The sequence below is a fragment of the Onychomys torridus genome, chromosome 2, assembly GCF_903995425.1.
Source record: "Onychomys torridus chromosome 2, mOncTor1.1, whole genome shotgun sequence".
Taxonomy (NCBI): domain Eukaryota; kingdom Metazoa; phylum Chordata; class Mammalia; order Rodentia; family Cricetidae; genus Onychomys; species Onychomys torridus.
In genome coordinates, this window is record NC_050444.1 from 51578267 (window position 1) to 51650355 (window position 72089).

Consider the following 72089-nt stretch of genomic DNA (forward strand, 5'->3'; position numbering starts at 1 on the left):
GACATGGCACTGCTCACAACTCGTTCTGCTTGTCAGCACTTTGTGTCATTAATGGACAGGGAATTGAAACCAAAATCTCAATTTTTTTCTTAATGCAAATTTTTTTCTGCTCAATCATCTGTTCATGTGGTTTATATGATCCCTGAGGGTACAAAGCCAAACATAGGTAATAAGGCTTGTTGAGGTTCACTGACTATCTCCCTAGAAATGTCTTATTCAGCTATTTTGACACTGTGCAGTTAACAACAATAACAACAACAAAAACCCAAAGTACATGTACTTGTGTTAAATTTTCTCATAATTTGTACTTAGTACATATAAAACAAAGATCATTAATTTATTTTCTTGTCAATAATTTGGATAAAGTTGAGGAATAAAAATATTTTGCTACAAGTAGATATTTGAAAGAAAGGAGAAAAATTCTCAAAGTAATACTACAATATCAAGTTACTTAGACCTTAAAACTTCATAAATAAAAACTTTTAGTTTTATTATTTTATACATGTAACATTTGTCTTAATGCAACAAAATCAGCATGAGGAGTACAGACACAATCACAAAGTATTCCATCTGAATATATGAATGCAATTTGAATAAAATATTCTATTTGAGATTCATAAATAGATTGTGTTTAAAAACAATCCTTACATTGTAAAAGAAAAATATATGTTGTATACTGCTTAAGAAAAATGGTCATGACTGGAGGCCAGAGCAGTTAGGGACCCCAGGGAGCCTACCACCCGCTAAACACCTTTAAGCCTGTCCAGCAACCCCAGATAGCACTCTAACCTTGGGGTCCATATTCTGGCATACTACTTTGAAAGAAATCTTTGGGTTTACCAGAGGCCAGGCATGATCAAGGAACCCCAAGCAAAATAGCGCCCACAGTAAGATAACACTCCTTAAAATCTGCCTAATAACTCCAGACTGCACCTCCCAGCCTAAGACTCCATACTAGGGTTCACAGTCCTGCAAGCCTTACAGGAGGCCAGGCTGGTCCTAGGAAAGCCAGGTATGACAATGTCTACCATTTACATAATTCCATTAAAGCCTGCTGAACAACCCAAGACTGCACATTCCCCATAACCCTCCAACCACAAACACTTGGCTCCATATCCCGGTCTACAACTTCAGAAGACTACCACTTTAGCAGAGGACAGGCCAGATCTAGGGACCCCAGGTCTACAACTTCAGAAGAATTCAGGTTTACTGGAGCACAGGTCAGATTTAAGGACCCTAGTGCTGTCAGGTGTACTGAAGGCCAGGCTGGTCCTAGGGACCCCAGAGGCCAGACTAGATCTAGGGACTACAGTCTGAACCCCTTCTCCTAGGCTCCATATCCTGGCCTACAACTATGGAAGAGGACTTCAGCCTTACCAGATGGCAGACCAGATCTAGGAACCCATAGTACCCCCAAACGCAGTGGTTACCCCCTACTGAACCTAAAGACACAATAGTGACAAAATCCCTTGACCATTTAGGCCAGAAGATCAGAGAGAAAAGAGAAACCAAGGAGCAAAACACACATCTGACAAAGGCAAATGCAGGAATCAACAATTAGATATGAAATCATCCCAAATCCAGATGCCTAAATGCCAGTGTAGGAACACAATCAATAATAGAAAAGGCAATGTAGTATCACTAGAGCACAGCTATCATACAACAGCAAGAACTGAACAATCCAACACAGTAGAATCACAAGAAAATCACATTAAATTACTTTATGAAGATGATAGAGGTTGTTAAATATAATATGAATAAATTCCATTAAAAAATTAGGAAAAAGCAAACAAAACATTGGAAGAAATCAATAAATCTTTGAAACAAAACAAAAACAAACAGTTAAAGGAAACTATTCAAGACCTGAAAGTGGAAATTGAAACAATAAGGAAAACATGAACAAAGGGAATCCTGGAAACAGAAAATCTGGGTAAACACACAGGAACCACAGGATCACCAACAGAATAAAAGAGATATAAGAGAGAATCTCATGCATTGAAGACATGATAGAGGAAATAGATTCACCAGTCAAAAAATGTTAATTCTAAAAAATCCCTAACACAAAACTCCCAGGAAATCTGGGATACTATGAAAGGACCAAACATACAAGTAATAGGAATACATGGAGGAGAAGAATCCTTGAAAACCTAGATAACAAGTTTAACAAAGTAATAGAAGAAAATTTTCCCAGCCTAAATATGGTCATGCCTGTAAAGATATAATACACTTACAGGACAATCAAAAAGATTGCATCAGAAAAGAAAGTTCCCTCACTATGTAATAATCAAAACACTAAAGATACATAACAAAGAAAAAAATATTAAAAGCAGCAAGGGGAAAAGGACAAGTAACATATAAAGACAGGTGTATTCAAGTCATACCTGACTTCTCAACTAAGACCCTAAAATCCAGAGACCTGGACTATAGTCTTATAGACTTTGTGAGGACACAGATGTCAGCACAGACTATTATACACAGTAAAACTGTCAAAAACTATAGAAGGAGAAAACAAGATGTTTCTTGATACAGTCAAATTCAAACAATATCTATCTACAAACCTAGCCCCATAGAAGGTACTAGAAGGAAAACTCCAATACCAGGAAGTAAACTATGCCCATGAAAACACAGGCAATAGATACTCTCACACCAGCAAAACCCCCAAAAGGAAAACACACACATACACACACACACACACACACATACACACACACACATATACACACACATACACACACACACACACTATCATCACCACCACCACCAAAACAATAGGAATTAACAATCATTGTTAATGTCCCTCAATATCAATGGACTCAACTGACAAAAAGACATAAGCTAATGGATTGGATAGAAAAAACAGGATCCAACATTCTGCTGCATACAAGAAACCCACCTCAACATCAAAGATAGACATTTCTTCAGAATAAAGGGTTGAAAAAAAGATTTTCCAATCAAATGGACCTAAGAAACAAGCTCGTGTAACTAACCTACTATCTAACAAAACAGACTTCTTACCAAAATTAATTGAAAGAGATGGAGAAGGGCATTTCATATTCACCAAGATGATATCTCAATTCTGAATATTTTGCCCCAAATATATGTGCACCCACATTTGTCAAAGAAACATTACAAAAGCTTAATTCACACATAGAACCCCCACATGATAATAGGAAAAGACTTTAACACCATACTCTCATGAATAGACAGGTCATCCAGATAGGAACTATACAGAGAAATAACAGAACTGACAAAAATTTATGACTCATGTACCTAACAGATATATACAGAACCTTTCAACCAAACACAAAAGAATATACCTTGTTCTCAGCACCCTATGGAACCTTCTCCAAAATTGATCACATACTCGGCAACAAAGAAAATCTCAAGAAATAAAAAAAAAATTAAATAACCCCTTATATCTTATCAGACCACTATGCATTAAAGCTGGATCAACAGAAACAGGAGAAAGCCTGAAAATCCACGGAAACTGAATAGCTTTCTGATGAGTTACCACTGGAATATGAATAAAATAGTGAGAGCAGTTAACAACTTTCTAGAAATCAGTGAAAATGAATGTACAACATATCCAACCTTATGAAACGTAGTGAAAGCAATGCTAAGAGGAAAGTTCATATCATTAAGAGCCTGCATGAGGAATTTGAAGAGATCTCATACTAATGACTTAATTGTACACTTGAATGCTCTAGAACAAAAAGAAGCAGATACACCTAACAGGAGTAGACTATGGTAGGAAATAATGAAACTGAGGCTTGACATCAATAACATAGAGACAAAGAGAACAATAGAAAGACTCAATGAAAAGAGTTGTTTATTTGAGAAAATCAACAAATAGAAAATCCCTATCCAAACTAACTAAAAGGAAGAGAGAGAATTTCCAAATGAATAAAAGCGGAAACAAAAAGGGGAACATAACAATGGACTCTGAAGAAATATAGAGAATTGCCAGACATTATAAGAATATACATCAGATGTGAACTGATATTGATAAAATCAATCCACCAGATGAATAACTCTCTGATGGACTGACCACATTGAGCAAGGTTTAGGGGTCACAAACTATGAATGCTGTTTTGTTTCTGTCTGTAATTTTCTTGTGTGCTACCACAATTCTCCCTTAAAACAGCTATGTGATTCTTCCCACAGCCTGCTGGTAGAGTGTTTTCCACTTATTGGGCACAATTATGGCTGTGGATTGACAGAAAGATTATTCCTTCATACACTGTGTAATTTTGGTGAATAAAATATACTTTTATAGCCAGGACTTTATTCCACATTTTTAAGACAATTGCATATAATTAGCTGACTGAAGATCTCAGAGCAAATTCAAAGTAGACTAGTTGCCCATGAAAATGAATTAGTAAGATAAACCTTCACAGAAAATCACCAAGGACAAATTCCCAGGTGTCTAATTGTTGAGGCAAGGTCAGACATAAAGCAACTTTAGTGCCAATTCTTGGCTGATAACATTAAGAATGTAATTTCCTGCACAAACTCTCTGCAACAGATACTGCATGAACTCCTAATCTCAGTTTTATGATATAAGATTTAAAGTTCAGCTACAATACTGTTTATTGTCCTGAAACTTATTCAGGTGTCAGAAGGGCAATTGATTAAGTTACCAAGTACAGAGAGAAACAGCTTTTTGTTCAGCTAAACCAAGGGCCAGAAAAGCTTTCAAAATTAGCCAGGGCTGCAGAGGATAATCTAAATTCATAGCCTTGAATAAAGAATTTTCTTCCTTATAATTTTGGGTTGCATGCAGGATAGGAGAATACATTTTTAGGTTTGGAACATCTTCAATGTCACACTCCATCAGGAGGTGCCAAATCATTAAGGGTTACATACCTCCTGTCTTTGCTTTACAGCCTGCTCACCAGGGAGCTTGGATGACAGCTGAGCATTGCCATGGCTACTCAATTCCATCCTCCATCCTATCCAGTCAGCTCAACATTCCAGGTCTGAGAGAAACCATGTAATTTCATATGTGTTATCAGAATGGCTCTGCATCTCATTGTTTAATCAAGAAATGTAATGTGACCTTCAAATTTAATTCATATATTGTATATTGTCTAGAGCTTTCTGTTGGGAATGAATATGCATATATATATGTAAAGACAAACTAGGAAGAATAGATTTCAAGACTGAGTAATAAAGAAGGTTACCATCAGCACATGTGTGCTTTTTTTCTCTGCCTCTCAGAAAGGTTTAATTCTCACCACATTCATAGATTTTTCTGCAAAGCCTGGGTATATTCTTAGAGCTAGTTCTCTTAGAATACAATAGAGAATCATTAGGTCATACTTCAAAAACTTCTATTCCATAAGATTGGAAAATCCAAAAGAAATGAAAACATTTCTTGTTAGAACCACTTACCTAAATTAAATCAAGATCTGAGGTTGGAGTTTTTCTGCCTGGCCCACAGTCAGGACAAATCTCCCTTACCTGCCAGTCCCATAGTCATTCAGACCCAAGCAAGAAAGCATCCAGAAACTTATATTGCTTACAAACTGTATGGCCGTGGCAGGCTTCTTGTTATCTACTTTTTCTATCTTAAATTAACCCATTTCTGTTAGTAGGCCACAAGCCATGTGGCCTACTGGTGTCTTTCATATTGCTTCTCATGGCAGTGGCTGGCAGTGTCTCCTCCCAGCCTTCCTGTTCCCAGTCTTCTCCTCTTCCTTGTCACACCTACCCTATCCTTCCTGCCTGGCTACTGGCCAATCAGCACTTTATTTATTTTAACCAATCAGAGCAACACATTTGACATACAGAACATCCCACAGCACAGCACTTCCCCTTTTCTTTTTTTTTTTTTTAGTATGGTTTTAACTTTTATATAGTAAAATTTCAGATAATAAAACAATTATCAAGCAAGAATTACAGTTACAATATTAAAGAAGATATCCTATATATCTTATATCTGTGAGTCTAAGGTTTTATATCTAACTTATCTTGTATCATAACTGAGGAAATTATAACTATCTAGTCTTCAACCATATCAAAGGCCTCAGAAGGATATAATATTACCTGAGAACCAGGAGAAGGATGCAAGCATTTTTTGGGAGTATTGAAAGAGTAGACAGAGACAGCTGGCAACCTGGACAGTCACCTAATGTTCCTTTGTAAAGTTGGGGCATTTGTCTTCAGCCCACAGGGCTAGAGTCTCTTGGTTACTTCTCTCAGTGTCTGGCAGTTTCCTCTGTGAAGCAGGAACCTGAAGGACCATTTTTTCAAGCAAAGTTTAATGGTCATCTTTCTATGGGTGTCCTGCATGTCCAGTTGATCGAGCAGTCCAGGCAAGAACAGTTTCTTGCCCAAATGGGTATTTTTGCCAAGGTGAAGATAAACTCCATATGAAATGTCTTTAATTCCCATCCTCCTCTCTGAAGTAAATCGGTGCTGCCAGGAGCAGACATGTCTCACTGTCCAGAAAGTCTAAATTTTAAAAATATTTTAAATGCCGTATTCTGTAGACCTTTGAAGTGTTTGAAGATTACCTGTCTATCTGAAATATCTCTGTGTATACCTAGAAGATGTAACTAACATGGCTATGAGTATGATTATCATAGAGGGCCAGTTATTAATCTATTTTTAATTATCCATTACAATTTTAAATGAGCTGTACAAACATAGTACCTTAAACAAGAGTAGAAATATACACACAGTATAACAAAATTAACTTTAAGTTTGTATCAATAGACTAAAATCTCTATCAATGTAAAACATTTTAAATGAGTTATCATTCTTTAGAAGTAAGTTCATTAATATACCCTCTTATCCTATCATATCTATATCATATCCCCTTTTTATCTTTAGAAAGAGATTGTATTTATAATCAACTTGTTTTAAATAAAATAGTGTTTGTTTGTTTTTTCCCACACCAGAGGGCTCTTTAGATTTGGGACACAAGAAACTCTTAACCTTTTCTTTTAACAATGTGCTTGGGTTTAGAGAAGGAGTGAGCCAATTCCATCTCCAAAGCCCGCTGGGAATTTGGGTGTAGTTTTTCTTACTACTTCCTGCTGGAGGGGGGTGCTGTATCTTATGGGAACACAAAGAAAATTTTAGGATTATGGAGTAGTCCATGAGGGTAAACCTCTGAGCCAGTTGCCTTGAAACCATTTTGGATGTTGGATCATCTGGGCCATGGTGTCATCAGAGACTTTTCAGGTGGTCTTGGCTGATCAAACTGATATATCTTAATCTGGAACAAATCCATAGCCTCTGGCTTTCTGTGGAAACAAAAGCAGAAACTCTTTTCCAAAGCAACATATCCTTATATCCAAATTTTGAAGTCAAGTTACCTTTAAAATTTACATATTTGTTTAACTCAACAGCTTTTACAATCAAATCTTTTTCTGCAGTTAAAAATCCCAAAGACAAGACAAACCAGTTTCTCTGTGTAATATTTATCTTTGTAAGACTGAAACACCACTGTGGCTGCTGGCTCCACCCACCTCAGCTTCCCAACTTGGCAGTGGTACAGTTTACTGCCAGCTCTGGGTCTGGAGCCATGTGTACCATCAAGTATTAGAAGCAGTTCTATCAAAGCAGCACATAGCCCAGAAACTTTTTTTTTTTTAACTAGCAAAGGCTAAATCCACCACACAGCAGAGTAAAGTGTCCCTTGTAGACTCCTTATTCCCACCACACTGCAGGTCAGACACACACGCCAGGAACCCGCCATAGTAGCTCAAACCAGCAGGCTGCCGCTAACTTGAGAGAGACAACTAGGAAGCTGTTTTTAGCTCCATTTTAGAATCTTTTTTTTTTAAGGTTTCAGGTGGAAACTCTTGCCAACACATTGGGCACCATTTGTAGTTGGAGATCTTTTCTCCAGGTGTCACCAAGCCCCCGTGGTCCCATAACCCACATATAAAGTAATCACTCAGATGCTTATATTACTTATAAACTGTATGGCCATGGCAGGCTTCTTGTTATCTAGTTCTTCTATCTTAAATTAACCCATTTCTGTTAGTCTATACTTTGCCACATGGCTTACTGGTGTCTTTTCATGTTGCTTCTCATGGCAGAGGCTGGCAGTGTGTCCTCCCAGCCTTCCTGTTCCCAGCCTTCTCTTCTTCCTTGTCCTGCCTACCCTATCCTTCCTGTCTGGCTACTGGTCAATCTGCACTTTATTTATTTTAACCAATCAGAGCAACACATTTGACATACAGAACATCCCACAACACTTCCCCTTTTCTTTTTTTTTTTTTTTAAAGCAAGGTTTTAGCTTTTATATAGTAAAATTTTAGATAATAAAACAATTATCAAGCAAGAATTACAGTTACAATATTAAAGAAGATATCCTATCTATCTTATATTTGTAAGTCTAAGATTTTATATCTAACTTATCTTTTATCATAACTGAGGAAATTATAACTATCTAGTCTTCAACCATATCAAAGATCAGATTAAGAATTTAAAAATGCCAATTCCCCTTAAGATAGAAACAGTCATTAAAAATCTTCCAACCCCAGAAAAAAGCCCAGTGACAGATGGTTTTAGTGCAGAATTCTATCAGACTTTCAAAGAAGAGCTAACACCAATACTCAAATTATTCCACAGAATATAATCAGAAGGAACATTGCTAAATACTTTTTATGAGGCTACAGTTACCCTGATACCCAAACCATGCAAAACACCACAAAGAAAGAGAATTATAGTCCAATCTACTTCATGAACATATATACAAAAATACTTAATAAAATACTTGCAAACCAAACCAAGAACACATGAACAAGATCATCATGACCAAATAGCTTTCATCCCAGTCATGCAGGGATAATTCAACAGATAAAAATTTGTCAATGAAATCTACCATGTAAACAAACTGAAAGAAAAAAAAAAAGAACATGATCATGTCCTTTGATGCTAAACAAGCCTTTGACAAAATCCAGCACCCCTTCATGATGAAAGTCTTGGAGAGATCAACATAAACATAATGAAAGTAACATACAGCAAGTTAATTGCCAACATCAAATTAAATGGAGAGAATTCAAAACAGTTCCACCAAAATCTGGTCAGAGACAAGGGTGTCAACTCTTTCTCTACTTATTCAATATAGTTCGTGAAGTTCTAGCTAGAGCTATAAGACAACTAAATGAGCCCATGGAGATATAATTTAGAAAGGAAGAATTCAAAGTATCATTATAAAAGATGATATAATAGTGTATATAAGTGACACCAAAACTCTACCAGGGAAGTCCTACCACTAATAAACATCTTCAGTCAAGTGGCTGGATACAAGATTTTAAAAAAGTCAGTAGTCTTCCTGTATACAAATGATACATGAGCTGAGAAAGAAATCAGAAAATCAAAACACCTTACAATAGCCTCAAATAATATAAAATATCTTGGGGATAACTCTACCCAAAACCTATATGACAAGAAGTTCAAGTCTTTGAAGAAAGAAATTGAAGAAGATAACAGAAGATCAAAAAATATCCCATACTCATGGATTGGTAGGATTAACATAGTAAAAGTGGGCATGTTACCAAAAACAGTCTACAGATTCAATTCATCTCCCATTAAAATCCCAAAACAATCCTTTACAGACTTTGAAAGAACAATACTCAACTTCATATGCAAAAACAACAACAAAAAACCCAGTATAGCTCATACAGTTCTGTACAATAAAAGAACTTATGGAGGTATTACCATAATTACCCTGATTTCAAGCTCTATTACCATGCTAAACTAATAAAAGCTGGATAGTATTGACATAAAAAGAGACAAGTGGATCAATCAAATCTAATAGAAGATCCAGAAGTAAACATATACATCTATGGATATCTGATTTTGCTAAGGAAGCCAAAATTATACAATGGAAAAAAAAGAAAGCCTGTGCAACAAATGGTGCTGGCTGAACTGGATGTCAGCATGTAGAAGAATGCAAATTGATCCGTGTTTATCACTCCACACAAAACTCAAGTCCAAGTGGATCAAAGACCTCAAAATAGATCTGGATATACTGAACTTGATACAAGAGAAAGTGGGAAATAATCTGGAATGCGTTGGCGTAGGACACAACTTCCTGAACAGAATACCAATAGCACAGGCACTAAGATCACCAATTAATAAATGCTACCTAATGAAATTGAGAAGTTTCTCTAAGGCAAAAACATACTGTGACTAGGACAAAATAGGAGAATACAGAATGGGAAAAGATCTTCACCAACCTCACATCTGACAAAGGGCTGAGCTCCAAAATATATAAAGAATTTAAGAAAGTACATATCAACAAACCAAATAATCCAATTAAAAATGAGGTACAGATCTAAATGGAACTCTCAACAGAAGAATATCAAATGGTTGCGAAATACTTAAAGAAATGCCAATACCCATAGCCATCAGGGGACTGCAAATTAAAGCAACTCAGATTCCATCTTATACCTATCAGAACAGTTAAGATCAAAAATACAAGTGACAGTTCATGCTGGAGGTAATGTGAAAGGGGAACACCCTATTCATGGTGGGAGTGCCAACTTGTACAGCCACTCTGGAAGTCAGTGTGGCAGTTTCTTAGAAAACTGGGAATCAAACAACTCTAAGACCCAGCTATACTGCTCTTGGAATATACCCAAAGGATGCTCAATCATACCACAAAGACACTTGATCGAATATGTTCATAGAAGCTTTATTTTTAACAGCCAGATCCTGGAATGACCTAGATGTTCCCAGCAAAGGAATAGATAAGGAAAATGTGGTAAGTTTACAGAATTGAGTATTACTCAGCTGTTTAAAAACAAGGACACCAGGTAATTCGAAGACAAATAGATTGAACTAGAAAAAAAATCATCCTGAGTGAGGTAACCCAGACAAAGAAAGATAAACATGGTGTGTACTCATAAGTGGATATTAGCTGTAAAATAAAGGATAACTATGCTGCAATCCACAGACCCAGGGAGACTAGGTAACAAGGAGGGTTTATTGGGGAAACCCAAATCTCCCTAGAAAGGGGAAATAGAATAAATACTATGAGTTGACTAAGGGCAGGTGGGGATGGGAACATGAGTAATCAGTTTGGGGGAAAGACATGGAGGGAGAGAGAACTGAAAGAGACTGGTGGAAAGGCAGGTATTTGGGGGTCCAGTAAAACAAAACAAAACAAAACAAAACAAAACAAAAACTGGCACATGGAAATCTACCAGGAATCTACAAGGATGACTCCAGGTAAAACTCCTAGCAATATCCACTAAGTAGCCTGAACTGGATGTCTAGTGTGAACAGACCAATTGCCATCAGAGAGGTGTCATCCAGCAAATGAAGGAGGCAGGTGCAGAGACCCACAGCCAAACATTAGGTGGAATTTGGAAATCCTGCTGAGGAGGAGTAAGGAATGTAGGAACCAGAAGGGGTCAAGGTCACCACAGAAAGGCTCACACAATCAGCTAACCCTGGGCTCATAGGTAGCTTGCATGACCTACTTGGCATATATGTTACAGTTGTGTTGCTTGGTTCTCTTGGGGGACTTCTAACAGCAGGAACTGGAGATGTCTCTTTCTCTTTTACTGGCTTGTGGGACCCTACTCCTATTGCTAGGTCACCTTACCCAGCCTTAAAACGTGGGGAGTTCTTACTGCCACTTGATATGCTGTGCTTTATTGATATTCATGGGAGGCCTGCCCTTTCCTGGATTAAGACAGAAGAGGAGGCTTTGGAGGGTGGAGGTGGGAAGGAGAAGGGGTAGAGGCACTGGGAGGGGACGATGGGGGGGAGGCTGCTGCCAGGTTGTAAAACAAATAGATGAATAAAAAAATGCAATTAAATAAAACCAAAAAAGAAAAATATTTGGAAAATTATATATATGTATGTATTTACAGATTTTCTTTGAAAATCTATACCCAAATGAGGATCTAATTGGAAATTTATATGCTTCAGGCAAAATCTCAGCTCCTATAGCAGACTGCTCTCTCTAACATCTGTTCCTGCCTTAATGTGAGATTTAAAGGCACCAGCCTTGAGGCCAGGAGAACTTGGATACCTCCTTCTCTCTTCTCTTCTCTTTCCTCCCTTCCTCTCTTCTCCCCCTCCCCTCCCTCTCTTTCCTCATGTTCCCTCATTCTCTCTCTCTCTCTCTCTCTCTCTCTCTCTCTCTCTCTCTCTCTCTCTCTGTCTCTCTCTTTCTCCATGCACTTATTTGTTAGTGTTTCATCTGCAGTGCCAAGACACATCCCCTGACTCCTCCACTTCTTCCCCTGACACCCACTCCCCCACCCTACCCTAGGCCAAAGTAAATTGCAACAATATTAGACATTTCAGTTGGAGCACTATTTTCTATTTGTTTAGGTCAAGACTGTCACATAGTGACTTCCATGCAGAGACAGGCAAAGAGGCAATACTGCTTACAAATAAGACAAGGTTTTTTAGCTTCAGAGTAATGGTCATATAGAAACTATAAAAGTATAAATAAATATTTTAATACCGAAAGTAGAAGGAAGAGGAAATGAAGGATTGTGTTTTAGAATTCAGCGTGTGTCTGGAAATGATGAGGGAGAAGGGATTTCTTTCATAGGTTCCCTGGATTGAAACCAGAATATTTCGTATTATAATCAACTCCAGTTGTCCTGTTTCTGAATGTTTCCTTTATGTTATCAAATCCAATTCTGTGTTATCAAAAAACATTCCAGAATCTATGTCCTTCCCAAAGGGGACATTTCAGTGTAATAGAATATTTGTATTATCTGTAAATATTATAATTTCCTAGCATAGAAATGAGAGGGACTTTCATGAGATATTTACCTTATTATATTTACATATCAAAACAGAACAATGATGCTATCATTGCACATTTCCTTTCTTAAACATGTATCTATTCCCATCCCAAACCTGTTTAATGGAATGGTATTTACTCCATTTCTCCTCTTCATGGCTGCCAGATTTTCATTTAACTTATACTACATTTTTTCTTAAATTAATAAAATTATCCTAAACTATACTATATTTTCTCTTATATTAACAAAATTGTACTTTAGCATAATACAATAAAAGAAAAAATATAGTTTCTAAGAAATAAAGTAGAAAAAATATAGAAAATTATTTTGTGATATTTTGTTTGTGTCCTGACAAATAAACCTTGCCTGGAGACCTGAGGGTGGATCTAGCCACTAGATAACCATAGAGGCCAGGCAGTGGTGGCACATACCTTTAAACCCAGCACTTGGAAGGAGGAAGCAAAAATATCAGGAGTTTAAAGCTACATGAGATTGAAGCAGTCTGAAAAGGAAACAGTGTTCGGTGGTGGTGGCGCACACCTTTAATCCCAGTACTAGGGAAGTGGAGACAGACATATAAGGTGGGTGGAGACAGGATCTCAGCTTCCCATTTTCTCTGAGGATCTGTAGAGGTAAGAATTTTCTAGTGGCTGCTGCTCTGCTTCTGTAATCTTTCAGTTTTCACCTTCAATATCTGACTCTGGGTTTTTATTGTTAAGACTAATTAGGGTCAAGCTTCAGAAGACCTTGGGTTTGACAATGACTTTTTAAATACACTATCAGAGACATTATTCATAAATGGATAACCAAACCATGGTAAGGAAGATACCACACATTTGGTTGCAACATGCAGAGAAATCAAATTGAAACAAGCTGGAAACTTCCCTCTTTACTAGCTTTTAAAATGTCACAGGGTCTGTTTTACATTTTTTTTTTTTTTTAACTAATGATGGCTGATGGTGAACACAGAGACTCTTGGCTACTCAGGATGTTGAGAAAAAGAGTTGATAGTGGTAGGCTTGTCTCTAAAACAAACATTTATACTATCCCTCTTATACTCATGGAATATTGTTAGAAAAAGTTGGCAATGTATGTAAGATCCATAAGATGGCTATAGTTGTGAAGGATTAATAAAAAGTCAACTTCTAGAATCTATGTAGCGTGAAGCATGAAAGGCTATAAAAAGCCACATTATAGAATCTATATAATCATTAAAATCATAAACTGACAAAAATATGACTGTATAATTTAAGTCCATAGAACCCTGGTTCTATAAACAATCAGTCATAGACATGTTCAAGAAAGAGAGGTCATATGGTCTTATCATCTACTAATGAATTATAGATTATTAATAGATTCTTGAAGAGGAGTAATGATTGTCTTCAGCTGGCACCCACTGATAAGCCCACAAGGCTCTAAAACCCATAGCTACACAGACAGCCCTAGTTAAACTCAGTGGGTCACAAAACAAAAAATAGATGTGAACATGTTAGATTCATAGAGTGGAGCAGGCATGGATGGGGAGGTAGACAAATGGGAGAGTGGGAGGCAGGGAGAAAGAAGAGTGAGTAGTCAGTATGCCTCCTTCTGTACATGTGGAAAACTGTTTAAGAAAAAATCTTATTTCAAAAGGTATAAATATCTGTGCCAGAATGCAACAATAAGGCACAAAGTGGAATAAAACATTAAAACAGGCCAGTATGGTAAAGAACTGCATTTAAAACATATGAAGAACTGTTAAGAATTAAAATCTCCAATGGTTAAAAATGGGGCAAATACCTTAGTTCATGTTTTAAAGAAGATGCTATATAGAAAATAAATAATCATTTGAAAAATATCCTACATTATATATTTTCAGGGACGTGCAAATTGAAACATAGGGGAACAACCATATACCTATCATGAACACCAGAAGCAGGTGAAGGTGTGAAGCAACAGAACTTTACATCATTACTGGCAGGAATGCAAAGTTGAAAAACCACTTTGAGGGAAGAGTTTGGAGTAATGAAGGGCAAGGGTTGAGGGAAAGAGAGCTTAGGGGAGCAGGAGATCCCAGCTGGATCAAGAACAGAAAGGGAGAACAAGGAATAACAGACCATGATAAATGAAGACCACATGAGAACAGGAATAGGCAGAGTGCTAGAGAGGTCCCCAGAAATCCACAATGATACATCCTCTGTAGACTGCTGGCAAAGGTCGAGAGAAAGCCTGATCTGACCTAGTTTGGCTGTCAGATGTCCAAACACCCTAACAGTCAAGCTGGAACTCTCATCCAATAACTGATGGAAGTGGATGCAGGGATCCTCAGCCATGCCCCTGGTGGAGGTCCATGTGTCCAATTATCGAGAAATAGGAGGGACTGTAAGAGCATGAATTGTTGAGCCCAAGACTGGAAAAAGCACAGGGACAAATAGCCAAATGAATGGAAGCACATGAATTATGAACCAAAGGCTGTGGATCCCCCAGGTGGATCAGGCCCTCTGGATAAGTGAGACAATTAAATAGCTTGAACTGTTTGGGAGGCACCCTGGCAGTGGGACCGGGACCTGTCCTTAGTACATGAGCTGGCTGTTTGGAAACTTGGGCTGACACAGGGACACTTTGCTCAGCCTGGAAGGAGGGGACTGGACCTGCTTGTACTGAATCCACCAGCTTTAAATGAATCCCCAGGGGAGTCTTGGCCCTGGAGGAGATGGGAATGGAGGGGAGGGGATGGGGGGAAGGTGGGGGTGGGGGTGGGAGGGGGTGGACAGAGGAACCCATGGCTGATGTGTAAAATTAAAACACAAATATAATAATAATCAAAATATGATTATAATGATGTAAAGAAAAAAGAAAGCATTGGAAAAGGTCAGTTTGGAGAAGTTTTGCAAGACAAATGGTGGGGAGAAATTGCTGTGAAGATATTCTCTTCTAGGGAAGAATGTTTATGGTTCTGAGAGACAGACATTTATCAGACTGATTGCTCCAAACCACAGAGGAGGCAAAAAAAAAAAAAAATTCTGCAGGGAACTATGACCATGCCTAACAGCAACTTTGAAATCTTCAAAAGGATGGTGGGACCCTACAACAATGATTCTACATCGACTCTGGTAAAGCCATTAAGCTGATTAACACCACAGAAAGATCAACTTTGGACTACAAACTGCACGGCACAGTTTCAAGATGGCTAGCTGAGATGATCCAGATTCACAGACAACTCGAGCAAGGACTTGAGACAAGCCCTACATTTTCCCATTATGCAGAGACTGGACAACAAATGATACAGCTACCTCTCAGAGGACTTGACAATTAACCAAAAAAAAATCTTTTCATTATTCCCTAAAGATGTCTTCACCCCCAGAAAGCAGGAAGTAATTTTAAGAAAATGATGCCCACATTCCCAAGAGGTAGAATGGGTGGTTTTTGGTCATTCATTGGATTATGGTTAATTGCCATTGTTTATGATGGTTGGTTACAAGTTGTTAATTTATTGGTTATAAAAGCTAAACAAAGGAGATTAGATTCAGTGTTCTTGTTTAAAAAAAGAAGAAAAAGAAAAAAGAGGATATAGAAAAGGGTAGATCATTGAATCTGTTCTGAAAAAGGGAAGATACAGAAATAAAATGAAAGGTAGATTTTTGGATCTACTCAGAAAAAAAGGGAATGTGAACATGATAAGATAAAAAGAAAGATGATTGAATCTACTTTTAAAAAGGAACTACTTGTTTTAAGTAGGATAAGTAATGAAAATTTTTATCTGAATTTGTCAAATGTTAATGAACTGGACATTATTGTATATTAACGGAGTTTTTGTCTGAATCTGTCAAATGTGAATAAGCTAGACATTGTTAATGTAATTCTTGACTGTATATATTATATATACTTATTGGGTATAGTTTTTCTTGTATTAGTTATAAGCCTTTTTAAAATTTTAGACAAAAAAGGGGAAATGTGGTGATATTATGTTCCCCAATATATTGTGCACCCTAATAAACTTATCTGGGGTCAGAACAAAAAAAAAAGGAAGTTCCTTTCAAACTAAACCTATGCCAATGGATTGGAAAACTTGTGTTGACACAACAACTGAACTATTCAGAAAATGTTTATTCATAATCACAATATTCAGGAACAAACTCAATAGATGAAGGGAAATATGAGGTTTCAGAGATGCAATGAATTCTAGTCCACCCTAGATAACAATGGGATGACACATACAGAAAATATACTGAATTAGACTGACCTTGAACTCAGAGATTCACCTGCCTCTGCAAAGCTAGCACAAGGCCCTGAGCTCAGTCCTCGGCTCCAGGGTAGGGGTGGAGATATACTGAGTAAAATATTAAGTAAACGGCGATATGAAAAATATACACTGTTTTTATCCTATGACATACAGGCAAGAGTAAAATTATGGCAATATAAAAGAATCAGTGGTTTCAGGGTTATCAGGTATGAATAGGCAGAACAGAGAGCTTTATGGCTATGTTCTGTGGTTCTCTATTGATGGCTACATGTCAGTGTATACTTTGGCAAATTTATAGAATACACAACAAGGCTGTATTCTCCCATACCCCATAGATTTTGGATAATGATATGTCAATGTCAGTTCATTAATGTCAGTTTATGAATGACACAGATGTGAGGTGAGAGCTGATAATGAGAGTCTATTGCAGGTGGCATAAGAAAAGGTCATTTTTTTTTTGAGGGAAGGGGATAGGGAAAAGGTGGGGGAGGGAGGGGGGAGGACAGGAGAATCTATGGCTGATGTGTAAAATTGAAACACTAATATAATAAATAACAAAAATAAATAAATAAATAAATAAATAAATGGAAAAAAAAGGAAATGTCATATTGCACTTCATACGTCAACAGAACCCAAGTTGTTCTGATAATTGAAGGTATAAAAAGAAAGACTCTAGTCAGTGTCCAGTTGGGTAAGTAACTTTTCTAAACTATCTATTTTGGATTCTGTTGCATTGATTACAACATGTTTGTTCTACTATTTTTTTGCATGTTTTTGTCTAATTATTTTGAGATTTTAAGTGATGCTAACTGAATGGGTCTTGTTTTCACTGTAATAAAATGCATTCTTAAATATTCTCCCTCATTGCCACAACTGAATTTTACTTTTGAATTCATTACTGTCCAAATAGTACTCAATTAACTAATATTTCTTATCATATTTCACTAAAAGCATTGCTTTAACTGTCTTACATTTGTTCCCCTGTACTTGTTAGCAGAGGTTAGCTTATGTTTAGCTTACAGTGTTTCATGGTTGTCTGTAATGGTACTTATGTCAGAGACCACTGAGCCTGGTTGTTCCCTCCTGGCATCTGCTGCATTACCAACATGAATAAATATAATACCATACACAGATTACAGTTTGAAGAAGAGAATACAGTAGAAAATAAATAATGTAAAAGAAGTTACAATGCCTTTCTGTGCATGATGTAATTGTAAGCTACAGTTAAATTTCTATTTATAATAATACCAATTCCATTTTCTTGGCAATGCAATGAGGAATGTCAAATATGACCATTGTAAGTGCCATGGAGGTTCATGAGAGAGTATTTATGTAGAATTACATAATATCCTGAAATGATCATGCTTTTCTCAATGCATTTATTATCCCCAAAAGACATACGAACTTGACTGGGCTTATAAATTATAGAAGCATAAGAGGAAAATGGCTCTGAGGAACAGGGCAGTGCCGGTTCAGGAAGTCCCTGCTCTGCTCTCAGATATAAACCTCCAAAAAAGCTAGTGCCATAAGAAAATGGAATTACTTTTATTCAAGTATTTTTCTTCTTGATCATGGAATGGTATTTCTTCCAATGAATCCAAACACTCTCATAGGATGATTAAATAACAGAATCAAAAATTTCCTAATCAGATGAAATTTGTGGTTCTGTACATGAATTCAAGAAAAGAAAGCCAGGAGCCATACTGAGGAGGGCAAGGCAGCCTGGATCCCACCCTACCTTCTCTCCTTCCCTTCTGCCCACAGCTGAAATGGAAGCTGCAGTCAGACAGTCAATACAGAAAAAAAAGAAGGAAGCAATGCATTTGATGCCCAGTCACAGAGGCTGAATGTTCACAGCATTAAAGTCAATGAGTCAGTAGACCTACATATTTAGGTATTTTTACTATATGAGGATTCAAATATTTGTGAATGAGGTTCTTATTCTGTTTCTGCATAGGCGTGGACTTTTCATGATTTCTGAGAGTTGTGTGTATACGCTGTGGTTACGTAATAGGAAAACTGCAACATTTTCAATTAAAATAGTCTTGTTCCCTTGTTTTTGGAAAGAATGCCTTGTGGACTGTTAAAATACATATATAATTTATTACATAGACAGAGTTGTTTAGAGTTAAAACTCTAAGGCCTAACTCATATTTAACCTGGACATGGAAGTTTTCTATCATTTACTTTGCAGGTATTTAAAAAAAAAATGGTAGCAGAATCTTACTATGTAGCTGAGAAAACATTATACCTATCAGGCTGGTCTTGAAGTTGTACTGATATCCCTCCCTCTCTGTGCTTACTACATGTGGTAATTGTGGACATATGTAACCATACAAAATTGAAAATAAGTATTATTTTAGGAAGTATTTTGGGCAAGCTAAAAAATATAGTAGTTAGTATGCTTTGGAGTTAGGATAATAAGCTTTTCATATTAGTGAGCCTATTTCAGTTAATAGGATTTGTAGTTCTTTTTGCCTTTCCTATTTTGTGTTACTATTTTGTAATATTTGGAAATTATTACTAAATGTTTTATCATGACTTCATATTGTTGATAGTGTAAGAATAAAATAGATCCCTTGTAAGTAATGAGTTACCAATTTTCCTATCTTGATGGAAAGCATAAGTTTCTTATTTTTTCCATATCCAATTGCAATTTAAGTCCTCTGGAAATTATATTCATTAGCTTTTAAAATTTTCATAAATAATTTTTATTTCCAGAGATATATAAATAATTAGGGCTATGGTTTTCTATATGGGTTTGATATATTTTCAGACATGTAGATACAAATTCATATATGAATTTAATGTGTAATTGAAAAATTGAATACAAAAGTGTTTGTAATGGGTTGGGGATTAGGCTCAGTGGTAGAGCACTTGCCTAGCAAGCGCAAGGCCCTGGATTCAATCCTCAGCTCAAAAAAAAGGTGTTTGTAATTATTAGTCCTAACTTTTCTCTAAGGGAAAATAAAGTATTTCAAACCAATTCATTTAAAAGGTTTAAATAGTCTCAGTTAAAGTTTTTAGACATATTTTTACTCAAGTTATGGTTTTATTATTAGAAAAAATAAACTGTATTTCATGTATTACTCATTAAATCAATGAAGTATTCCATTGCTCACCTCTGTAAATTGAAAAGCTATCAAGGATGAATAATTATTCTGTTTTTTTTTCCACTACCAGCTGTTTGACTCTCATTTGTGTTATTCTCTTAATGGTTACCCTAGAGATTACAGGGTGCATCCTTGACTTATTACAGTCTACACTAAATTAGTTCTTTAAATACTTTCTTACAATAAGTACTTCACAGGCATTTAAGTATATGCTAGCTTTGTACTTCCCTCATGTATTTCATATATTGTAAACTCACAATCATATCATTGTTATTTTAATTTAGTTGTTCATTTTTGTGGTGCCAGATTTTAAACTTAAGGTCTTGAGCCTGGTAGGTACCAAATGACTCTCCCACTGAACTGTGCACAAAAATCCTACTACTGTTATTTGAAAATCAAGCTTATTTAGTTGAAGATATCTTATCCATTTATTGTTCATTTCTTTCCATTGACTCTTGACTTCCATTTATTGTTCTTTTCTTTTCACGTGAATACTATCTATGACATAATATGACCACTGAATGTTAATTAATAGAGACTAAATTGGTCTGAAAATATCCTTATAATTCTCTCATTTTGAAGAATTTTGAATTAGCGATAGGAGTCTAGAGAAGAAGGGATTTGGTTATCATTTTTATCCAACATTCTAAAGAAGCCATGTCATAATTTGGCTTTTATGATGTACTATTGAAAAGTTAGTCATCAATGTAATGTTATTTCTTAAAGATTTTTTAAAATCTTTGCTACATCTTTCATGTTTTTATTTGAAGTTTACTAGGATGTGGCAAAATATGTAAATCTTTGGGGTTTTTTTCTTAGAGTTCAATGAATGTAGGAAAGGAAATTTTTGGGAAGTTGATAGAAGTTGGTAGGAAAGGAGATAGGATGCATCTAGAGAGTAAAAGAAGTAAGAATGCATTACATACATGCATGTAATTGTCAAAGATCACTTTAATTTAAAACTGTCAAAGATCAGTTTAATTTAAATAAATAAAAGCAACATCAGATATTAATTCTTGATGCTCACATATTAGCATCTTACTGTGTAGCTTTTACTAATTCACATACAAATATTGTATTAATATATAGCAGAGTTAATGAGTTCTACTCTTGTATATAACCATAAGTTTTAGTTGTGTATACTTAATCATAGGAATTTTGTGGCTGTATTTATTTTATGTCTTTCAGAAAGATAAAAATGAAGTTTAATAAATCTGGTAAAACTCTGCTGTAGTTATTAATAAAACCTTATCTTTGGATTTGAAAAAAAATAGACGGAATGCAGCCTTATAGTCCTAAAAAATAAAACAAAGCAGCAATTTTTCCCTTAATAAGGCTCTATTCTTAGGCCAGAAAGTACACATGCTGAGGAGTAAATTAACTGTTATTATCATTACTCTGACCCTATTATTTAAAATTAGGTCACAACATTATCAAAGTTACCTAAATTGAATCACTTTAAATGGATCACATGCTTCTCCTAAGTTTCATTTTTTTTTTTTTGCAAAAACACTAATAATGTTTTTTATAATGATTACAGTAGGGTCCATTTTCACAATATATAAGAGTTCTTCTTTCTCTGTATTCTCACCATCATTTGTTATTTTTCCATTTTTGTTAATAGCTATTCTAAGTATAAAGAAACAGTAACATGATGTTGTTTTAATTTGCATTTCACCCAATGATTAGTAACATTTTAATAGGTTTTTATGTCTTGGCCATTTCTGTTCTCTCTTTAGAGAAGTATCCTTTTGAACTTTTAGGATATTTAGAAGCATCTATAGTGTTGAAATGTTTTACTATCCAAGCAGTGAACAGACTTAGCACATCTCATCAAACTATAATATTTGGCTTTTTCAGAGTACCTGGGTTCTATTCCCAGCATCTACCATGTAACTCTTTCTAATACAGCATTATAACAATCAGGGCATCCTTATATTGGCATTAAAAGAGAACACAAAACAATGGAAATGGCCAGATAACCCACAGAAACCCCTGAAGCTCACAGATAATTGATTTCTTATTAATTTATGTTCCTTGTAAAATAAGTTTTTATAACATTTCTATGCTTACATATAATGTAATTGGTTCATTCTATCTTTGATTTCATGTCACTCTTTGATACATTTTCATTAACCTTCTTGTTTCTCCCTCAAAATCTTCCAGAGTCCCCTCTCCCAAAATCCTTCCATGTTTTTCATTCTCAAATTGATATCCTATTTTTTATTATTGATAAATAATTATTTGTGTGTATAAGTGTGTACAAATATATAAATTCTATCTGGTGAATCTGTTTTGCTGTCTGGGTCTATATGCTTTCAGGGATTAATACTATGTACTGGATAACTAACTACTGGGCTCATCTCCTCACGACAGTCATTTTTATTTTTTCTTGTTAGGAGCATCATCAGTGCAAGTGACATAACTTCTTTTGATATATAGGTGAGTCTTTGTATAGTCCACCTTAAATCCTAACACTTGGGAGGCAAAGATAGGTAAATCTCTGTGAGTTCAAGGGCAACCTGGTCTACATAGCAATTTCCAAGCCAGACAATGCTACATACTGAGAAGATCCTGTCTACACACACACACACACACACACACACACACACACACACACACACACACACACATGTACATATGTATTGTCTGTGATTTTAAGTAAACCCAACATACTGTAATTCCTTGATAGTTTATGAAACAATTCCAGTGTCACTTGTTTCTCCTCCATCCTTCTATTTCAACATTGACTTCTTTCTCTCCTCCCTAGTTAGAACCCCTTTTTCCATTTCCTACCTCATATCACCTATATCTTACTATTCTTCTCCTAAGACCCTCTCCCCTTCTGTGATTCCTTTTTACTTTCCTGATTTTTGTAGTTACTCCTTGTAATATACTCACATGTGAAGATTTGGAGCTAGGAACTTCAGATGAGAGAGAACATAAATTGTCTGTCTATCTGGGTCTGGGTTACCTCCCTCAATGTAATGTTTTCTAGATTCTTCTGTTTAGAAATTTGTCATTTCATCTTTCTTTCTTTCTTTCTTTCTTTCTTTCTTTCTTTCTTTCTTTCTTTCTTTCTTTTTCTTTTCTATTTTTTTTTTTTGAGACAGGGTTTCACTGTGTAGTTTTGCACCTTTCCTGGAACTCACTTTGTAGACCAGGCTGCCCTCGAACTCACAGAGATCCGCCTGCCTCTGCCTCCCGAATGCTCCCAGCTTTTTGTTGTTGTTGTTTTGTTGTTGTTGTTGTTTTGTTTTGTTTAGCTGAGAATTGAACCCAGGGCCTTGTGCTTGCTAGGCAAGCACTCTACCACTGAGCTAAATCCCCAACTCATGTTTCTTTATAGTTGAACAATATCTTATTGTTTATATGCACCATGGTTTACTATCCGCTAATTTTTGAAAGGCATTTAGGTTGATTCCACTTCCAGAGTATTATGTATACAGAATCAATTAAAATTGTTGACCAAGTGTTTGAAAGGTAAGATGTCAGTTCCTTGTCGAATACATCAAGGAGTGGTGTCACTGGTAGTTATATAAAAGATTCATTTTTATTTTTTTGAGGATGATCTATGTTGATTTCCAGAGTAGTTGATTCAATTTGCATTCCATCCACAGTGAATGTGGGTTCCTCTTTCTCAACAACCTCTCTAGCATTTTTTGTTAGTCACTTTGTTGACTTTATACATTCTTCCTGAGGTAGGATGGAACCCAAAAGAAGTTTAATTTGTATTTCCCTGAGTTCTAAACATGATGAGCAATTTCTTAAATGTAGCAACCTAGAAATGACTGCATAAATAAGACTGGAACAGTGTCAATATCAGTAGACATGCTTATGCAGAAGAGAAAAATCTTATGAGGCACCATTCATACTGAGGATATGAACTCAGTAAGTGGTTATCCAATAAACAGTGATCATCCCTGAAACCATATATACAAACAGATTCAGTAGATTGAAATTATATATTCATGCATACTTAGACACACAAAAATGTAACTATAATAAATAAAAATAGGATATCAATTTGAGAGTGATGCCTTATGGCAAGTCTACATTTAGTTCATTCAGAAACCTCCATATATATTTATATAGTGGATAGAAGGAATTTCATCCCCACCAATAGCCGGTAAAATTTTAGTTTCCCCCACATTTTTGCCAGAATTTACTATTTTGTCATTTTGTATTTTATTTTTTTATTTTTTGCATAGAAATTATAAATTTGCTATATTATATTATCTTTTATGTATTTTATTTAATGTTAATAACTCATACAATGTCTTTGGGTCTAAATCATCTGATTCCCTCCAGCTCTTCCTCATCCTTCCCTACTTTTCCTACAAACTTTATGCTCCTTCTTGCCCTCTCAGTCTTTCTCTCTCTCTCAGTCTCTTTCTCTCTCACTGAAACTAAGAAAACAAGATAACAGCCTGTGATCTCAGTTTCTATAAAAACACATAATTGTTCTTGGAATGTGACTTTGTGCCCCTTCCATGTACAGCAGGTAAGAGTGAGATTACTAGATTATTTATTACAACTGGCCACTGATATTTGTTTTTATGCCTTTATGGAATTACATGCTTTTGCCGGGTACAGCCTGTCTTAGTGATTAAACACTTCACTCATGTAACTCTTCTTAACCTTCAGAGTATTAATTGTCTTTAGTCTCTGAGTAAAATTGACTATTGCACGAAATTTTTGTTAGACTCCATTCTCCTAGGTTTCATCATCTTTAAAGCAGTGCACAATTGGAAGTGAGGCAGGGATATGAAGTTGGCAATGACATGAGGGAGTGGGTACCCTCATAGAAGATGAGTTAGAATAATGCAACTGAAACCAGGGAAGGCTTTGCCTTATGCCAAGCGTGTGCACCAATTTTTAAAGAAAGTAAGAACACAAGTTTTATCATAATTAACTTATATTTAAAGTTAGGAAATAACTTTAGGTTATTTCCAAATTGTTTATGATTATAATCCCTGACATTCAGAAGAAGGAACTTTAGAGGAAGATGTATAAGACAAAGTCCAAAAGAATACTGAAAAGGCATATAAACAAGGAGAAAACATCCCTGTTGAATATCTGGTCACATAGGCATTAATTATTAAAATGCTTAAGGAAGATAAAAAGGATATTAATTACAAGGAAAAGATGGCTAATTTCTTGAATTAGTACAAACAGGATGATCAACCCTTAAACTTGTTTTTAAAAAGCAAAAAAGATTTTCGTGATTCTGGAAAAATAAAAAGTAAAACCAGCAGCAGAGACAACTATGCTGCTCTGTACTTATTCTGCTCTCTTCCTGGAGCCTCCTTTATAGACACATCCTGTGGTGCCTGAAGATGATCCTGAAACATAAGGTGAATGAAAGGACTCTGGCCAGCATGGGCCTGGCAAATAGGGCTCTGGCAGGCCCTGCCCTTCTTCCTATTCTCTCTGTCTTTCTTAAAAATGCTTAGATTACCTTCTCAAAGCTAGCCCCAAGTCTATTCCCTTATTTGGCTACTTCTTCCTCTTGAGGACAACTACAAAGTTCCAACTATCAAAGTATGAAAAAATAATCAAAAGCCCCCTTTGGCTCTCCTAAAAACCATGTCCAATTAAAATTAAATCTCTCATCCTAACACGGGATTGCTCCTTTTTCCTTCATAAATTTCAATTTTCCTATGGGCCGTATCTGTCTCCTGCCTATCCTTGCCTCCTTTCTCATGTTCCCTTTCCCCATCTCCCTTGTCTTCTACCTCCTGTCTTTGTCTCTTATTCCCTGCCCCACTCCTTCTCCCATCCCTCTGTGGCAAATAAAACTCCTTTGTATTGAGAGCTTGGTCTTGGGATGAACTGAGCAGATATTTTTCTTTTCATTGTAAGAGTTTGATAAACAATCTAATATTAAATTCTTCCACTTCTTGATTAGGATCTATGAAAGCCTATGAAAATCTGAACTTTGCAACCTATGAAAGTTAGGGCATGGCAGGAAAAAGGAATTTGTTTATGCCTAATTATGCACTAACCAAAGTATTTAAAATTCTAGAAGGAAATCAACATTGCATTGTCCTTGCATATTATCTTGTGTTCTAAAATTCTATGAATTTTCAAATTTCATTCACAGATTGCTACAAAAGGGTAGTAAACCATTATCCAGCTGGTAAACAATAGGATTTTCTCATATGAATGGAATTTGTGATTCCAAAGATTCTCCAACTTTCTACTATTTCACAAGCAGATACAAGTAGAACTGGTTGTTTTGATTCATCTATTATAGTTAATTCATAAACCCTCAACTATCATTTCAGATTCTACTTAGGTTGTAGGATTATTTATAGCAATAGACTCACGTTTGTGCACACTCCAAGCTCCCTGGTTTTATTGCAGAAGTCTCTTATTCTTTGCATGTTGAATGGTTTTGTGTCTCTATATTAACCACTGTCTATTGCAAAAAGGATTCTCTGATGAGGATTGAGAGATGCACTAATATGTGGCTATAAAAGTAAAAATTTACAAGGCTGATTATTAATATGTCCATTTTTTACTACATTATCCCTTAGGACCTAGAACATAGTCAGCCATTATTTTTTGACCCAGTTAATTTGACAAGGTTTGTTTTCCATCTTGTAGAATGAACCTTAAATTTAACCACAAAATAGGGGTAACTAACACTAAAGATCTTAGAAAATACCATACAAACACTTACTATTGTAGAAATGTCATAATGTTTGGGATATAGGGGTGTTAAATGGCCATACTCTATAATAAGGGGGCATTGTCTCCCTGAGACACCTAGATATAGTATATAAAATAAAAAACTTAGTGTAGTTAGAGTTTTCCTGCCTGGCCCAGTCAGGACAAATCTCTCTTACCCGCCAGTCCCACAGTCGCTCAGACCCAACCAAGTAAACACACAGAAACTTATATTGCTTACAAACTGTAAGGCCATGGCAGGCTTCTTGTTATCTGCTTCTTCTCTCTTAAATTAACCCATTTCTGTTAGTCTATACTTTGCCACATGGCTTGTGGCTTACCAGTGTCTTTACATGTTGCTTTTCATGGCAGCGGCTGGCGGAGTCTCCCCAGCCTTCTACTTCCCAGAATTCTCTTATCTCTTGTCCCCCCTATACTTCCTGCCTGGCCACTGGCCAATCAGAACTTTATTTACACAGAGCGATATCCACAGCAACTTAGTGTTAGTGTATGAGCTAACTCTTCTAAGTTGTTTGAAGCAGCCTATTGTCATTACTCTTACCTATCATCTAGAACTTAATGGCAAGACTCAATTGTTGAAGACACAATATACCTGACCCATAAGACATGAAGAAATCAAGCTGTTGCCAATCATAAATCTTCACTTACTGGTTATATTTCACAGTTCTGGAAGACTGTATATATGCTGCTGAGATAGGAAAATCAATATTGTCCCTCTGATGTAAACTTGTGAACTATTGTTTGATTTCCTGATGATAGTCATTCTGACTGTGGTAAGATGGAGTTTCAATGTAGTTTTATATTTTTGGATAGGAAAGATGTTAATTTTTATCTATTTATTGGCCATTTATATTTATTCATTTCAAAGGTATGTATTTAGCTCACTTCACCATGTATTGAATGTGTTAATGTGTTCTTAATTTGGAGATTACATATACTCTGGATGGTAGTTTTCTTCTGGATGAAAAACTCATTACAATTTTCTATCATTTTATATGCTGCCTCTTTGTGTGCTTGATTCTTTTGAAAGCTTTAGATGGATGTAATATCATTCATAAATCCCTGAAGATATGTCTTGAGGTTTTGAATCCTTGTTCATAAAGTTATTGCTATGCCAATATCTTGAAGTACTTTCCCTGTGTATTTCTCTACTATTTTCAAATACTTTAGTATTACATTATTTATTATTCTAGGTGAGCGAGAAGGACCCAGTTCCTGTCTTCTATAGTTTGGTATCTAGTTTCTGATAACACTTGTTAAAAAGGCATTCTTTATAGATGGTTGTGAGCCACCATATGGTTGCTGGGAACTGAACTCAGGACCATTGGAGGAGCATACACTAGTGCTCTTAACCTCCAAGCCATTTCTCCAGCCCTTAAATGAGGTGTTTTTTTTGTTGTTGTTTGTTTTTTGTTGTTGTTGTTTTTGTTTTGTTTTGTTTTTTGTTTTTTCAAGACAGGGTTTCTCTGTGTAGCTTTGCACCTTTCCTAGAACTCACTTGGTAGACCAGGCTGGCCTTGAAATCACAGATAATAAATAAATAAATCTTTAAAAAAAAAAAGGCATTATTTTCTCCAGTGTGTGTTCTTGGTAACTTTGTTAAAAATGAGAAGGTGTCCCTACAATGTATTTATACGTTCTATTCAATTCCCATTGGTTTAAATATGGTTTTACAAATATGCTCTCTCAGAAACTTTTTCTATGATGTTTTTGTAAGTTGGGTATTATAATACATTGCAGATTACTTTTTTGGCTAAGGATGACTTTGACTTTGACCCTTTTTTGTTCTTGTTTTTCAATGTGGGGAGGCATTATGGTTCCTTGTGCATCTTAAGTTGTTTTGGTATTCCTGTGAAAAGGCCTTTTAATTGCTTTAAGAATTGTATGGATTTTCCACATAGCTTTCACTGATTTGGTCCTTATGGGAACAATTTCAATTCTACTAATCCACAAACACAGTAGATTTTTCTGTGTTTTATTGTTTTCTAAAGTTTCCTTCCTCAGTGTTTTATGTTTTTCATTATAGAGACTTTTAAAATATGTGGGTGAACTTATATCTGATTTTTTAAAACAAAGAATGTCAGAGTATAGTCTAAGGATGGAGTTATGCAAGCAGAATTCTGAGTGTGTGTGAGAAAACAAGACAAGAGTCTTGTTATCCCTGTTCAAACACATGGCCTTGTTCTTGGAATGTGCTTTTGTGCCGCTCCCAGGTACAGCCAATAGAACCAAGATTAGTGAGTTTACTTTAGATTATTAATCACAGCTGGCTATTGTTATTTATTATTATTATTATTATTATTATTATTATTATTATTATTATTTTAGTTTTTCAAGACAGGGTTTCTCTGCATTGCCTGGACAGTCCTGGAATTCTCTCTGTAGCTCAGGCTGACCTAGAACTCACAGAAATTCATGTGGTTTACAGTGTGAGTTCCCAGAGTGCTGGGATTAAAGGCCTGAGACATCACCACATATCTATTTATTATAACTGGCTACTGTTATTTGTTTATATGCCTCTATGGAAATACATCATTTTAAAAGTGCAGCCTACCCTTGTGATTATATACAGTTGGACTTAAGAGAAATTACTCAGGTGGTCTTTCTTCACCCTCAGAGTATAAATTGTCTGATGCTCTTAATGAAATTGTCTATTGCATAAACTTTTGTTTATTTTTAGGCTCCATTCTCCCAGGTTTCACCACCAATTAAAGAAGTAAAAAGGAGACCTTCTGGGTTTCTTCAGAAACTTCATTGTCACTATACAGAAATTCTAATAGTTTCCACATGTTTATTTTATATCCAGTGACTTTTCTAAAACTCTTTATGAACACAAAACTCTTTTGTCAGATTGTGGAGGTCTTTTAAGTGTAAGATCATATTCTTGTAGAAAGAGAAGTTAGCGCCTTTCTCACGTATAGCATTTTATTACTCCTCCTCCTCTCTCTCTTATTCTGGATAACTCAAGAAGAATAAGGACCAAGGAAAAACAAATACAATACCCCTGCTTTGTTGATTATTTCAGGTTGTCTCCATCCACCCAGTATTATGTTGATTTTCAGTTTGTCATTCATTGTCTTAACTTTTGTATCGTGCAATATTTCTCTTTCTTTTTGTTTTTAGAAGTTTGATTATTATTGTGGTTGAAAAATAATGTTGCCCAAGGTTCCCAAACAGCCAGCTCAAGCACTAAGGACAGGTCCTGGTCCCTCAGCCTGGGTGCCTCCCAAACAGTTCAAGCTATTCAATTGTCTCACTTATCCAGAGGGCCTGATCCAGCTGGGGGGCTCCACAGCCTTTGGTTCATAATTCATGTGCTTCCATTCGATTGGCTATTTGTCCCTGTGCCTCTTACACAGGGACACTTTGCTCAGCCTGGAAGGAGGGGACTGGACCTGCCTGTAATGAATCCCCAGGGGAGTCTTGGCCCTGGAGGAGATGGGAATGGAGGGGAGGGAATGGGACGGAAGGTGGGGGCGGCGACAGGAGGGGGGAGGACAGGGGAACCCATAGCTGATGTGTAAAATTAAAACACAAATATAATTAAAAATCAAAAAAAAAAAAAGAAAAATAATGTTGCCCCTACATTCACATATTTTAATATTTGATCATCGGGAACTGGCACTACTGAGAGGGATTGGCAGGTAAGACCTCAGAGTAGATGTGTCCTTGTTGGAGGAAGTATGTCACTGCGGTTGGGCTTTGAGTTTTCAGGAACCCAAGCCAGGTCCAGTGGCTGTATCTCTTCCTGATGTCTTCAGATCAAGATTGAGAACTCTCAGCTACTTCTCCAATACCATGTCTACCTGCATACTGCCATCTTTTCACAGCAGTAGAACACTGACCAAGACAGTTATGAAGTGCTGTTCAATTTGGAAAAAGGATGTTAGTGCAACTATTAAAATGACCACATGTTTTTTTTTCTTTATTGTATTTAGACTCCATATTTCATTAGTTATTTGTCACAAGTTGAAATAACCTTCCAGTTCTCTTTTGAAAACATCTTTGTTATTATGTATATTAAAGTTGGTGTACAAGGATTTCATTAAATATTGTTTTTTAGTTCTTTGAGAATTTTTTTCCGATGTGTTCTGATTATATTCAGTCTTCCCCAATTCCTTCCAGATTCCTCTCCCTTCTCAACTTGGCTCTATGACCTTCCATTATAGTATTGCAAACTTCCTAGGAGCCATCCCCTTTTAAAAAAACAAACAAACAAACCAAACAAAAACAAAAACAAAAACAAAAAAACCTGCCTCTTCCTTTCTCAGCAACTATCAGTTGGCAATAGCTCCCACTTAGAACTGAAGCCTCATCTTTTTTAACTCTTCTCACTGATAATTAATTGATTTGAGATGATCTTGTATGGGGCTTATGCCTGCTACTACAAACACTGTGAATTCACATATAGCTCCTCTGCTTTAGTCAGAGAATACTGTGTTCATTAATTATTACATCTGTCTCTATGATCTTTCTGCCAGCTCTAACACAATGACTGCTGAACTTTGGGATGAGGATATGTGACACAAAAGTTTCATTTAGAGTTTCACATTTCACAGTCTCTTATTCTCTGCAGCTTGGCCACTTGTAGATACTGAAAATAACTTTCTACTACAAACAGATGTAGCCAGAACTTTTCCTGTGTCCTGCCCAGTCTGCAGCTGCTCTTACTTAAGTAATCACACAGAGGCTTATATTAATTAAAACTGTTTGCCCATTAGCTCAGGCTAACTACTGACTAGGTCTCATATAAACTCAGCCTTTTCTGTTAATCTATATGTTGCCAGTTGTTCCATGGCTTTACCTGTGTGCCATTACATTCTGCTCCTTGGATGGCAGGATGGCATCTCCTGACTCAGTCTTCTTCTTCCCAGAATTCTCCTTGTCTGCTTACCCCACCTATACTTTCTTCCTAGCTATTGGCCAATCAGCATTTTATTAAACCAGTGTGCAAAAGCATTATCCCAAAGCAAACAGAAGCTTCTCAAGTAAGTGTTGATTGTAGTCAGAAGTTTCTCCAGTCCTGTCCAGACACACATCCAGCACCATGGTCTGGAGGAATCTATATTTTTTATCATATTTCTCCTCCTCACAAATTTGGCCAAATTTTCTCTACTCCCTAGCCACAATGCCATGCTTTTTCTTTCTATTATAAACAAAACCAAAACAAAACAGAAGACTAAATGACACCATTTCTACCTATAGTGACCAATCATTCTTTAGCATGAGGCTAGCCAGGAAGTAGATTTATATACACAGTGTTATTCCATCGTAGTAAATTTACTTTCTCCTCTTCAGTAAGAATCAATTGCAAATACCTTCTTGACTGGGGTAAAAATTTATTTCCCCCTGTCCTTCACTATTCTCTGATTTTTGCCTGGCTTGGTCTTCTGCAGACGTGGTGCATGCTGTCAAAATCATGGTGAGCTCATGTATGCCTGTTGTATTTTGTCTGTAAAATGCTATTTCCTGACATTCCCCCCTCTGCTTCTTACAGTATTTTTGCTCCTTTTCCACATAGATCCGTGAGCCTTGAGTGGAGGAGGATTTTAAAGGCATCTCATTCAAGGATGCACGCTCCAAAGTTTTTTACTCTCTACACATTGTCCATTTGTGGGTCTTTATGTTAACTACTATCTACTACAAGAAGCCAATTTTCTGATGAAGGAAGAAAGGTGCAGTCATTTAATGTATAGCAACATGTCTTTAGGAAACATTTTATTTCTATTTGCAGTTAGCAAAATAATACTTTTCTGGTTCTCAAGGTGCAACACTTATCTAGTCTCAAACTCTTGGCCTTGTTAACAGTGTTAGGTATGGGTTCTATTTTGTGCACCTAGCCTTAAATACAATCAAAAGTAATTGGCTACTCCCCTTACATTGATGGCAATATTGTAACTGGTCACATTATTCAGGCAGGTCATTATCATGGCTCACAATGTTTAAAGCTGGGTGAAATTGATGATTAATTTTCTCTTCTGATAGCATGTACAAATCTTCTAGCACTATTAGTACTATCTATTAGGGGTGAAACTTCAAGTTTGTTATGAGATAGTTTTCTTCATGTTCTATGCCATAAGTATGTGAACTCTTTAGCAATAGGATTAACAGTGGGTTGCAGAAAGCAAATACTATTAAATGCAATAACCTGTATTGTTTTTCTTAGGGCGGGTATGGAACCCTTCTGGCCAATGACAGAAAAAGATGTAAGCATTTTTCCTTATATGCCTCGTGAAGTGTAGTCATTACTCTTCATAAAAGAAATTTCTTTTTGTAACAGATGGAGACCATTACAAAAATCATAACCAATCCAAGCACAGAGCTGTGAAGCTAAGTCTTAATGAAAACATCTACAAACACTTCTGCACAATAAAGCTTGAGGAACATTGTAGAAGATGGCGTGGAAAGACTGCAAAAACCAGAGGATCAGGGAGTTTGTTGTAAGATTGTCTCTCCTACTAATGTCAGAAACTATACCCATTAAGTGTCACCAACATGACAGTCCAAATGTGATTTGATCATGGTGGAAACCAATGGAGGGATCAAACTAGATTTGGAAAAGTCCAATAAATCTCAACCCTATACAAGGAAATATAGGCTACTGAGGAAAGCTGTGTGCATGAAAAGTGGTCTTCCAGAGAAGAGTACAGAAATTTTCCAGTGCCAAATAGTCAGGCTTTCAAACATGCATACAAGTAACATTATATAGACTGCATAGGTTATATTTAGGTGTGTGTGTGTGTGTGTGTGTGTGTGTGTGTGTGTGTGTGTGTGTTGTGTGTGTATGCAGACAATAACAATTATTTTAAAAAGAAGCCATGAATTTGACATACCATGGGGAGGGATATATGGGAATGTTTGGAGGGAGGAAAGGAAGGAAAGTAATGTTATAATAAAATATGAAGAAAGTTAGAAAAATATACTAAAAAAGATGTGGCCCATTTCTGGTACTGGAAAGTTTATTTGGTAACAGTTGATATCTAGCAGAGGTACTGTCTTCCCTATATTTAATTTCCTTCTATGTGTGTATATATTTATGGTGCTTCTATACTACTAGGCTTAATTATGGTTTTTAAAAGATGATTGTTGTTAGTTATTCCTTCCACTATGTTGCCCTCCCATTCCCAACCCAATTTAATCCTTCTGTTCAAATTCCCCTTCAATTCAGTTAGAATAATTTCTTCTATTTTCTTTCCTTGGAATTTACCCTTCTACTTCTGGTCCTTTACTAGCTACCTAAATAAACTCTGTGGCTGTTCTAAACAAACCACATATCTGAAGCATAAATATAATATCCACAATTAAGAGAAAATATGCAGCCTCGCAGTGGTGGTACACGCCTTTAATTGCATCACTTGGGAGGCAGAGGCAAGTGGATCTTTGTGATTTCAGGGCCAGACTGGTCTACAGAGCAAGATCCAGGACAGGCACAAAGCTACACAGAGAAACCCTGTCTCAGAAAAAAAAAGATAGATAGATAGATAGATAGATAGATAGATAGATAGATAGATAGAAGATACAATGCCTTTCTTAGTTTGTGTTACCTCACTCAGGATGATTGGTTTGAATTCCATCCATTTACGTGTAGATTATATAGTCTAATTTTTCATAGCAGCTGAACAGTATTCCATTACTTAAAATTTTAGTACTGTAAACACAGTTAAAAAATAAATCTATGGCTGAGCAGATCTGAGGATGAAGGTAGGTCTTGCTATCACTGTTTATATAAAATGATACGGCACCAAACTGCTTCTCAGGTATTTATGCTTGTACTGATTGACAATTGTTACTCTTAGCTTTAGTCAATGAGGCATCTATGTGCAGTGAACTATAGAAAATTTAAAGAACTGTGGCTAATCAAAGTGCTTACAGTAAGTTATAGTTGTGTTATCGGCCCTCTTAAAACATTTACACCACCTCCTTTAAGGCTTTGAGGACACTGCTGAGATGGGAACAGATAAATATAAGAAATGGAATTTAAGGAGAGCATTATGCAATATTATCCTCTTGGCATGACACAGCCATTTCAACTGTGATCTCATAGCCCTGTAGTTGCCTGCATAGAAGACTAATTCAAGGCTTGCCATGGTTAGGACAGTGCTCTGTAGCTGGAGCTTTCTTGATCCTGCTTGGCCCATAGTCAGAACGAATCTCTCTCACCCGCCAGTCCCACAGCCACTCAGACCCAACCAAGTAAACACACAGAGACTTATATTATTTATAAACTGTATGGCTATGGCAGGATTCTAGCTAGCTGTTCTTGTATCTTAAATTCACCCATTTGTATTTATCTATGAGTTGCCATGTGGGTTGTGGCTTACCAGTATCTTAACATCTTCTCATGGTGGTGGCTGGTAGCATCTCTCTGACTCAGCCTTTCTGTTCCCAGGAGTTTCTTTTTTGTTTGTCCCACCTATACTTCCTACCTGACTACTTGTCAATCAACATTTTATTTATACAGAGTAATATACTCAACAATGCTGAAAGACCATATCCATGTTACTGATGGATTCAGTGGTAAAAGCTGTCATTGGCTGCACTGTACAAGGCACAAAGTATACATTGTTATTGAATTTCTCAAAGAAGGATACATTTTCAAAAAAAATTAGGAAAAAGAAGGTGTGGATAAAAGGGTTAACAGGAGAGAGAAGAGAATTACCACTTCTTCAATGGTTTCTTGCTATGTGATCATTGTTTTATTTACATGATAGTTAATAATAAATATTTATAATAATTACTTGAAACAGGACTTCTCACTTAGAAAGTCGTGTACTCCAGAGGTACCTGTTTGTAGTCTCACTCAGTATCATTTGGGGATGTGAATAACTGAAATATAGGAATTTGTTCATGGTACAGGATTGGGGTCACTCTGGGGATGTCAGAGTCTTTCTGAACATTTCTTTCCTGATTACCATGAGGCAAGTGCTTTTCTTGGTCATGTTCTCCTTGCCATGATAATTTGCTTCACCCCATGCTCTCATCAGAGAAACAAGTGACTATTGACTAAGGTCTCCTAGTTACAGAGATGTGTAGAGCATAGAAAAAAATCTCAGAACTCAGTCCTCACCTCCTTGGTTTGTGTTTGTTTGTATTAAATTATATAATAATTATATAATTTCCATTCACCCCATCCAAACCCACATTTATAGTCCTTCTTGCCTTCTTTCAAGTCTATAGCCTCAATTTTTAGTAGTTGTTGTAACACACAAATATGTATATACATATATAATCTATATAATCCCAATATATAAATATTAACTTCAGTCTGTATATATATATATACTTTCAGGGCTGACCATTTAGTGTTTAATAACAAATTTGTGGCCTGTCTTGGGGAAGACTATTTTTTCTACTGTCAGCACTCCTAAATTGCCTCCCAAAACATTACAGACTATTGTTATTGCCATTGCTTCCTTTCCAGTGGTAGAAAGTAAATCTATTGCTAAAGACTCCATGCACTTCAGACACAGGGCCCAGAGGACCCAGAGGGCCCAGAGCTAGGACTGACTTGTATGCCTCCTTCCTGATGAGTAGCTTTTATTGTACCAGAAGGCACCAAGCAAGTTTTCCGAGGATATAAGGAACCAACTCTCCTCCCTAGCTATGATGCCTATACACTACACATTGATCAGCATGGCATGATAACATTAATGGTGCAGTAGTATCACCCATACCTCAGTGGAAACCAACAGCCCTCTAATTAGACTTAAGGATGCACAACAAGAGGGAAATCATGCCTGGTATTGGAAATAGCCATATACACAGTGCTGGCAAAAGCATCAATATTGGAGAAAACACAACCAACAAATTATGAAACCCAATTAATTAAATCAGATATCAGATAATTCCTAATTACAATCTGAATATTTGTTCTTACACTTTCAAATAAGTATATTCCTCACCCCTTATCTAGAAAACTTCTCTTTGCAGCAATTGGAAATTATTACAAAAAAACCACAGCCAATAAAATGCAGAGTTGTTGAACCTAGTTCAAATGGATACATCTACAATACAACTTCAGCATCCAAGTTTCAGGTAACATGGGTAGAAGGTCAGAAAGATTAGACAAGGAAAAGATCAAGGTTGATGTGAGATTATGTCTTCTAGGAATGTCAGAATCTGTACCAATAAAGTCTCACCAACATGACTTCTTGAACAAGAGCTCAACCAGGGCAACAAGAGACATGATGAAGTTGAAGGGGATGCCCAGGAAGCCTCAGTCCACCTTGCCATTGAAGCAGGGTTTCTCTCTAATGTGATTCATAATTCAGACCAACAGGAGTTTATCATCTTCTAAGTAGATCTCCTGCCTTTGCTTTCAATTTCCATAGGAGCGTTGGGTTATCAACAATGATATACATCCTTTAGACCCATCCCTATATTTCTAACACAACAAAGTTTATGTTTTGTTAAACATGAGTCTAATTTGTATTCCCCATATACTCTTGGGTGTGGGACTATCCACTGGAGTGGAATCAACAACCAGTAGCCATATCCATAAAGAAAACAGACCTTTGTAGGCTCAAAGATCAAATTGAGGTAATAAATTTGTGTGGCAAGGGCTTTTACTCACTGAGATATCTTGGCCACTCTAGTTTTGTCTCCTCATAAATATAAGAAAAAATATATTTGAACTCAGAATTTAATTCAAAGTTATAATTAATGTAAAAAGTTGCAGTGTTTGATCATCTATACTAAAATGAGAAGAGAATCAGTAGGAAATCACTGATAAGATTTGAATATTTAAAGTTTAACATCCTGAATCATGAATTTTGCCTACAGGTTGTAAATGAAAAGCACACATTTGAGTTTTTCATAAATTTCTACTAGCATTAACCTACTAATTATTCAGAATGTATTCAGTAGAGTTCCATGCTAATGTTTGATGACTATGAAATAATTTTGCCACATTTAATTAATCCAACTGCAATGTACAAAATATTCATCGAAGGTTTCCATATTTAAATCTTAGCTCTAAATCATTAATTATTAATATTTAATAATTTGTCTCGAAACTATTTGTGCAGCCTTTTCTTCACAGGATATATTTTTTGATTTCACTTAGAAAGTAAAATGATGAGCATAGTACATCTAAAATTTAAAAATGAATGTGTCTTTTCTCATGATGGTAATGAAGTCCAGGCTGACTTATTACCAGTAATAGCTGAATGTAAAATACTACCAGGAATGAAATGAAGAAATTATGATACTTAATTTGTTGTAAATGTAATCGTTTTTGTTTAGTCAAACGAGGAACAAGACCAGAGGAATTGATATATTGCCAACAATACATTTTCCCAAGATTAAGATGATTTATTCTAGTCTAGTTATCCTTTGTTTTACATCTAGTATTCACTTATAAGTGAGTGCATACCATGTTTATCTTTCTCAGTCTGGATTACCTCACTCACAAAGATATTTTCTTTTTTTTTAAACTTTTTTTATTATTATATTTGTGTTTTAATTTTACACATCAGCCATGGGTTCCCCTGTCCTCCCCCCTCCCGCTCCCACCCCCACCTTCCCCCCACACCCTCCCCTCCATTCCCATCTCCTCCAGGGCCAAGACTCCCTTGGGAATTCCGCTCAACCTGGTGGATTCAGTACAGGCAGGTCCAGTCCCCTCCTTCCAGGCTGAGCAAAGTGTCCCTGTGTAAGCCCAAGGTTCCAAACAGCCAGCTCATGCACTAAGGACAGATCCCTGTCCCACAGCCTGGATGCCTCCCAAGCAGATGAAGCTATTCAATTGTCTCACTTATCCAGAGGGCCTGATCCAGCTGGGGGCTCCTCAGCCATTGGTTCATAATTCATGTGCTTCCATTAGACAAAGATATTTTCTAACTCCAGAGAAGCTAACTAACAAGGAGGACTCTAAGAGGGACACATTGATTGCCATGAGGAGAAATAGATGAACTCTTCTGAGTAAACAGGGGGTGAGGGGGAAAATAGAGGGTAAGGGATGGGGGATAAGGGGACATAAGGGAACGGGATGGTCAAGCTGAAACAGGGATGGAGTGGGAGAGCAACAAAGACATATCTTAATAGAGGGAGACATCATGGGTATAGGGAGAAACCTGGTGCTAGTTAAGTTCCCAGGAATCCACAAGGATGATTCCAGCTTAGACTACTAGCAATAGTGGAGAGGGTGCCTGAGCTGGCTTACCCTGGTATTCAGATTGGTGAATACCCTAACTGTCATTATAGAGAGTCTCCATCCAGTATCTGATAGAAGCAGATGAAGAGACACACAGCCAAGCATGAGGCCAAGCTCCTAAAGTCCAGTCAAAAAGAAATAAGAGGGATTCTATGAGCAAGGGTTATCAAGATCATGATGGAGAAATCTACAGAGACAACCAAACCAAACTAGTGAGAACTCATGAACTTTAGACCAACAGCTGGGGAGCCTGCATAGGATTGGACTAGCCCCTCTGCATATGGGAGACAGTTGTGTAGCTTGGTCTGTCTGAGGGACCCCTGGCAGTGGAATCAGGATCTATCCCTGGTGCATGAGCTGGCATTTTGGAGTCCATTATCTATGGTGGAGCCCTTGCACAGACTTGATCCAGGGAGAAGGACTTGGACCTGCCTCAACCGAAAGTACCAGGCTTTGCTACTCCCTGTGGTACGTCCTACCTTTTTGGAGGGAGAATGGGGTGTTGTTTGGGGGAAGCAGGCTGGGGGAAGGGAGTGGGAGGAGAGAAGAGAGAGAGAGATCTGTGGTTAGTATGTAAATGAATAAAGTATTTCTTAATAAAGTAAAAAAGATTTTTCATTCTAGAGGTAGCTCAATTTTTACTGTGCTAAAATCAGTGACCAATAAGAGATTGGCCAGAAATAAATGTATTCTTTTTGTTTGTGATGATAGTGTTTCTAATTTGAATTCTAAACATTTATTTATAACATACCAAGGTATATATTGCTTTAGAAGGTCAAGGCTCTGACTTAACAGTGCCATAAGTAGTATATGAAAGGGAATTGAACAGCTGCTGAATATTTGTTTAATCTTCATGACCCTGAGCTACATTGTGATTAACTGATAACACCACTGGCCTTTAATCATTCATATGAAGTTTGTATACCATTTCCATTGGACAGTGAACTGAACGTGGCATTGCAACTAATTTTTTTTCAAAGCATAGTGGAATGTTCCTATATCAAGTTAAACAATCTAGAAGTAATAAAGTTGTTAAAACTTGAAATTACACCAAGACAAGTTCTGGTTAATGAAATCCCAACCTGTCCTTTACTTATCAACCATAGACATGGAATCTATGAGAACAAAGATATAGGAAGTGAAGTTTAAGCATAAAATACTTATTTCATCTTCAGCCATATAGAAATTATATGAATATTTTGACTTTGCAGTAATTTTGAAGATCCTTAAATTTAAGTTAGAGGTATGCGTAGTTGCAGGTAAAATAAGAGAAGTGAAAGGTACTAAGAAAATTTTTAGGGCTGCATGCTTGTCTAGCCTTAGCTACTCCAACGTTTTAAAATTGTGAAATATCTTTAAAGTATAATTTTTGTTTGTTTTATTTATTAATTATTTTTTAAAATTTATTTCACAAACCAACCACAGTTACCCCTCCTGCCTCTCCTCCCCTCTCCTCCTTCCACGTACCACCCTTTATCTATTTCTCCCTCTCAGTTCAGAAAGGGACAGGTTTCCCATGAGCATCAACAAAGCATGGCACACCAAGTTAAGGCAGGACCAACCTCCTTCCCTGCATCAAGCCTGGGTAAGGCAACCTAGCACAGGGAATAGGCTCCTAAAAGCCAGCTCAAGTGCCAGGAACAGGTCCTGACCCCACTGCTGGGATCCTGACAAACATACCAAGTCAAATACTGTCATACACACTCAGAGGGCCTAGGTTGGTCCTGCACAGGCTCCATAGGCTGTCAGTCTAGAGTCTATGAGCTCACAAAACTCGTCACCTTTCTCTGTGGGTTCTCCTATCATGACCTTGATCCCCTGGCTCATACAATCCCTCCTGCCTCACTTCAACAGGACTCCCAGAAAGCTATATTTTATTAGTGAGATTGTTCACGGATGGAAAGCTACCACAGGATAGTGTTACAGTATTTTAAATGGTACCCAAATTCAGTGATTTCCCTATCATCTGTAAGAAGAGGAGTGGACTCTGAGTTAGAGCACCTGAGTTTTCACTGCTCTCTTGCTGATTGAATATGCAGTGTTTGGAAACTGTTTGGAAACTGTTTTCATCTCATTGGCTTGCTTAGTTGTCCTGCTTTGAGGATCCTAATTTGTACCATGTAGGATTAAAGAGAAACTAAAATATGTTGTTGCCTGTAATGGGAAATGGAAAGTACTGGGTTAGTTACTTAATGTGTAAATTGAATAAAATGTCTGGCAAAAAGCAGCTTATGGAAGGAATGCTTATCTTGGCTTACTGTTGGAAGGTACAATCCCTCATGGATGACCACAGTCAGAAAGCACAGAGACAGAAATGTTGCTACTCAGCTGGCTTCCTCTTTTTGTTCAATATAGGACAACACCCGGTGGAATGCTGCTGCCCTGTTTAGAGTGGGCTTTCCATCTCAGTTAACAGTCTAGAAAATTTCTCAGACATGCCCAGACTTCCATATGATTAAAAACCTAGTCAAATTGACAAGGTTAACTATTGAAACATTTAACAGAATACATAGGACTTTGTCACATTTCACTACCTAATGTTACTAACTCATTACTTCAATATAGTTCCATTACTAGCTGCCTTAATTGTATTTCATTTCATAATATATTGTGACAAAAATATGATACAGATGATTTTTCAATATAGGTCCAATATATTTTCACTTATTTGTCTATGACTTTAATTTTTCTAGTAATTACTGAATGACTAACACAGTATCTTTACTAACTCATTTAAATTATTATTGACTATGCCTGCATGTTAGGAATATAACCTATCAATAAACAAGAATCATTCAAAACATAACTAAACATTAATGAACATTGAAAGCACTATGCATTTAAAAACAACTCAGACACACACCCACAGTCATACTATATAAATTTTTATATTTCTATAAATATTTTACAACACTAAATGTAAAGATTATAGATTCACATCACAATGACATAATTTAGTTAACTGAGGTATGAATATCATGGACAATATCTTAGTGTATTCCTAAATTATGCTAAATCTTCATACATGAATATCTGTATTCTCATAGCCACATGTGACTCATTGCCATGTCTATTATCTCCAATGTCATAGTGTGTGTTCATGTGGTGTATGTTTTTGTGTTTGTGTGTGTGTGTGTGTGTGTGTGTGTGTGTGTAGAATTAGCATAAGTTTTGGTATGTACAAGTGAGAATACACATTTTCATGAATTTAATTTTTTCCTGTGTCATGTGTCATCACTGGAAAGTGTACACTTTCTAATCTATGGTCTTCAAGATCGTCTAAACATCATACTGTCTTGAAAAAACAAAACAAACAAACAAAAAACAAAAAAACCCATCATACTTTGGCCAATGGAATGTGAATTTCAAGGACTAAAATAAAGTTATATGACCTGTATGATTCATGTCACTGTCCTACATAATATATACTTCATCCTGCATACAAAGCATAGTCATCCTATTTATAAGAGCAGGGACATAGTTCACAAATAATATTTATTTTATAAGCCACAAAATTATAGTGTTTCTACAATGGCAGAAAACAATACTGATCCACAAATATTAAGTGCTAGTGTGTTTTGGAATGCTCTGGTCAATGTTAAATATTTTAAAACAAAATATCTTATTGGCTTTTATTTGCTATAATTTTACTGTAAATTCCTAGCTTATTTTTCTTCCAAATTCATCTAAATACACTGTGAGGCTGTATTAAAATTTCAATACATCTTATAAGATATCAATTTTATTTATTCTAATTTCCCTCTTTGTGTGCCTTTATTTTTACATGACAATACTCCTTTGGCCAATTCCTTTTATCTCTTCCCATCATTTTTTTCCAGTAGTTATCTTATTGAAGTAGTTACTTATCCAACAAACCATTGAACATCACAAGTATGTGTATATTCCTCTTAACAGCAGCCACAAACACACAAGGATTTACTAATATTCTAATAGCAATTGTGAAAATTAATATGATTTTTTTATATTTAACTCATTTCCTGAATTCTAGATAATTTACACTAAAACCTGGGAAAGTAGACCCTCAAGTAATTCTCATTTGTGTGAAAACACAAAGATAAGAAAATATTTAGAAGATTGACTGGCAATAACTCACTACTAAAAAATATTTAATAGAGCTGTGACATAGTGTAACCAAAGATTTACCCTGGACGACATGGGCATGTATATGTAAGAGACAATTTATAGAAGGCAGATAATTAATAGTAAAATTATATAGTGAACATAGTACTTAAGTATATTTTATGAATATTAACATTGACACTCTTATTCAATTTTTAAATAATTCACTTGTTTCTAAAGGATTGACACTATATTTGTGGTAAATAAATTTTCTAATCTGAAATGTCTGTAGTTTAATTGATGCATTATAAGTTATGTAACAGCATGATCTGGTCCTTCTTTCAAAGACTGGAGTAATAATGGCTAAACTTCTATGCTGGTGTACTTGAGAAAGAAATTTCCATATGAAAAACCTCACTTGCTGATCTCATTATGACGGCAGATTCTTGTTCCACAAATGAAAACTTTCAATTACTTAAGTATATTTGTCATAAGGAAGAAATAACACAAGAATTTTCCTTCGTATTTATTGAGTGCAGATGATTTGGAGGAAGTTCATCTGCTGTTTTTTATTTTCCCATTTCTATTGGTAACATGAAACATTCTCAGTGGCATTTCAGCTTCTGCACATTGCACAATATACGTGACTGTGACTTCACATAAAAATTAGAATCCTGAAGAGATAAGAGCCAAGTTCTTGCATGAGAATCTTTCTTTAACATTTCTCATTATGGCTCTAGCACTCTTGACTACTTGGAAATAATGGAGAATGTATCATGTTAACAGAAATAAAAGTTCTATTTTGCCACTGACTATGTGATTAAAAAATTGCAGTGGTATTGAAACATTCAGCCAAACAATCTGAATATTTTTTCATATACTTGAAGACTCAGTTCATAATTTTTCATACTTTTGTATAAGTTTTTCAAATTAAATATAATTTTACCATTCACCTGCTGTGGATATTGCTCTGTATGCTGTGAATGTGTTGCTCTGATTTGGTTGATAAGTAAAATGCTGATTGGCCAGTAGCCAGGCAAAAAGTATAGTATAGGCAGGACAAGCAGAGAGGAGAATTCTGGGAATAGGAAGGCTGAGTCAGGAGTCACCAGCCAGACACAGAGGAAGGGAGATGTGAAGTCAGAACTGGGAAAAGGCACCAAGCCATGTGGCTAAACATAAATAAGAATTATGGGTTAATTTAAGTGTAAGGTCTAGCTAGCAAGAAGTCTGAGCCATTAGGACAAACAGTTTTTATTAATGTAAGTCTCTGTGTGTTTACTCAGGTCCAACTGGCTGCAGGGCTGGCAGGTGAAAGAGATTTGTCCTGACCACAGGCCAGGTTGGATAAAGGAAAACTTTAACTACATTTACCCTTTACTTTTTCTTCCTGCAAATCATACTCTGATCCCCACCCTTATCACTCCCTCTTAAATGCATGGCCTCTTCTTCTTTTATGGATAATGTTACATACATACGTGTGTGTGTGTGTGTGTGTGTGTGTGTGTGTGTGTGTGTGTGTATGTGTGTAACCTGATGAGTTCACTCAGTGTTGCTTCTATGCATATGATTTCAGACAGAGCTGATCACTTCCATGTTATTAGTCAACTAATTAGGGGGCTGATTACTAGAAAAGACTAGTTTGAATTTTTTTTTCTTTTTGGCTGTGGTAGAGCTCCTTGAAATTTCCCCTTTCCATGTTATGTCTATTGGTGTTGTCCGTGTTTTAGTCTTGTTTAAGAGCAGCTATCTTGTTCAAGCATCATGGGTGCAGTTTACCTATCATTTCTAGCAGACACTGTCTCACAGTAGATTTCCTGGTATCCTGATGTTTTATAATCGTTCTATTCTTTCTTTTGTGAAGTTTCCTGTACTTTAGACATAGGAGATACATTACAGATGTGGATTCTGGTGAAGACTGGAGATTGGGACCTCACAATCAGTTGTTAAAAAGTGGGTGTTCACTGTATACTCTTAACTTCCATGAGATAAAGTTATATTTTCTATTTTGTTTTCTGGTTTTATTAACATTTTTTTTGTGAAACCTTTGGAAATATGGGTTAGACCAAATAGAATACTATGTGTGAGACACAAACTGTTTCCTGCTTGATGACCATTTAATTTGCTATAGGCTTCAGATTATTATCTTGGAATAGAGCAGAATTTAGTAATCTTCACTTTAATATTGAGTGTGTTTACCCTTTTTAAGAAAGTTTGGCTTAAAGAAAGTGTTGACATATTTATGAATAAAACAGACAAATATGACCAAGAAATAGTAATTTTATCAATTCTAGCTGATACTTAATTCAAAACCATGTTTTGAGAATTGTATCTATTTGTATTAGTAAATACATGTAGGTAGAGTGTTGTGCTGTTAACTTATTGCTACACATAAGACTATGTGTGTGAAGTCAATACTTCTAGGAGGAGCATTTACTAAGTTCCTACCATATTCAAGCTGCAGATCCTCATTTTCTCCCTTATAATACACTCAAGTTATGAGAAAGTTGGATAAGTATTATGATTTTCCTGAAAGGACATAGAAAATAAGTAAGCATAATCATACATGACAGGTTGAAATAAAATAGTGATAACACTGGACTCTGGTCTTAAGAAATAAAGGAAGTTTGGAAAACAGGAGAGAAATGTTGAGACTATAGTTGTGGAAATCAGGAAAATATCATAATATAAGAAAAACTACAGAGGAGAAAGAGACACACACTTGTTAATGCCAAAATGCATATTATCTACAAAATCAAATTCATTAATATACAGATAAGGAGCCTCAAATATGTTATTGTAATTAGAGATTTTTAGAGCCATTTTCTTCTGTACTGGCTACCATATGTACTAGACTTGGTCTTCTTTGAAAATACCCTGCTTTATATATTATGGTCAAACAGAATGTACTATCTAAAATTCCAACAAAATACATCGATACATGTTTTATAAATGTACATTGGATCTGGAAAACATAGTGATAAACTTTAGTGTTATTTTATTTTATTAACCGTTTTCATTTATTTTACATACTAAAACCAGTTTCCTTTCCTTCTTCTATCCTGCAACCCCTGCCTCCTATCTACTCCATCCATTACCCCTCCTTCTCCATGTCTCCATTCAGAAAGTGGCAGGCCTCCTATGGGCTTGAACAAAACATGGTACATCAAGTTGAGGCAGGATCAAGCTCCTCCTCCTCCACCAAGTCTGGTGAAGATTACCCAGCATGAGAAACAGGTTCCAAAAAACAAACTAATCACCAGGCACAAGACCTGATCTCACTGCTAGGAGCCTTACAAAGAGACCAAGCTACACAACTGTCACACACCTGCAAAGGTCAGTCCCATGCAGGCCCCTTAACTATTGGTCCTGAGTCCATGAGCTCTCAGAAGCTCAGGTCAGCTGTCTCTCAGGCTTCCTCTGTCATGACCTTGAATCCCCTGGCTCTTATAATCGCCCCTCCTTTTCTGCAGCAGGACTCCTGGAGCTAGGCCCAGTGATTGGCAGGGGTTCTCTGCATCTGCTTTGGTAAGTTACTGGACATAGGCAATTGGATGACAATCATAGGATTTATTAATCTGATTACAGGGGAAGGCCAGTTCAGGCATCCTTTTCACTATTGCTAGGAGTCTTAGCTGAGGTCATCCTTGCCGATTCCTGAGGGTTTCCCTGTCACCAGCTTTCTCTCTAACACCAAATGGTCCTCCTTATTAAGAATACTCTCAACCTCCACCCGCAACTGGCCCAAACCACTTGCTCAAGTTCCCATCCTGCCATCTCCCCCACTCCAAACCCCAGTTTACACAGGAGATCTGCTCTATTTCCACTTCCCAAGAAAGTTCATTCATCCCTCTTTGGGCCTTCCTTATTATTTAGCCTCTCTGGGTTTGTGGATAGAAGATTGATTATCCTATAATTTACTCTTAATATCCATTTATGAGTGAGTACATACCATCTTTGTCTTTCTGGGTCTGGGTTACCTAATTCAATAATTTTTTTGTTCCCTTTATTTGCCTGCAAATTTCATGAAATCATTGTTTTTTACAGCATAGTAATATACCATTGTGTGTATGTACCACATTTTATTGATCTATAATTTGGTTGAAGGGCATCTAGGTTGTTTCCATGTTCTGGACATTAAAAATAATGCTGCTATGAACGTAGTTGAGCAAATGTCCTTGTGGCATGATTGAGCATTATTTGAGTATATGCCCAAGATTGATATCATTGGGTCTTGAGGTAGATTGATTACCAATTTTCTGAGAAACCATCAGACTGATTTCCAAAATGGCTGTAAACATTTTTATTCCCACCAGAAGTGGAGGTATGTTCCCCTTTACCACATCCTCTCCAACATAAGCTGTCATCAGGAGTAAAATGGTATCTAAGAGTCATTATGATTTGCATTTCCCTGATGAATAATTCTTTATGTCTATTTTGCTCAGTTGAGATTCTTCTGTTGAGAATTCTCTGTTTAGATCTCTACCCCAAGTTTTATGTGGATTATTTGGTATTTTGATGTCTAGTTTTTTGAGTTCTTTATATATTTTGGTCAGGTGTGAGCCTGGTGAAGATATTTTCCCATTCAGCAGGCTGCTGTCATTTATTATTGCCAGTGTTCTTTGCCTTACAGAAGGTTTTCAGTTTCAGAAGGTCCAATTTATTGTGTCTCTCATTCTCCTGTGCCAATGAGTAAAAAGCTACATCCTACTTTCTGTTCTATAACATCCAGTGTAACTGGATTTATGGTGAGGTCTTTTTTTTATTGTTTACAAACTGTATGACCATGGCAGGCTTCTTGTTATTTGTTTCTTATATTATTATTATTATTATTATTATTATTATTATTATTATTAATATTATGTGTTTTAATTTTATACATCAGCAATGTGTTCCTCTGTCCTCCACCATCCTGCCCCCCCCCCCACCTTCTGCCAAGCCATTCCCCTCCATTCCCATGTCCTCCAGGACCAAGACACTGCTGGGGACTCATTTAAACCTGGTGGATTCAGTACAGGCAGGTCCTGTCCCCTCCTTCCAGGCTGAGCATGTGTCCCTGTGTAAGCCCAAGGTTCCAAAGAGCCAGCTCATGCACCAAGTACAGATCCTGGTCCCATAGCCGAGTTGCCTCCCAAACAGATCAAGCTATTCAATGGTCTCACTTATCCAGAGGGCCTGATCCAGCTGGGGGATCCACAGCCTTTGGTTCATAATTCATGTGCTTCCATTCAATTGGCTATTTGTCCCTGTGCTTTTTCCAATCTTGGATTCAACAATTCACACTCTTGTAGCCCTCCTCCTTCTCGATAGTTGGACACCGGGAGCTCCACCTGGGGCCTGGCCGAGGATCTCTGCATCCACTTCCATCAGTTATTGGATCAGAGTTCCAAGAAGACTGCTAGGGTGTATAGTCATCTGATCACCAGACTAGGTCAGATCAGTCCCTCCCTCGACCACTGCCAGCAGTCTACAGAGGATCATTGTGGATTTCTGGGGACCTCTCGAGCACTCTGCCTATTCCTGTTCTCATGTGGTCTTCATTTATCATGGTCTGTTATTCCTTGTTCTCCCTTTCTGTTCTTGATCCAGCTGGGATCTCCTGCTCCCCTATGCTTTCTTTCCCTCAAACCTTGCCCTTCATTACTCCCACTGTCGTCCAGATTGTTCATGTAGATCTCACCCATTTCTCTGTCATTGGGCGATCCCTGTGTCTTTCCTAGGGTCCCATTCTCTAGGTAGCCTCCCTGGAGTTGTGTAGCAGTCTAGTCATCTTTGTTTTACATCTAGTATCCTCCTATGAGTGAGTACATTCCATTTTTGTCCTTCTGAGTCTGGGTTATCTCACTCAGGATGATTTTTTCTAGATCCATCCATTTGCCTGCAAACCTCATGATGTCATTGTTTTTCTCTGCGGAGTAGTACTCCATTGTGTATATGTACCATCTTTTCTTTATCCCTTCTTCAGTTGAAGGGCATCTAGGTTGTTTCCAGGTTCTGGCTATTACAACAATGCTGGTAAGAACATAGCTGAGCCAATGCCATTGTACTATTATTGAGTATTCCTTGGGTATATGTCCAAGAGTGCTACAGCTGGGTCTTGGGGGAGATGGATTCCCAGTTTTCTAAGGAAGCGACATATTGAATTCTAAAGTGGCTATACAAGCTTGCATTCCCACCAGCAGTGGAAGAGAGTTCCCCTTGCACCACATCCTCTCCAGCATAAGCTGTCTTCTGTGTTTTTGATCTTAGCCACTCTGACATATGTAAGGTTCTATCTCAGAGTCATTTTGATTAGCATTTCCTGGATAATTAGGGATGTTGAGCAATTCTTTAAATGTCTTTCAGCCATTTGAACTTTCTCTATGGAAAATTCTCTGTTTAGTTCTATAGCTCATTTCTTAATTGGACTGTTGGGCATTTTGATGTCTCATTTCTTGAGTTCTTTATATATTCTAGATATCAGCCCTCTGTCAGATGTGGGGTTGGTGAAGACCTTTTCCCATTCTGTAGGCTGTCACTTTGTCTTGTTGACCATTACCTTGGCTCTACAAAAGCTTCTCAGTTTCAACAGTTCCCATTGATTGATTGTTTCTCTCAGTGTCTGTGCTACTGGTGTTATATTTAGAAAGTGATCTCTGGTGCCAATGAGTTCAAGAGTACTTCCTACTTTTTCTACTATCAGGTTCAAAGTAGCTGGATTTATGTTGAGGTGTTTGATCCACTTGGATTTAAGTTTTGTGCATGGTGACAGATATGGATCTATTTGCAGCCTTCTATACATTGACATCCAGTTATGCCATCACAATTTGTTGAAGATGCTTTCTTTTTTCCATTGTACATTTTTGGCTTCTTTGTCAAAGTTGTATGTTCATAGGTGTGCAGGTTAATGTCAGGGACTTCAATTTGACTCCATTGGTCCACATGTTGGTTTATATGCCAGAACCAAGCTGTTTTTATTATGGAAGTTCTACAGTATAGCTTGAGGTTGGGGATCATGATGCCTCCAGAGGTTGTTTTATTGTACAGGAATCTTTTGGCTATCCTGGGTTTTTTGTTTTTCCATATTAAGTTGTGTATTATTCTTTCCAGATCTGTGAAGAGTTGTGTTGGTAATTTGATGGGGATTGCATTGAATCTGTAGATTGTTTTTGGTAAGATCACCCTTTTTACTTTGTTAATCCTGCCTATCCATGAGCATGGGAGATCTTTCCATTTTCTGACATCATCTTCAATTTCTTTTTTCAGGGACTTAAAGTTCTTGTCATATAGGTCCTTCACATGCTTAGTTAGAGTAACCCCAAGGTATTTTATATCATTTGTGGCTATTGTAAAGGGTGATGTATCTCTGACTTCCTTCATAGCCTGTTTGTCTATTGTATATAGGAGTGCTAGTGATTGTTTTGAGTTGATCTTGTATCTTGCTATGTTGCTGAAGGTTTTAATTAGCTGTATCCATTCCTTGGTTAAATTTTGGGGTTACTCATGTATACTATCATGTCATCTGCACATAGGGAGAGCTTGACTTCTTCCTTTCCAATTTGTATTCCCTTAATCTCTTTGTGTTGTCTTATAGCTCTGGGTAGAACTTCAAGTACTATATTGAATAAGTATGGGGAGATGGGACAGCCTTGCCTTGTTCCTGATTTTAGTGGTATTGCTTTGATTTCCTCTCCATTTAATTTGATGTTGTCTGTTGGCTTGCTGTAGATTGACTTTATTATGTTTAGTTATGTTCCCTGTATTCTTGATCACTCCAAGACCTTTATAATTAAGGGGTGTTGGATTTTGTCAAATGACTTTCCTGCATCTAGTGAGATGATTATGTGTTTTTTTTCTTTGAGTTTGTTTATATGCTGCATTTCATTGACAGACTTTTGTATGTTGAACCACCCTTCCATCCCTGAGATGAAGCCTACTTGATCATGGTGGATAATTGTTTTGATGTGTTCTTGGAGTCTGTTCACCTGAATTTTATTGAGTATTTTTGCATCAATCTTCACGAGGGAGATCGATCTGTATTTCTCTTTCTTTGTTGCATCTTTGTTTGGTTTAGCAATCAGGGTAATTGTAGCCTCATAGAAGGAGTTTGGTAATGTACCTTCTATTGTGTGGAACAATTTAAAGAGTATTGGTATTAAGTCTTCTTTGAAGATCTGGTAGAATTCTGCAGTGAAACCATCTGGTCCAGGGCTTTTTTTGGTTGGGAGACTTTTAATGACAGATTCTATTTCCTTAGGGTTTATTGGACTATATAAATGGTTTATCTGGTCTTGATTTAACTTAGGTATGTGGTATCTATCCAGAAAATTATCCATTTCTTTTAGATTTTCCAGTTTTCTGGAGTAGAAATATTTGAAGTATGACCTGATGATTCTCTGGATTTCCTCATTGTCTGTTGTTATGTAGTTAGAGTTTTCCTGCCTGGCCCAGTCAGGACAAATCTCTCTCACCCGCCAGTCCCACAGTCACTCAGACCCAACCAAGAAAGCACATAGAGACTTACATTTGTTTAGAAACTGTATGGCCGTGGCAGGCTTCTTGTTATCTACTTCTTTTATCTTAAATTAACCCATTTTTGCTTATCTATACTTTGCCACATGGCTTGTGGCTTACCAGTGTCTTTACATGTTGCTTCTCATGGCGGCGGCTGGCGGTGTCTCCCCCCAGCCTTCTACTTCCCAGAATTCTCTACTCTCTTGTCCCGCCTATACTTCCTGCCTGGCCATTGGCCAATCAGAACTTTATTTACACAGAGCAATATCCACAGCACTTCCCCTTTTCTTTTTTTTTTTTTTTAAGGAAGGTTTTAACTTTTACATAGTACAATTACATATAACAAAACAATTATCAAGCAAGAATTACAGTTACAATATTAAAGAAGATATCCTATCTATCTTATATTTGTGAGTCTAAGGTTTTATATCTAACTTATCTTTTATCATAACTGAGGAAATTATAACTATCTAGTCTTCAACCACATCAAAGACCCCAGAAGGATATAATATTACCTGAGAACCGGGAGAAGGATGCAAGCAACTTTCGGGAGTCTTGCAAGAGTAGACAGAGACAGCTGGCAGCCTGGACAGTCACCTAATGTTCCTTTGTAAAGTTGGGGCATTTGTCTTCAGCCCACAGGGCTAGAGTCTCTCGGTCATTTCTCTCAATGTCCTGTAGAATGTCTGGCAGTTTCCTCTGCAAAGCAGGAACCTAAAGGACCATTTTGTCAAGCAAAGTTCAGTGGTCACCTTTCTATGGGTCCTGCATGTCCAGTTGCTCGAACAGTCCAGGCAAGAACAGTTTCTTGTCCAAATGGCTATTTTTGCCAAGGTGAAGATAAACTCCATATGAAGTGTCTTCAATGCCCATCCTCCTCTCTGAAGTAAATCAGTGCTGCCAGGAGCAGACATGTCTCACTGTCCAGAAAGTCTAAATTTTAAAAGTATTTTAAATGCCATATTCTGTAGGTCTTTGAAGTATTTGAAGATTACCTATCTATCTGAAATATGTCTATGTATATCTAGAAGACTTAACTAACATGGCTACAAGTATGATTATCATAGATGACTAATTATTAATCTATTTTTAATTATCTATTTCAATTTAAAATGAGCTATACAAACATAATACCTTAAACACGATTAGAAATATACACACAGTATAACAAAATTAACTTTAAGTTTGTATCAATAGACTAAAATCTATACCAATGTAAAACATTTCAAACCAGTTGTTGCTCTTTAGAAGTAAGTCCCTTAATCTACCCTTTCATCCTATTATATCTGTATCATATCCCCCTTTCTTTTTTAGAAAGAGATCTCATTTATAATCAAACTGCTTTAAAGAAAAATACTGGTTTTTTTCTGTCCCATATCAGAGGGCTCTTTTGATTTGGGACACAAGAATCTCTTAACCTTTTTTTTTAGCAATATGTCTGGGTTTAGTGAAGGAGTGAGCCAATTCCATCTCCAAAGCCAGGTTGATAATTTTGGGAATGTGGCCGTAGTTTCTCTTACTACTTCCTGCTGGAGGGGGGCGCTGTATCTTATGGGGACATAAAGAAGATTTTAGGATTATGGAGTAGTCCATTAGGGTGAACCTCTGAGCCAGTTGCCTTGAAACCATTCTGGATGTTGGATCATCTGGGCCATGGTGCCATCGGAGACCTTTCAGGTGGTCGTGGCTGATGAAACCTGATGTATCTTAATCTGGAACAAATCCACAGCCTCTGGCTTTCTGTGGAAACAAAAGCAGAGACTCTTTTCCAAAGCAACATATCCTTATATCCAAATTTTGAAGTCAAGGTACTTTTAAAATTTACATATTTGTTTAACTCAACAGCTTTTATGATCAAATCTTTCTCTGCAGTTAGAAATCCCAAAGACAAGGCAAAACAGATTTTCTGTGTAATATCCATCTTTGTAACATTGAAATGCCACTGTGGCTGCTGGCTCCGCCCACCTCAGTTTTCCAATATGGCGGTGGTACAGTTTACCGCCAGCTCTGGGTCTGGAGCCATGTGTACCATCAACTCTCAGAAGCAGTTCTATCAAAGTAGTGCATAGCCCAGAAATCTTTTTTTTTTTTTAAACTAGCAAAGGCTAAATCTACCATGCAGCACAGTAAAGTGCCGCTTGTAGACTCCTCATTCCCGCCACACTGCAGGTCAGACGCACACGCCAGGAACCCGCCATAGTAGCTCAAACCGGCAGGCTGCCGCTAACTTGAGAGAGACAATTAGGAAGCTGTTTTTAGCTCCGTCTTAGAATCTTTTGTCTCAGGTTTTAGGTGGAAATTCTTGCCAATACGTTGGGCGCCATTTGTAGTTAGAGTTTTCCTGCCTGGCCCAGTCAGGACAAATCTCTCTCACCCGCCAGTCCCACAGTCACTCAGACCCAACCAAGAAAGCACATAGAGACTTACATTTGTTTAGAAACTGTATGGCCGTGGCAGGCTTCTTGTTATCTACTTCTTTTATCTTAAATTAACCCATTTTTGCTTATCTATACTTTGCCACATGGCTTGTGGCTTACCAGTGTCTTTACATGTTGCTTCTCATGGCGGCGGCTGGCGGTGTCTCCCCCCAGCCTTCTACTTCCCAGAATTCTCTACTCTCTTGTCCCGCCTATACTTCCTGCCTGGCCATTGGCCAATCAGAACTTTATTTACACAGAGCAATATCCACAGTATCCCATTTTCATTTCTGATTTTGTTAATTTGGATGGTCTCTCTCTGTCTTTTGGTTAGTTTGGATAAGGGCTTGTCTATCTTGTTGATCTATCAAACAACCAACTCTTTGTTTCATTAATCCTTTGTATTGTTCTTTTTATTTCTATTTTATTGATTTCAGTTCTCAATTTGATAATTTCCTGGCGTCTGTTCCTCCTGGGAGACTTTGCTTCTTCCTTTTCAAGGGCTTTCAGGTATGCTGTCAAGTCACTAGCATGAGATTTCTCTAGCTTCTTTATGTGGGCATTCAGTGCTATGAATTTCCCTCTTAGTACTGCTTTCATAGTATCCCATAAGTTTGGGTATGTGGTGTATTCATTTTCATTGATCTCTTGGAAGTCTTTAATTTCTTTCTTTATTTCTTCCTTAACCCATTGGTGATTCAGTTGAGCATTATTCAGTTTCCATGAGATTGTAGGATTTCTGTAGTTTTTTCTGTTGTTCAAATCTACCTTTAAATCATGGTGGTCTGATAGAACACAGGATGTTATTCCAATTGTTTTGTATCTGTTGAGATTTGCTTTGTGGCCAAGTATGTGGTCGATTTTAGAGAAGGTTCCGTGGGGTGCTGAGAAGAAGGTGTATTCTTTTTTGTTTGGGTGGAATGTTCTGTAGATATTGATTAAGTCCATTTGAGCCATAACATTAGTTAAGACCATTATGTCTCTGTTAAGTTTCAATTTGGCCAATCTGTCCAGAGGTGAAAGTGGGTTGTTGAACTCTCCCACTATTAATGTGTGGGGTTTTATATGTGATTTAAGCTTTAGTAATGTTTATTTTACATATGTGGGTGCCCTTGTGTTTGGGGCATAAATGTTCAGAATTGAGACTTCATCTTGGTGGATCTTTCCTTTGATGAGCATGTAATGTCCTTCATCATCTCTTTTGATTGATTTTAGTTTCAAGTCTATTTTGCTGGATATTAGGATGGCAACACCGGCTTGCTTCTTAAGACCATTTGATTGGAAAGTCTTTTCCCAAGCCTTTTGTTCTTAGGAGGTGTCTGTCTTTGAATTTGAGGTGTGTTTCTTGTATGCAGCAGAGAAAGATGGGTCCTGTTTTTGTATCCATTCTGTTAGTCTGTGTCTTTTTATAGGTGAATTAAGTCCATTGATATTAAGGGATATTAATGACCAGTGATTGTTCATTCCTGTTGTTATTTTTATTTTTTGGTGGTAGTGTGCGTGTACTTCTCTTATTTGGGGTTTACTGCTGTGGTGTTATCTACTGCCTGTGTTTTCATGGGTGTATCTCCCTTCCTTAGGTTGGAATTATCCTTCTAGTGCTTTCTGTAGGGCTGGGTTTGTGGATAAGTATTGTTTAAATCTGGTTTTGTCTTGGAAGGTCTTGTTCACTCCACCTATGATGATTGAAAGTTTTGCTGGGTATATTAGTATAGGCTGGCATCCATGGTCTCTTAGTGTCTGCATTATATCTGTCTAGTACCTTCTGGATTTCAAAGTCTCCATGGAGAAACCGGGTGTTATTCTGATGGGTTTGCCTTTATAAGTCACTTGGCCTTTTTCCTTTGCTGCCCTTAATATTCTTTCTTTATTCTGTACATTTAGTTGTTTAATTATTATGTGGCGAGAGTACTTTTTTTGGGTTCTAGTCTGTTTGGTGTTCTATAGGCTTCTTGTATCTTCATAGGCATTTCCTTCTTTAAGTTGGGAAAGTTTTCTTCTATGATCTTGTTAAATATATTTTCTGTGCCTTTGAGTTGGTATTCTTCTCCTTCCTCTATCCCTATTATTCATATGTTTGTTCTTTTCATGGTGTCCCAAATTTCTTGGCCATTTAGGGTCATGACTTTGTTGGTTTTAGTGTTTCCTTTGACTGATGAATCTATTTCTTCTACCTTATCTTCAACACCAGAGATCCTCTCTTCCATCCCTTGCATTCTGTTGGTTATACTTGCCTCTGAAGTTCCTGTTTGTTTACTCAGATTTTCTATTTCCAGCATTCCTTCTGCTAGTGTCTTCTTCATTTTTTCTATTTCCCTCTTCAGGTCTTGGACTGTTTCCCTTGCTTTTTCATGATTTTCTTTCAAGGACTTATTGTTTTCTTCTGTTTTAATTGTCCTTTCCTCTAGTTTTTTATAGTGTTCTTCCCATTTTTGTTTGTCTTTTCCTCTACTTTATTTTTTATTTCTTCTATATAAGGCTCTAGCCTCTTCATGATGTTACTTATAAGGTTGTTTTCTTCTTCTTCTTCTTCCATTCCATGATGTTCAGGTATAGCTGTTGGAGAAGGGCTAGTTTCTGGTGATGCTGTACTGCTCTTTATTTTGTTGTATGTACTTCTGCCTTGACGTCTGTCCATCTCCTCTTGGGTTCGTTTGGTCTTATCAGTGTAGTTTGTCCAGAGAGCACTGAAAGATTTAGGGAGCCTCTCTCTGGGCCAGATGGGAGTGCTGGTCCAGATGAGAGTGCTGGCCTGATAGGAGCTGGGGGCTGGACTCTGAGTCTCGGGAAGTCCCTGGGGTCTTCTTATTTTGTCCAGATGGGAGCTCCTCTTGTCCAGATGGGAGTTCTTCTGGTCTCTGGTCCAGATGGGAGTTCCGGGGTGGATGGGAGCTGGGAGTTGGTCTCTGATTCTCAGGAAGTGGCTGGGGTTTCTGACAGATGGGTGTGGAGGAAGGGTGTGGAGACTGCAGTGTCTGCCTGCAGTCTTGGAATAGGGGAACCTTCCTGCAGGGCCCATAGATTAGCCGGAAACTGGGGCCAATTTGGGCAGTTCTTCCCAGGATGGCCTGTGTCCAGCAGTGGGACCCAGGGGCAGTTGCTTCTCTGACTATAACCCCAGGCACTCACCTCTGGTCCAGATGGGAGTTTAGGGGCAGACAGTAGCTGGGGGTTGGTCTCTGAATCTCAGGAAGTGGCTGGGGTCTCAGGCAAATGGGTGTGGGGGCAGGGTGTGGAGACTGTAGTTTCTGCCTGCAGTCCTTGAAAAGGGGAGCCTTCCCACAGGACCCACTGATTGGCTGGAAACTGGGGCCAAGTTGGGCAGTTCTTCCCAGGATGGCCTGTGTCCAGCGGTGGGACTCAGGGGCAGTTGCCTCTCTGGCTATAACCCCAGACACTCACCTCTGGTCCAGATGGGAGTTCCGGGGCAGACTGGAGCTCTATGGTGAGGTCTTTAATGCACTTGGACTTGAGTTTTGTGCAGAGCAATAGATATGGAACGACTCACATTCTTCTACATGCTGACTTCTGGTTGTGCCAGCACCATTTGTTGAAGATGCTTTCTTTTCCTTTGTGTAATTTCAGCTTTTTTGTCAAAAAAATCAGGTATTCATAAGTATATGGATTTATGTTAGGGTCTTTTATTCAATTCCATTGATCCACATATCTGTTTTTATGCCAATACTAAGTTGTTTTTATTACTATAGTTCTATAGTACAGGTTGATTTCAGGAATGGTGATGCCTCTTTAAGTTCTCTTATTGTACAGGATTGTTTTGGCTATCATTTTTTTCTTTTTTCTAAATGAATTTGAATATTGTTTTTCAACGTCTTTGAAGAATTGTGTTGGGATTGATGGATATTGCACTGAATCTGTAAATTGCTTTTTGTAATACTGCAATTTTTATTATGTTTATCCCACGGATCCATGAGGATGTGAGATCTTTTCATTTTCTGATACCTTCTTCAATTTCTTTCTTCAAAGACTTAATGTTCTTCTCTTATAGGTTTTTCACTTGTTTGGTTAGAGTTACCCAACTATATTTTATATTATTTGTGGCTATTGTAAAGGATGCTATTTCTCTGATTTCTTTTTCAGCTCATTTCTACATAGGAGAGCTAATGAGGGCTACTGTAGGAGTTCCCTGTTAGAATTTTTGGTTTCACTTAGGTATACTATCATATCATCTGCAAATAACCAAGGTTTGACTTCTCCCTTTCCAGTTTGTATCCCCTTGATTTCCTTTTATTGTCTCATTGTTCCAACTAGAACTATGACTACTATAATGAATGGACATGAAGAGAGTGGATAGCCTTGTCTTGTTCCTGGTTTTAGTGGAATTTCTTTGAGTTTCTCTCCATTTAATTTGATGTTGACTCTTGGCTTACTGTATATTACTTTTCTTATGTTTATATGTGTTCCTTGTGTCCCTGATCTTTCCTGGACCTTCATCATGAAGGGGTTTTGGATTTTGTCAATTGCTTTGTATCCATTTAATGATATGATCATTTGGGTTTTTTTTTTCTTTCAGTTTGTTTATATGTGGATTACACTGACAGATTTTCATGTATTGAATCATCCCTGCATCTCTTCCAGTTCTTCTGGCTGCTGGGGCTTTACTTGTGCCTATGGAGTCTGATCTTCCAGCTGGTGTGGATGGTGTGTGTTGCCTGTGCCTATGGAGTCTGATCTTCCAACTGGTGTGGGTGGTGTGTGGTGCCTGTGCCTATGGAGTCTGATCTTCCAACTGGTGTGGGTGGTGTGTGGTACCTCTGCCTATGGAGTCTGATCTTCCAACTGGTGTGGGTGGTGTGTGGTGCCTGTGCCTATGGAGTCTGATCTTCCAGCTGATATGGGTGGTGCCTGTGCCTATGGAATCTGATCTTCCAACTGGTGCAAATGGTACTTGTGCTTATGGGGTCTGCTGATGTTATGAGAAAGGCTGTCCATGGAGAGAATGCAAGGGTAGGTGGGGTTGAGCAGTACAGTTCATCTTAGTGTAGCAGAGTGGGTCTTGGGGAAGCAGAGTCCAGTGGTGGCAGCTATGGTTGTGTAGCCTGCCCTCAGGTCTCTCACCTGATAGCTAGCTGCTGGTGACAGCCCCCAAACAGTAGAGTTCCACCAGAGTTGGGGGCAGGACCAAGCTGCCTTGCTGGGTCTAAGATGGGAGGGTGAGGGTCACAGGATGTGCCCTGGGTCTTAGGGCCTGGAAGTGGGTGCAGTTTAAGCTGAGAGTCCTGTCATCACATGTTCTTCCAACTGGTATCCATGGGGAGGATGCTCGGGTAGGTAGAGATGTGCAGAGGAGTGAGCCATGGGGGAACACTGTTCAGTGAGTGGAAGGGGTGAAGAGGAGATCCTGGCTGCAGGTCTCTCACCCACTGCGAGTGATATACTTTTAAACTAGCAATTCCATAAAAGAAAGAGTATCAGTAAAGATAAAAAAAAAATAATCTTTTCCATGTTACAGCCACTGCCAGAAATTTTTAGTAATTTTAATGTATAGTTTTGCAACTTTAGCTGTATAGTTTGTATTTTCAAAGAATTAATAATGAACAAAGGATTTTCTTAGTCAGATGATAATCAAGATTACACATAGCATAGGGTTAAGAAACAAATATGAATAGTATGTCATTTTAGTGGACTTCTGACAACTTGAGTTTTAAAATTTTTGTTTACGTTCTGAAGCAAGTATTGCTAGTGTCTAAGCTATGTATCCAAGCTATTCTCTAATTAACATGCTTTTCTGCTACTGAATTGTTGCCTTCTCTCGAACTACCATAGACAATTAATCTGAAACTTTATGACAAAGGTCACCTTTCCAAAGTATCTGCACTTTGACTTATTAGTTATAATCAAAATCAAGTCAGACACGTGAAAGATGCTCTCATTATGGCAAAAATTCTGCATCAGCATATTAATGTTAAAGTATTACTGTTGGAGTCTTCCTTTCATGAATAGGACAACAGTTACGCCTTGTCTCCCTCCCTGGAGGATGGCATGCTACAGAATGGACCTTAGACCACATTGTGCTCTCTCTTCACTTCTGAGCTGCTTGCTCAGCCAGGGGCTCTCCAGGAAGCAACACCCACATTATTAATTTTTTTTGGGGGGGGAAATAGTTGTCTCTTTCAGAAAATAAACAATAACTTTGTGAAAATAAGATCCCATCTATGTACATTCAAATTGTTCTCAATATTTATAAATGAGAACTTACTTTTTATTCTAAAACAAATGGTCTGTGAGGATGATGAAAAGGAAGGGATAAATAAAAGTATGTAACGAGTTGTGAAAACAATGCAAGTGTTAGGAAAAACATAGTTGTCATCTAAAAACACCTTAAATGAGGTTACACACATCTTTGCTTAGCAGTCTCCAGTGTCTCATTCTGATTTACTAACTCCTTATGTTTTCTCTGTAATCTTGAAGTAGTATTTGTCACATTATATATTTATAGCACCAGAAGCATCAGCACATCCTTATAAATGTGCCAAAATAGCTTTAAAATGATGACTTAAAACAGTTAATCTCCTTCTGAGTTTCAACACATTATAATATCATCCTATAATTTCATAGATTGTAGGGTTTGTATCCATTCTGAATGACGTGATTGCTCTGCTAAACAATAATGAAAGGAAAGGGAAAAAAATTCCAAAAGTAAAGGCTTCCTGAAGATAATTTTTATAAAACATGTAAAAGCAAATAAATTCATTCTGATTGCTCCTAAAGGACATAAACCAAACACAATCAAAATTAGTCAGTACCAGGCATGGCACAACAGTAAACACATGTTTATACATTTGAAAATCTCCAGACAGGCTCTGTGTCTGGATTATGTTTTCCTTTAGTGGAAAAAAAATGGTACGTGTCTGTTTTGAGAGACATGTATAACAATTAACATTATTTTCAAGGGAAACATCCAGTATAATATCTTGAAGATAGATAATGAATACAATCATTGCTTTATTTTTCCAACTATGGCACAAAACATAAAACCATATGTACACAGATCATTGCATTGGAGGAGAAGATCAAAGATAGAATGTAACTCACAGAATGAGCAAGGTAGACCTTTCAATTCTGCTAAAAGTTTTCTGCTTTCTGTTACCACTTACTGGGAAATTACTCTCTGTTGTGCACACTTCCAAGAATTGATTTAATTCCTGGTTATATAACACCGTGCATACATACACCATAGCATCATTTCATCTCTACTATACTGCCAGCTAGATATTGCCATATCACTATTTTCAGGTCATGAAGCCTAGACCAGAAAGGAGAAGAGCTGGCGTAGGGTAGGTATAAGAAGGTTGTAGTGAAAAAGCAGTAAGAGAAAGTCGCTGAGAGCTTTTTTATCAAACCTAGTTGACTTCATTTGCCATCTCAGTGCTTTCTGAGTTGAACCTGAGAGGGAAAAATGTAGACATTGGAAAAAGAGTTGCCCAGCATGTCTTCCTTTGTGGCAAGCAGTGAGTTTTGCAGAATACTCATGACACTTGAAAGAAGTGTTGGGAAGTGCAGGGAATGACTTTCATTCATAGGTTCTAGGAATGTCTGATATCAGTTTTCATGTAAGTGACTCAATGGAGACCAGGTTGAAATGATGGAAGTTAATTCAAGTAGGCAGCAAGTCTATATATGCGGTTTTCCATCATGTGGCCCAACTCCATATAGGATTCCCAACTAGAGAAGCAGGACATTGATGATGAGCAGCGATTCAAAGGGACTGTGGCCATACCTCTGACTGACATACAGTTTACACAAACTGGTCCCCCTAGAGTGACTGACCACTTACAGCCACTTTACCTTCTGTCTTTCATGTGGAAATGCTTATTATTCTTTCAGAGTCCAGGTGTATCATATTTCCTTTGACTATATCACTTATTTGATATACAGTTCTAGGTGTCCATGGATACCTTTGTCACTGAGTATACAAAAAATGGGCATTTGGTGTTTACTTGATATGTTTTTACAATGGTGAATTTCTATGTATATATAATTTTGAAGTTAAAGAATATTAATGTATTTTTAATTTAGTCATATTATTAGTCTGCATTATTTTCATTAATGAATCTGGCAAAATTTTTCAATGTTTGATGGACTATATTTACATTAATCCCAACCTTCATTTTTTATGATGTCTTTCCTTGATTTCTTCTTCCTTCCTTCCTTCCTTCCTTCCTTCCTTCCTTCCTTCCTTCCTCCCTCCCTCCCTCCCTCCCTCCCTCCCTTCCTCCTCCTCCTCCTCTCCTCCTCCTCCTCCTCCTCCTCCTCCTCCTCCTCCTCCTTCTTCTCTCTCTCTCTCTCTCTCTCTCTCTCTCTCTCTCTCTCTCTCTCTCTCTCCTCTGCTCTTCCCTTCTGGGGAGTGTTTGTTTAGCCTCATGCGATTTTCTATGTGAAGCAAAGGAAGCGCTGAGAGATGAAGGGTGTGTCATGTGACCCCCTTTGTTTCTCTTTGTCTTCTTTGTAGTCTGGATTTTGAGTGGTTTCTGTGGGTTCACTGGAATTTTTTGCAGTTGTGGAAGAGAAGGACCTTCACTGAGTTCTCATGGAGCAAGCTATGGTTATTGGCAGCGTGCCTCAGGAGAGGCACTATTACATCGCAATAGTAACTAGCATTAGGTGACATACAAAACTACAGTTCTGTGCACATTTACTTTTCTTTTCTGTCATTGAGCTCTAAATAGTGCATGTTCACCTAAACTATGAAATACAGTTTCACTAGAAAAGTTACAATGTATGCTCAGTCTAAGACTGCTGACATGAAGCCAATGATGGGAAATCATTGATCATTAAGACTTGCCAAAAGACAATGAACTCCACAGGATATGAATGGGCATTCTAAGTCCCAGCCTCTTTTCTTGTGAGAACAGTGTTTCTAGAATATGGAAATGCTGAATCATACTCTTTTATGAGAAACAGCAGTTGAGATGTGTCATCTTAGTTTGGCATAGCTAACTAAGTAAATAGCAGAACTATAACCCAGCATTGTGTAGTAAATAGTAGAACTATAACCCAACATTGTGCAGTATTGGTGAAGCAAAATTTCCTTAGGAGGAAATTAGGCAGTTCATGTATTAGTTTAGAGTTTCTGCCTTGAGATCAGCAAGTCTAACAGTCCTAGATCACTGGGGAAAGACTGATAAGTAAACTTAAAATAGCCTTCATGAGAAAAGAGGGATAAACCAAACATTGGAACATATGAGGACCCTTGGTTTGAGGCATTCCCCTTGAACACAATGCTGATAAAAACAAAAACAAAACCCTTTATTAAAACCAACCTTAATGTCATGAATCCCATCTTCTCTTCTAATAATGAAACCAGCCTCAACTATTGATCTCAATTTATCAACAGTTTCCTTTCAAATCCTATTTGGTTAGTCTGCATTCCATCCATGCTCAACCATTTATTATCTTGCCACATTTTGCACTAATCTCTTGTCTTATGAGCTAGCTATAAATCAGTTTTGTTCATACCTGAGTCTCAATACTTAACTTGAGTATTATATAGGTACAAATCTTCATCTTCAGAAAGAAGATATTTTCTTTATTCATTAAGGCATCATCAATCCTTCTTATGAAACAGAAATTTATCACTAGTACTTGTAATCTTCAAGGCTCAATCTGTGAGCACTTCATTTTGATATGTCTGAATTCAGGAGTGCCACATTACCCATTCTTCTCTGTCCTGTTTCCAGAGTTTTAGATTTCTATAGTGTAGCTGTGGCAATTGTGTCAGACACAGGAAGCAGTATTTAAAGGGGAATTTGTGTTCTCAACAGAATTAAATCAGAGATACTGATTTGGATGACTTAATATATTTGGTTTTTTTGTTATAATGGCCAAATCTTGAAAACTCAGATTATTCTGCTCTCCAATTTAGGGCAAATATAAAAAAAATGTAGACTTGTTCTTGGTAAGGTGACTGCTACTTAGAGAGAGGTAGCATAGACATTTATCGGGTGACATTCATGAATATCTTCCTAAGTTTTACAGGATTTTAAATTTCAAATTTAATATTAGAATTGGTCACCTTTTAAAATTAAGTTTAGTATTCGTAGAAAAAGAAACAAAATTATTTTTACTGTTAGTCTCAAAAATCTAGTTTTATAAAATTTTACTAGGACAATCAAATAAAAGGTTTATCAAGATACCCAATTCATTAATTTCCATCTTCATGTTCACCTTCAAATTTATATCCTTGTACATGACAAAGGATATAAGAATAGTATAGTTGTCAATTTTCATACTCAATGTCAGACTGATAATTTGGGACTCAGTACCTTGTATCACCAACACAAGCCTGCCTTTGACATCAGTCTGTCAATGCCACCTTCTTCATCACAGAGACAGAGGTACTCATTAGAAACCTCAACAAAACAGCCAAGAAAGAAAACACCTAAATGCTTGTCAACTGATGTATTTACAAAGAAAAAAAAGGTACTTATTCATAGAGAAAAATTCAGCAATAAAACATGAATGATCTCAGTCATTTGGAGCCACCTGAAAGGAACTGAGTTTGTGATATGGAATTAAAGATGATCAACACAAAACAATCTCAGTTATGTAGCATCTAATATCATAGAATTAAATGTAAGATGCTTATCATCAATGGATGGAGATCTTGTTTGTGAGGGAAAGGGTATTATTTTCAGGCAACTGTAAGAATTTTTGGTGCAATATTAGATTGTATACTTAAGAGCAAGATGAATATATAATGATTGGATATCCTTCACCTAGAAAATATAAAAGAAATGATTTTGACATTATTTTTTATCATAAGTAATATTTGAGAAGATAAATATTTTTGGCCTTATTTAAACATTAGCTAATACATGCAAATGTTCAAACATCATATATAACTCCACTACTATTCATATTTAATGCTATTTTTATTTACCATACATTCATTGTGAAATAGCTTCAAAATAAAACAAAGTTAAGGTTTTTCTAATCTAGTTATTACATTTTTTGTCTTCTGCTTGGTTCACAAAAACTCTTTCATGTGAGGAGCCAGGAAAAATCCTGAATTAATGGAGTTCTGAATGTTGTTAACATGGGTGTGGCTATATAACAAGACCTCATAGCCTCAGATTAATGGGAAAATGGCAAAGCCTTTCCACTACGGTGAGGGCTAGAGGTAAAGTAAACACTTCTGTGGACTATCTGTAGATATTGATAATGTGTGTAGAAAATATCCATCATAGCCCCACCTCCTCCCAGATATTTATGACCTGAGGTCTGCTCTCCTACAGAGACTTCTGCTATTGAGATTAGTTAAACCTGTCTCTAGTCTCCTTGATCTAGCTGAGTATAATAACCTTTCCTCTTTGATTGCCAGTATGTAATAAGTGCCTTTTTGTTCAGCTATATGCAATAACTCTATCTGTTTAGATTTATTGACTAAATAATTTGAGATTCCAGGGTGCTGCGGTTTCTCCACCTGAGACTCCAAGCCACCTGTCCTAGTTTTCATATGAGCCTGTGTATTTGTCTTTTCTTCACTCCTCTGTTGCTCCTGTCTTGTTCTTCCCCAGAGTTGTGGTGGATGGAGCATTTCCGATAGACTGTTATTTTTATTTAGTCATCTAGCATAGTACCTTTAACTACCTACTCAAGTTATCTTTGCTCTGGCTTCCTCATTTTGCAGTCTGAAATTTTGATAAATAAGCAGTGAAAACATAAAAAGAAAAAGAAAGAATTCAAGACCACACCATTTTGGAGTTCAGTTAAGTACTGGTGCTTATTTTTCCTTTATAAATAATACCAAGATAGAGAACCGTATGTTTAACTTAAATGAAACCTTCATATGCAAGCTTATTAACAGCACATTTACGTATGTAATCAGTGAACTAACAAGAAGATAAAAACACAAAGAAGAGTGAGATTGTTAAAGAGGCAAAGAGACTAGATTTTTTTTAACCTAAAAAAGATCCTACTCCATAAGAAAATGAGAATGGGTGCTTTCTCTTGATGCTAGAAGTCAGCATAGAAGAAATTCACTTCCTATAGTCAGCATAAAAGAAATTAATGTTCTGTCTCTCAGCAGAAATGGAAAGATCTTTTCCCTACAGCCTCACAGGAAGCCCATCTAGGGTTCAGGTCTCTCTCTCTCTCTCTCTCTCTCTCTCTCTCTCTCTCTTTCTCTAGTCCTCTCTCTCTCTCTCTTCCCTCTCTCTCTCTCTCTCTCTCTCTCTCTCTCTTTCTCTAGTCCTCTCTCTCTCTCTCTTCCCTCCTCTCTCTCTCTCTCTCTCTCTCTCTCTCTCTCTCTCTCTCTCTGTGTGTGTGTGTGTATGTGTGTGTGTGTGTGTGTGTGTGTGTGTGTGTGTGTGTGTGTGTGTTCATTCATTCAATTTTCCTGTGCTTCAGATTGACAAAATTCTTGTATTTCTGTAACATGGCCTTTGGCCTAGATTTTATGGACTTGTACAAACCAGGATCCCAAGACCACTCTTTCAGGGGAAGGCAGGGCCTCACAATTCTTTAGCACAATCTACAGAAAGCACTAAGGCTTTCTGGAGCAGCAGGGCCTGCAGTATTATAAAGGACCAACAGAGTCAGTTGCTCTCTTTAGCAGGAGGAAGGGAAGCCACCTGTACATTAGGGATGAACAAAGTCAGGAAAGAAAAAGGAGCAAGCCTTACTGATGGTAGACCCTCACCAGCTCTCCCAGTGGAACTCAGGCAGACTTAATTTAAGTTTGGAAAAATAAAACAAACAAAAGATATTTCTTTTGTCCCATGTCTAGGAACACTCTGCTTGGCCACACAGCTAGCACCTCATTAAGCTGAGTCAGCTCTAATAACTAATTTAGAAACCAGACCTGCCTGTTCTGACTTCCATGTACTTCCTCAGTGTTCCCAGGTTTGTTTTACTTGTTTATTTATTTTAGGAAAGTTTGTTAGGAATTCCAAATAACTTAGGAAATGTTTCCAGACACCAGAATTCTGACATATGTGTGTCTAGCTTGTATTCAACAATTCTGAATTTGAAAAGTCTGTCAACACAGAGCTAAAGGTTAGGGATAGTATCTATGCCCTGTACCTCCTTCTGTCTTAAGCTGAATCTGCAGGACATTGATTCATAGTTCCTGGAGTACTTTGTACCACAATAGTGTCTAACCATGAAAACATGGGTTTCAATAGACTTTATATCTAATTTTCTATCATGATAAGGATAGGTCCATTATAAAATAAACAAATGAAACAGGGGAAAACAAATTAAACAGGCTTTATTTTTTTGCTTTATTTTGAGCAGGCCAGAATTAAGATTGCTATGATTAAGGTAGTAGATAAAGATCCAGAACCAATAAATAAATAAATGAATAAATAAATAAATAAATAAAATTAAAAATAAGTAAATAAAGGAAACAATGAAAACAAACCTCCTATGCTGGCCCATTTTACATGAACTTAACACAAGCTTAAGTCATTTAGGATAAGGGAGCCTTGATTAAGGAAACATCTCTTGTCATCATAGAGCCTTTGTCCAGTGACTGATGGAGGCAGATGCAGAGACCCACCACCAGGTACCAGGCTGAGCTCCCAGAATCCAATCCATGAAAGAAAGGAGGGATTCTGCAGGCAGGGGACGTAGAGAACATGATGGGAAGACATGCAGAGATGACCGGCCACACTATTGGAAGCCCATGGACTGTGGACTAGTGGCTGTGGAGCCCTCATGGGACCGGATGAGACCCTCTGGATACAGAAGATGGTTGTTTGGCTCGAACTGTTTGGGGGACACCCAGGCAGGGAGATCAGGATCCATCCCTGATGCATGGGCAGTGCCTGTAGTGTGACACCTTGCTCAGCCTTGGTGCAGTGGGAATGGGCTTAGACTTCTCTAGGCTCAGTGTGCTAGGCTCTCCTATAGGAGACCTTGATTTGGGGAATGTGGGGATGTGGGGTGGCTTGGGAGAGAGGGCTGAGGGGTGGGAGGAGAGAGGAGGTGAGATTTGTGGATGGTATGTAGAGTGAGTAGAAAAGTTCTTAATAAAGAAAATGAAAAAAACAAAAACAAAACAAAAAGAAAGAAAGAAAGAAAGAAAGAAAGAAAGAAAGAAAGAAAGAAAGAAAGAAAACATCTCTATGAGGTTGTCCTGTAAGTCTATGGTACATTTTCTTGATTGATTTATATGAGATGGCCCAGATTCCTGTGGGTAGTGCTACTCCAGGGCTGATGGTTCTGGCTGTTATCAGGAAGCAGGGTGAGCAAGCCATGGGTAACAAGCAAGTAAGCACCATTACTTGATGGCCTTTGCTTCAGTTCCTCACTCCAGGATACTTCACTGCTTGAGTTCTGCCCTGACTTTCCATGCATACTGACAGAATTTGACTTGAGAGTCCTCAGGTTAAATAATCCTTTTCCTTCTATTGTGGTTTGAATGACAATGGCCCTTGTAGATTTACATGTCTGAATACTTGGTCCCCAGTAAATGGAACTGTTCGGGAAATATTAGGAGGTATGGTCTATTTGGAAGAGGTGTATGATGGCGGCCTACTTTGATGTTTCAAAGCATGCCATTCCCAGACAGTATGCTCTGTCTTGTGGTTATTTCTCAATATATGAGCTCTCAGCTACTGCTCCAGTGCCATGACTGCTTGCCTACTGCCATGCTCCCTACCATAATAACCATGATTCTCTAGTCCTCTGAAACTGTAAACCCAAATAAACTCTTTCCTTTATAAGTTGAGTTCTTTACGGTAACTTATTAGGATACCATAGAAAATAGAGAACACCTCTGCAAGTTTCATTTGGTCATGGTGTTTCATCACAGCAACAGAAACTCTAACTAAAATACTTCTATTTATTCTAGAGTGCAATTTCCCCATAGGCCAACATTTGCTGAACATGGCTGTAAGTGTAGCAGTTAGATATTGATCTATTAAAATATGAGTTAATTATCAGCTGTTCCTTGAAACATTCAATAACTAGATATATCATAACAAATGGGTTGGGTTTAAAAGCATAATTTACACAATATCACAGTAATAAGGGGTGGTTATTCCATACATTTTGATGAAATGTGTAGTGGATAGCCATCCCAGCATTGGCCTGGAAGTTCCAACCCCCATTGAGGCTTCAGTAATAGTCACGCCCACAAGGTAGGGCAGAGGAGGAAGCGGAAGACCAAGGATCAGGAAGAGGTCACTCTCTTGGTTCCCGGACTCTGAATGCTGGAGGTGGACTGAACAGAGTTCTCCAGAGAACAAGGCCGGACTGCACTATACCCTTGCCAGACCCTGTAACCTACCCCCTCATTTGTAAGTACCCCACAAAACAAACCTCCCTTTTAACTACGTGGAGTGGCCTTAATAATTTTACCAATAGAAATGTTTATGTAACTATCTTTTTATTTATTCATCCTTGCACTGGAACAAACATATTGTTGTAAGCAGCTATTAAATACTCTGCATTCCACTCAGCATCATTAAATCATTTTAATTTATATGAAATTTCCTCATGATGTCATAGGAGAAATGCTTATATATAAAATACACATAAATGACTTTTTACAAAAATTTTTGTGTGACTTTAAAATTAATGATAAAGTGAGCATGTTTTCACTATGAATAAAGATAGAAAATAAAGAACATTTCTAAGTAAAATAAAATTGTTATTTTAAGATTTTTTCTAACTAGAAGATATTCATATTTTATTAGAATGAAATAATTTACAAAATATGTTAGGTTTCATTGTATGTCATATTCATCTGCATAAAACACTGGCCTAATATCTGACTTTTAATGGTTAGTTATAAATTTATTTATTATATGCACAGGGCTGCTATGCACACCTGGTAAAATATGAATTCAATTGTTTGTTCACCCCTTATTGCGTGGTGTGTGACATCTTGAGCAGGCAATTCAATTATGTGTTGGGGTTGCATGTGAGAATAAAGGTCCACCTGAGAGGGTTCTCAAGTTTTGACCCAGTGACAGAAATAATCAACATCTAGTATTCCACCCTTTTCTATTCAAACTCTATTTTTGTATTAAAATTGCTTGTAGAAAACATAAAATTAGACTGCCTTTTAAGCCCAGGAAAAGTATCACATTGCTTCCTATACAAACATAACACCGCTGGCTGGGTGGTGTCATTTTGGGATTCTGTATGTGAAGTGACAAGCAGAGAAACATGACTCCATTACATGTGATTATGTTCTATAAAATGTGACACACTGATTGAAAGAAAAACAGTTATTTTCAAACTTCATTCACATATCCAGTGAAAGAAGTTATTACTCACTTTGTATTTTTCACAATAAGCTCGACAATTTGGGGTAATATATACATGATTAAGGCATATTTTAACTTTATCTGAGTTATAAATCAAACACACACATATATATGAATGTTACTAGAAGAAAATAAAACTAAGCTTTCCTGGACAAACCATATATCATGGTGCAGAAGCTAAAGAATTTCATTTTCTTGAGAAAGTACAGAAAGCTCTCCTAAGGTTTTCCCACCTTTGAGAACAGTTAGTGCTTGTGAACAATGGAAAAGGAAGATCTAATGCTAATAGTCATAGCTAGATACCTAAAAAGAGCCCTGCTCATTCCTGGAGAAAAGTCCATAGACTTTTTGCTAAAGACTGAAAATTGACCCCAAAAACACCAAGGGATTTTTACAGTTTTCCTTTAGTAGTGGTAGAAAAGTATAACCCAGGTATTTTAAATTCTTTTGTTTTACTGAAAATAAAAGTTATTTAGGCTTACTACTCTGTGATATAGTAGCACACAATCTAAAATATGCCTTATGTCTTTCTGATATCACATTCTAGCTCCAACCCATATGCTTGCTCTGGTTTCTAATGATTGGATATTTTGAAAGATGACGAAGAATGAGGGATGAGAACATAAGGAAAAGGGAGGTTTGAGCTGGAACAGGGACAGAGTGGAAGAGCAAGGAAAGAGATGCCATGATAAATGAAGACATTGTGGGAATAGGGAGAAACAGGGTGCTAGGGAATTTCCCAGAAATTCACAAGGATGACCCTACCTTAGACTACTGGCAGTAGTTGAGAGGGTGCCTGAACTGGCCTACTCTAGTCATCAGGTTGGTAAATACCCTTACTGTCACCATAGACCCTTCATCTAGTTACTGATGGAAGCAGAGATTCATGGACGGGAACCAGGCTGAGCTCCAGGAATTCAATTGATGAGAGGAGGGATTCTATAAGCAAGGGACATTGAGATCACGATGGGAAAATGTACAGAGACAACCATCCACATTAGTAGAACCCATGAACTGTGGACCAATAGCTGTGGAGCCCCTATGGGACTGGACTAGGCCCTCTGGAGATGTGAGACAGTTGTTTAGCTTGAACTGTTTGTTGGGGGGAGGAGGCAGGGGGATCAGGACCTGTCCATGGTGCATGAGCAGGCTTTTTGGAGCCCACTACCTATGTTGGGACAACTTGGGCAGCCTTGGTGCAGGGGAGGGGGCTTGGACCTCCCTCAACTGAGTGTACCAGGCTCTGCTGACTCCCCATGGGAGGCTTTACCTTGGAGGAGGTGGGAATGGGAAGTGGGTTGGGGGGGAAGGCTGGGGGGCAGGAGGAGGGAGGAGGGGGGATCTGTGGATGGTATGTAAAATGAATAGAAAACTTCTTAATAATAAAAAAAAGAAAAAGAAAAGAAAGATGACAAAAGTACCAGCAACTATTCCTCAGATCTAGTGCTTGGGGTCTCATTTTTATATATGACTACGTACAATGGTTCTAATGTCATCACAAACTTTTCAAATACAAAGTGAATTTGTCCTCCTTCATCTGATAACTTCTTTTTATCCTGATTTAATATTTTAACCATCAGAAGTTTCATTTTCTTAAACATCTTTCCTGTACAGTCCCAGGCAACTCCTCTTAAATAACCCACAACCTACCAATCCTTTCTAAATGTTTTTCTTGATGGAGGGGATTCAGTTTATATATTGTCCTCTGTTGACCAACTACAACTGTGTAAAATTTCATAGAAACTAAGCAATAATTTTCTATTAAAAATCAGCAAAAAATTCACACATTTTTTGGATCATGTAGAAATTCACTGATATATCAGTCTATTACTTATCCTCCCACTAAGAAGTAAATGCTATTTGTTTCACAAACAGATTTGATTCTGATTAACATAATTTCTGGTAAGAAAATCCCAAAACATCCATTTATTCCAGA